Source organism: Mauremys reevesii, linkage group 1 (assembly GCF_016161935.1).
Source record: "Mauremys reevesii isolate NIE-2019 linkage group 1, ASM1616193v1, whole genome shotgun sequence".
Classification (NCBI taxonomy): Eukaryota; Metazoa; Chordata; order Testudines; family Geoemydidae; genus Mauremys; species Mauremys reevesii.
Window position 1 is genome coordinate 324,087,863 of NC_052623.1, and position 72,089 is coordinate 324,159,951.

Below are 72,089 nucleotides of genomic sequence, written 5' to 3' on the forward strand. Positions count from 1 at the left end.
GACCTTTCAATTTAAGCACAGGACAAGAACAGATAGACAATAAAAAGACTAGGGTAAGAAGTTCACAAGATAACAGTGAGATGATTTTGATAAGCAATAGTCACAGTGCACCAGCTACCTAACCACTGATATCTTTATTAGCAAGTTCTTACGTATCTCCTACTGAGAAAAACGCGTCATTTCTCTGGAGCACACTGTCTTTTTTGTTTGGTTTCAAAGAATAGTACCAACCAAATATCAAAGTAACTGGATGTTAATATCTTATTTTGGTGCTTTTACCTAACTTAAATGCCAAACTGCCATGTTTTGTTTTAACAATAAGAAGCCGACATTCTGATAAATCTCTGACTCAGAATATTTGCATATGATCAAAAATTTGAAAAGTTTAAAAACGTTAGTAAGTGTTGGAATGTGAGTTGGACTTTATGTCTGCTCATGGGCATATGGGAGGGTAAGAGCACCAAGAGATACCTGGTCCTTGGATTTGGGCACAGGCAAGTAAACTGGTGCTGTTTGCCCACTAATCACCCCCCAGAACAGATGGACAGAGAATGGATGGGGAGTAAGCAGTGACTTGGTCCCCTCAACATATCAGCCATTGCAGTTGAACAGTGCAGAAAGAGTAATTTGTTGCTGGTATAGCTCAAAGGGGAAGGTGGAAGGGAAGCCCTACGCTGCTCCTGGGATGGTGCACCAGAATGCTGCTCCTACAAGAGGTTCCTGGCAAAGCCACAGTCTAGCCCTAAAGTTATGAATTCCTACCATTGCCCATGATGACTGGAGATTTTTTGTCTCGGCATTAATTTCACCATGCTTTAAAAAAATAAATCTGGTCTCTCCAAGCACAAGATAGATATTTTCTGTTGCATGGAAGTGGTAGCTTTATTTCCTTAAAAATGTTAAATATATGCTGCATATAAAAATACGTTATCAGTGAGAAACAGACACTACAACCACTGCTTTTATGGTTTTCTCTGCAGGTACATATTGATCCCAACATATGTCAAACACATAAGCACATTCTCAAAGTAATCTGGGAAGCTAGCACTACCAAATAAATGTAGAAATGGCTCATTTTTCAACCATAAATAATAGCAGGGGATGTAAAAACGAACCATAGCTGCAAATGAAACAATATGACAAGGATTGCTCTTTTAGATAAAGAGCATTAGGGAAGTTCAACTGACAAAATAAATGTCTATACCCAGTGACTACAATACACAGAGAGATTAGGGCATGGCATTTTCCATCCTTTGCTTAACATGACCAAATTGATACTATTACAGAAGGATCATTGTAACCAGCACTAACGTTTCTCTGCTTTAATGCACTATTCAATTTCACTTTTGTAATGACTTTAGGTGCCACTCATGCTGTTAACACACACACAGACCAAACACTTTTTTTTCCTTCAAATTGTGGTCTAGAGACTATCTTTGTTTTGCAGCTTTTAAGCAAGCTAGCAAAACTTGGGGCTTTCCAGGGTTTTCCCACAAATGTCTATTCATTTGTTTGCCATTTTCACTTACCATTAACAACACCATTGTTTGGGGAGGAGATCTTATTGCTGAAGCAGAGTTTTCCTCATACTTGATCCAAGCACACAGAGAAGTGTCTGATCCCATATAGCTGAAGATTTCGTGCTTGATATTCATCTAATTCTAGTTTAGGCAGCTTAATAAAATTTAATCCTCTCTTCTTATGGAAAACACTTTCATGACATATTCACTGGAGTCAGTATGAGAATGGTACACAGGAATGAAACATTTTTGTAAAAGAATCACCTGATTTTTTTAAAATTTTAGGAATTTTCTCTTCACATATAAGAAACAAAAAATCCAATTCTTATGGGCCCCAATTAACCGCAATTAAGTCTGAGACAGCAATTAAGTCTGAGACAGCAGAAATATAAGATTCAGTTACCCTACAAATATAAGAATGAATTAGCTTTGTGTGTGGCTGTTAGGAGTTTGGAATGTTAAAATAAATCGCATAAGAAATGGATTAATGGCCAGTATGCAGGTGACGAAATCAAAGGAACCAGATAATAAATTAATAACAAATGCATTTACTTATTACATGGCTCCACAATTTATCATATATCTATCACCACCCCATATGTGCTGTGCAATAAAAATCTACGGGGGGTGTTCCAGTTAAAGGTACCATAATTCTTAAAGTAGAGACACATCATTTAATTATAAATCATCATGATTATTATTTATTGTTTCTTTCCCCCCATTTCATTTCTTTCTCTTTCCCCCTTTTGATTAAAAAAAATCAAGGTAATTAAATGCAAAACAAATTGAAGTGGAGATACCCAAAAATAATCACAAAATTATAAAAGTTAGTTTCCTGCACCTTTAATTTTCCTATTTTGCACATAAGGTGTATGCAGTGGACTAAGCAAAGGACAGGAAGCCAAGAACACATATATTACCTATTCCTCAAACTGACTCTGTGTTTGGCCCTGGGCAAGTCACTCAGAATGTGTTTACTTCAGTTTACTCAGCTTTAAAATGGTGATAGTAATGCCCTATACTCCGAGCTTTGTAAAGAACTCAGAATCTGATTGCCCTTCCTTCAGAAATACCTGTGCAGGCCATCAAAAATCTCTGTGAGCTTCTCCATTCACAGCTTTCTCTGCAGCTGTTCCATTGTGGGGCTAGTCCTCATATTACACATGGATTGCAGGGTTCCGTCAGGTGGCCAAGGTCATTTACACACAAGCACTGTGCCCCCAAGCTGGCTCTGAGTCTTCAGCTGCTCCCCTCTTCCCACACTGGCTGGTAAGCGTGGCTTTAGCCCAGTGGGTCTCAACTTTTTTCTATACAATGACTCCATGTCACTACAGAAAACATGTCAGGACACTCCTCCCATCCTGTCATAAAGAAAGGGGAGATGCCCACAACCTCTCTGGACCTGTTCTTGAACCCCATGAAGTTTAATGAAGTCCCCAAGGCTTCCACTGTCTGTGGCTGTCCCCATTTAAAAAGAAGATCCTTCTAAGGAGGGGGATGTGACATGAACTCCACAGGACCAGTGAGAGAGAAAATGTGTTCCCTGGCCTCCCATTCCTCTTTTGGCTCATCACCCACTCCACTTCCACACTCTCTGCATGGATCCCCAGACTTCTGAAGAGCCCTCTTCAGGGCCTACAGGAAGGAGGGCAGAGCTGCCATGGAAGCAGCGGTGCCCTCTTTCCACACAGGAAGAGAAGACCCATGCACAGAAGGTCTCCTCTGTATGTGAATCTTGGGGCACAATCAGGCCTTTGCGATCTTCAGCTGAAGAGCTCTATATGTAAGTGGAAAATATTACTTCACAGGGGGGCTGTGAGGATTAAACAGTTAATGTTTGTATAGCACTTTAAGTATTGTTTTGCATGTTTGATTTCTCAACCGTAAAACTTCATTAATATTATTTTTTTGCATTTAATTACTATTCACTTATCTCTGGAACAAAGAACATACATATTAGCCAGAACTAGGATTCTGATATCTTCATCATCCCACACCAAAAGCTTCACTTAATTTTATGTGCTGTATTTTCTTTTCTGATCCATTTACAGATTTAATTCTTCTGTGACCTATGTTTGCTGTAGGAATGATAGGCTTTCATCTCTGATTAGTCTCCCCAACATAAGAATTCTTTATAAATATACTATTTGAACTTCTAGTGAACTTTGGAAAGTCCTGTGATCATCAAGAGATAAATATTACCACTGTGACATCAACAAAGTCTCTCTTACCAAGAACTAAACTTTGTTCCGAGGAACTGTCAAATGTTAAAATAAAGAAGCAGGTGTGCTTAATCAAGATGCTTACAATATCAGGCAGCCCACTGTTGAGTAAATGCTTACATTACTTCAGTGCAGTATTCTTTAGTGCTTTATTTCTAGTTTTATTTCATTAAATAAATACAGGAGAAAATTGTTGTGGGGATTATTTTTCAGCTCTGTGAGCTTGATCGAAGCTCATTGAAGTCAGTGGATATGACCCCATTTGGATTAGGTAAATTAAAGTCAAGGTCATTCCTGGAGACTTCTTGGGAAGATCAAGGATCATTTTCATTGAATTTATAAAATTAGATTATTTCTTTATAAAATAACAGATTTCAAAATAGCTGGTCTAGACTCTGCATATCTTAGAATATTAAAAGGAATTTTTTAAAAGAATTTACATCACTAACAATGTATTTGAGAAGTTATAAAAACAGAGGAGCCACAAGATGGTTGGAGAAAAGCAAATAAATACAGAAAAAAAGAGGAGCCTGACAATTACTGCCATACAAATCTAACTTTCATCCCTACTAAAATAATGGAACAAACAGCAGAAGGAAAAAAGAGACCAGTACATTTATGGTATCAAAGCTGAGTGAATTTTATTTTTTTTCGGTTCATGGACAATTCATGAAGTTTACAATTATCTCACATTTATTTGTTATTCAAAATTATTTGCTGGTTATTCCAGCCAATACATTTTGATCTCTGAATTGCACCAAGCAGCTTATTATAAGCACTTGATTTTCTAAAGGAAATGTTTTAGCTATCTTGATTAGCATTGATTGTATGCATACATCACATGGTGTGCTGCTGTTCCTTCACTGGATGATCATCACCCTCAGAATGAGGCTTTCAGTGCACATACTTACATATATGATTTTAAAATTTGCTTTTTGTGTGCTTGTTCTCCAAAATTCACTTTTTGTTTCTATAGATATTCCTGCAGTTGGCTCATTTACTAGTAAATTTGCAGACAGCAAACACAAAAATGGGGAGGGAGGGAAAGTCAAATAGATACCACAGTGATGGGAGCAGTATAAAAACCTGAAAAGAACATAGTCAAAGTAAATTAATTTATATATTGAAAAGAACATTCAAGAATATTTTTTCAGCCTTTGTCCAGCTTTAAATAGAACCATGTGAGATAAGCAGTATGGATGTAAAAGGAACAGATAGACAAAGTTTTTAAACAGTATAACAAACTTAGTGGATGAAAGGAAAGCAACAGGCATAATATATCTGTATTTAAGAATATCTAGCCAACTCTTGTAATTTTGACCTCAATGTGGTTATGATTCCATCCTCGATATTTTTCTCAACGCTTCAGGACCTGGAGTCATGTTATTACATGAGAATTTCAGAATGAAATTAAGAATTTAATTAAGAATGAAAAATACTAAGTTTCTAGTCTTCATAGTCACAAAGAATAATCTGATAATATGAACCCTAAAAACAAAAAGAAAAAGAAAAAATTAAAAGATCCCTACATTTATTATTTGGTTAGTGGAGAGAACATGATTTGGGAATACCTGAGTGTGTCACAAATCTTATTCTCCACATTAATTCAAAATGGCTTGACTGAATGCAAATTAAGAGAAGGACAAAAACAATGGGAAATAATACAAAGCAGTTTGAGATGGATGCAAGTGTTGTCCAGTGGGCTATCACAGGGAGCTGCGAGTGGCCGTACCTGCGGACACTCAGGTAAACAAAGCGTCTCACGGCCTGCCAGGGGCTTACCCTGAACAACCCACAAACAAAGTTTGAGAACCCCTGCCTTAGAGTGACTCAGTGTGGAGATTTGCATTCAATTAGCAGAAAGATGTGGACAATAAAAAAAATATTAGGCAGCTAGGAGGACAACTAAGGAAAGGGTCTGGAGAGCTACATGGCAGAAAAACATGGCAGAAAAAAAGATGGGCCTGAACCTAAATCCCAGATCTGAACACCCTCCTAGTAAAGGAAGTCTAGCTCTGAATTTGATCATTGGCGCTGACTCCTAGCTCTATAAAAGGCCAAATAAACTCAGATCAGGACACCCCTAAAAACCCTTAGAGAATACTGATGTAAACTGCGGCTCTGTCTTATGCTAGAAACATAGATACATACAATGAGATAATCCACCTGGAGTTTGGGGTGAATACTGATCTGCAATTAATCAAAAATCAAAAACTTGGGATACTGTATCTTATTTCCATTCGCTCTCCAGATTCTCAGAAATTCCAAGCAGATGTTTTAATTAATAGGAAAAAGGCATGTGCAAAAATTACATCTCAATGTTTTCAAGAAACCTTCCCCTCAAAGCTGCATACAGTGCTGAGTTAGTGTTTTAAGCTTGCTTTCATGCAGCATACAGTTGTCATTCCACCAGTAATTACAAAAAAAATAGTCATATGGAGCTCTTTAAGTCAAGTTAACATCACAATCCATAACAACAATGACTAATACATAACATTTATATAGTGCTTTACATCTTCAAAGCATTTTACAAATATTAACTTGAAAACTTATTCCTTGAAAAAAACGCTTTGGACTGAATGTTGCAATGCAAATTTCTGTGATTAATATTTAGCTTGCCAAATTCATCCCGGGTGTAATTCCACTGACTTAAATGGACTTAGACCTGATATAATTGACCAACAATCCCCAGCCTATGTAGGAAGCTCTAGTACAAATAGGAAACATTAATTACTAGCATGGTGTCAATTTTTAGATAGCCCTTTCATACTATATAGATTCTAGATATAGTATTTTGCAGACTTCAGACAGATAAATTATAGGAACACTAAAACAACAAGGAGTCCGGTGGCACCTTAAAGACTAACAGATATATTTGGGCATAAGCTTTCGTGGGTAAAAGATCACTTCTTCAGTTGCATCTGAAGAAGTGTTTTTACCCATGAAAACTTATGCTTACATAAATCTGTTGGTCTTTAAGGTGCCACCAGACTCTTTGTTGTTTTTGTGGATACAGACTACACGGCTACTCCCTGATGTAGGAGTACTATACATACTTATCTAGGGCCAGATCCCAGCTAGCCCCATATTGACGTTCAGAAGTTCAAGGGTGGAGATGGGGCCAAGGATCTTTGCCTACCTTGCACAGCCCACATAAGAGCCAGCTACAAGTGCAGTCTGTGTACTTGAGAGAGAGAAGGAGAGAGTGGGTGGGTGGGTGTATATGCAGAGACTGCATCCCAAAGGGCACAGAAATGGAGAAAGACACCCCAAATGGAGCTGAGAGGAAATGGAGCCATTGCCTGTGGATCAGGCTATGCACCCCCAGGACCAGTGGGAAGCACAAGGGTTTGGGGAAAGAGGTGCAGAGGAAACTACAGGAAAGATTCTATCCCCTGCTTGAGCCCTTGTAGGCCACCATGATGCATCAAATGGCTGTAAAGGGTGTGGAAGGACCTGATGGGGAATTCCCACAGTACAGGTGCAATGTAGGTAGCCTTATACAATCCTCTTGTGCAGTTCCTGGCACAGACTATCTAGATCTGCAACACCCAGCTTGGAGGACTTTCTATCTTTTCTGTCTGGCTGTTATAGACTTGGACCCAAAGAAAATCTGAAAGCACACACCCTGAGACAGTTTGAATACTCCTGGGGCTGAATTAAGCCACTTTTCTGGTCCCATGTTGTGCACATTTGAGTGGCTGCATTCTTTCATCCATTCATTCGCAGATGATAGACACTGTACATGCCTAGTTTTGTAGCCTCCATCAATATGAGTCTTTTATATTTATATGCATTTTATGATCCTGCTGATTGTTTGAGAGACTGCATGAACTTAGTCTCTTCACCATTTCAACACACCATGTTAATGACTAGCGGAGGATTCTCCTTTATTGTAGCGTAACCATAATCCATCTGGAATTTTTTCTAGTGAAGTTATGAAATTCTGACTCAAATATAAATGCAAATGTATTTTTGTCCTGGCTTAGTCCTTCTGACAAAATCCTGTGGAACTGTATTTTGTTTTGGGACTTGCATGCATATATGCTGTTGCCGAGGCTTATATGGTGTTGCATTGCATGATCAACAATAGCATTTTTTTATTATTATTAATTCATTTGGCAACTGATGTTAGAACAGATCACTCTGGAGAGATACTCAGGTTGTACCCTAGTGAAGGAGGAAATTTTAGCAGCTTCATGAGGGTGCATCAATAGTAATAGGTCTGTAGTAGAAGTAAAACAGGGCTTCTATTTTCTTTGAAGTTCTCTTTTGTCCCAGAAACATGCCCCACTGAGGATGCACAGCAATTTTTGAAAATGTCTGTGTGCTCTGTGCCAGAGGTGGATCATGGTCCTGTTTTAATGGGGTCGCCAGGGCTGGTGTTTGACTTGCTGGGGCCTAAGGCTGAAGCCAAAGCCCGAGCCTCACCGCCCAAAGCTGAAACCAGAGCCCCACCACCTGGGGTCAAAGCTGAAGCCCGAGGGCTTCAGCCCTGGGTGGTGGAGCTCAGGCTTTGTCTTTAGCTCTGGCTGGCAGAGCCCAGGTTACAGGCCCCCTGCCTGGGGCTGAAGCCCTTGGGCTTTGGCAATGGCCCCGCCTGCCCAGAGTGGTAGGGCTCAAGCTTTGGCTTTGGCTCCCCCGCCTGGGGTGGTGGGGCTCAGGCTTCAGTTCCCCATCCTGGGGCTGTGTAGTAATTTTTGTTGTCAGCCAGAGTCACAGTGCAATGAAGTTTGAGAACTGCTGCTCTATGCTGTACATCAGTGTATCCGTACTCCTTCACTAAATGTCCCATCCGATACTTTGTCTTTCTTTAAATCCTTGAACTAAGATGGAACAGAGACCAAGGGACTGGAGATCAGTCTGTTTTTGGCAGCGCTACTGATTTGGTTGGGACAATCACTTCCTTGATAATTGTGCCTTGGTTTCCCATTTTATACATTGGAGATATTTCATATAGGACTGCTACGTGGTTTAATAAAGTAATGCTTTCAAAGTACTTAAACATTTACTTGTCTTGGAAGCCTCTATTGCACCATTCCAATTGTGTAATACATTCACTGTTTCCTAGGATTACCTGTGCTATGCTTCAGCAGAATTGATTTAATTTTTGTTTTACATAACTTCAGTTCCCCCCACCCCTGTACTCTCTCACCTCCAATGTATTAATAGCCATCCCAGGAAGCTAGGAGCAACCCTCAGAGATTTTTCCTAACCAATCACATTCTTGTTTATCTAGCAGCAACTAATGATAGTGCAAGGAAGGTCAGGCACTCATAGCACAGAATAAATAAGGCTCATACTTCAACCATACTAAAATATATACACAAGTCCTTTTATAGTAAATGCGTATAAAGGATTTTTCAAAGGCCCACTGTTGGGCATGGAACTTCCATTTGAATCCTCAGTCTTGGGCACTTAAGCAAACTGAGGAATTTTCAAATCCAAATGCAGGGAGTATACCTGCTCTGAACATTTGCTCAAAGTGCCAGGGGGTTATGAACTCAGGAAGAAAATTATATCCCAAACAAACAATGCAAATTTCAAAATTTGCTACTCTACTCTTGTGAAATGTTCATTTTAGCAGTAGTTCATGTCAAAATATTACCTCTGCACACCTTATTCCCCATTCTAAGATAGTTGCAGACACTACATCGATTTTTTGATTTCACATCTGTGCCATTCTTAGACAGTACAAACAGCTCACCAACACCAGATGTAAGGGGAAAAAAGCTCTGTTACTAGGAAATATGGCATGGAAACAGATGGAAGAAAAGGAGGGAATTTGGAGTCCACAGATCTTTATAGCTTGTATTAGAAAGCACAGTTTAGGGACACATTTTGATATCTCCTCTTGGGCAAGTCACATAGCTTCCATTGCGATGCTTATGGCCAGATTTTCAAAAGTATTCAGAAACTAACGTGCTAAGAGCTCCTGAAAATTTGTATCCTTATTCTGGTCCATAAACAGAAGCAGAGCTCCTTTGAAAACCTGGCCCTACTTTGGAGCACTGAGCTCTTCGAAAATTTGGCCCTTAGCTTCTCTGGGCCTCAGTTAACTCATAAAATGGATATTAGTGTAACTTGCCTAACACAGGTGTTGTGAGGCTTAAATAATGAATGTGTGCGCAAGCACTTAGAGCACAGATGAAATACCCCATATAAATGCAAATTATAATTTGAAGTAACAAAAATTATAGATTTCTGATTTACAGAATTCATGGAAACTATCCAAAATGTTCATTTTGAAAAATGAGGACAGAGCATTTAACTGTAACAATATTTGAAAATAGACCTCTGTAAGAAAATATATAGTTTTTTTGGTATCTAAAACTAAAGAAAGTCTCAAAGACTTCTTGCTTAAAATACCTTAGTTATTCAGATTGTACAACTCTACATTGTGTCCTGGATTTGGAAGAGAGTTTAGTGAAGGAGGTGCAATCATTCACTAGTACATATGCACAGTGTACCTGTTAGGGCCACCTGTTTGGACACAAACAATAGCTCAGTAATACCACAAACTCTGCTTAATGTTTTCTGAACACACAAACACGCACACACAGTAAAAAACAAATGTTAGTTTTAGTGCCAGCCCAGAAATGTGTACTTGAAAAGGTCAATTTAATTTGTCAGAAGCAATTTTTTCCAGTTGAAAATGTGCCATTTCACTGGCTCTTTTTGCTCCTTGAACAAATTTTTATTAATGCTGAATACCTACATAAAGGACGAAGTTCTCCTTCCTTATCCGCACAATGCACTTTATTGCTTATACCAGGCTCTGCCTACATAACAGACCTCTCAGGTGTACATATAGGGGAAGCAGAATATCAGACTCGAGATCATCCATAAAGACCAGGTAGACCAGTAGTGGGCAATTTGCAGCCCATCAGGGTAATCTGCTGGCGGGCTGTTTACATTGACCGCCCACAAGCCCGGCTACCCACAGCTCCCAGTGGCCGCAGTTTGCCTTTCTCTGCCTATGGGAGCTGCGGAAAGTGGCAGCCAGCACGACATATAGGATCATGGGCACAGTGGATTTTGGATTTGGTGGAAGAGAGGAGCCACATGGCGACAGTGGAAGAGAGGGGTAATATGAATCAATTCAAGGAAGGCATTCCCTCCAAGGAGACATGCTGACTTTTGTGTGACCATCATGTGAATGAGACTGATACCAGAATAGAGGAGGTAAGGACAACACAACAACAGAAGAGAGCAAGAAAGAAGGGTGGGACAGAGTGGTGAAGGGCCTCAAAGGACAATAAACTTGCATCTGATGCTGTGAAACAGGGAACAGGAATGAAAGGTGAGGGGAGAAAGATGTGGTCTGGGCAATGGGCAAGAAAGATGATCTTAGCAGCTAGGTTCTGACTGGATATGATGAGGAGGTTGAAGAGGGTGTCAGGGAAGCCTGACTGGAGGAGGTTACAATATTCAAGATGCAGGGGATGGGAGAAGTAGAAAAGAGTTGTAGCTGTAAGGACAGAGAGAAAGGGAGGTATCTTAGCATTTTAATGAACATTTGACCACCTCCTGAGAGTGAGAGGCTAGAAAGAAGGAGGAGCTGAAGAAGACACTTAGGAGGCATAGATGACAAGGAGGATGGTGATGTCATCAACAGTGACATGAGCATGAATTACACTTATTTACAGTTGTTTGTAAGCCATCACCCTGCTCTACAACTCCCTTGTGTACCGATGAATTTATCCTCACAATGACTTCAAGCAAGAGGAAGTATCCTCATTTTATACATGAGGAAGGAATGGAACCACAGTGAGATCTATGAGTGACTTGCCTAATACATCTATGAAAACTAGGAATTTAAGCCATTAGCCATCGTCTGGATTTACCCACAATATGACCCTGCTAACTCATTCCCACCATTATCATCCATACTTCAGTTAGATTATCCTATTTTCAAGAGCATGTAGCTAACAACAGAGATAAAATGTGGGAGAACAGCAATTCCTTGGCACAACCTTCCCCAACTGATCACACAGGAGTTCTGGGGGACTCTCTGGGGCCAGAGGGGTACTACCAGAAGAAAAGATCAGAAGCTCAGTTCTGAACATTAACTTTAACCTGTTATTAGTACTAATTGAGATAGGTATTAATTTTGACAAAAATAACAAAAATAATTTTTTGTAATATATTTTCACTGATTTTTTGGGGGGAGGTTTCATCAGAAATCCACCAAAACGAAATGTATTTGGTTTTCAGCCCCACCCCCAAAAAAACCCCTAAAATATTCAATGACAAAAGAAAAAGCCTCATTTTTTTTGTTTAATCAAAAAGTTGCTGTTTTATTACTTGGATATGAGCAATTTCTGGCAATCAACAGAGCTGTAAGAGGAGCAAACACAACATTAAAATTGTCAGAACAACCAGGTGAATGTAGTAAAGAGCCATGATGATGAGAAAACCCATACTAACATTTCTGTATAAGGGGGATTAGAGTGAAGTTCATGTTCAACTACTTCCATTTTTTCAGTAAACATGTCAAATGAATGTCAACTACACAAAACAGGTGCTGTGAAATTTAACAACACAGTTCTTCATATCAAATATGAAAGTAGGCTGCTTACTGTACAAGCTGCTATTTTAAACCTGAACGTCTTAGAAATTACAGCACAGCTCCAACTAGAGTTATATAACAATGAACCAGACTGTATTTTTGATTAAGAAACACATACAAATTAATTAATTAGAAAATAACACTCAAATCTAAGTTATTTACATATAAGCACAGTTACATGGGTGCTCAGATACCATTGGGAGCAGGCACAGCATTTTGGCTATAAACCTGTCAAGTATCACAGGAGCATTGCTTTTTTAAATTGAAAAAGCACATTTTTCTATTTTCTCCTAAGAGACTAGAGTATTTTTGTTTATACTATTTCTCCCCCCCACCCCCTGCACCACCACCAAAAATCACCTTAGTGAGACCAAATTTCAACCCCAAAAGCGATTGCTTCCCGCAGCTCCCAATGGCCGGGAACGGCAAACTGCGGCCACTGGGAGCTGCATGCAGCCATGCCTGCAGACGGTCAATGTAAACAAACTGTCTCGTGACATGCCAGTGGATTACCACTGCCTCAGATGCTTTTGTACATAGAAATCACAGAAATGTAGGACTGGAAGGGACCTTTATAGGTTATCTAGTCCAGTCCCCTGCACTGAGGCAGGACTAAGTATTATCTTAGCGGTTCTCAAACTTTAGCAACCCAAGGACCCCCATTTTGATTTAAAATATTTCATGGACCCCCAAGCCAGCTTCTAATTTTCCCTGGGGGTATTCACCCCCCGCTCAGCTTCAGGCCCTGCCCCAACCCTTTCCGCAAGGCCCCATCCTTGCCCTTCCTCTTCCCTGCCTCTTTCCACCCCCACCCCCAAACATGCTCCTTCCCCGCTCCTCTTCCTCCCTCCCAGCACCTCCTGCACGCTGCTGAGCAGCTGGTCCGTGGCATGCTGGAGAAACTGGGAGGGAGGGGAGGAGTTGATCAGTGGGGCCTGCAGACCCTCTCGAGTACTTTTGTGGACCCCAACGGTGCGGGGACCCCAATTTGAGAACCGCTGATCTAGACCACTCCTGACAGGAGTTTGTCTCTGCTTAACTACCCTGACAGTTAGGAAGCTTTTGTATGTCAAACGTAAATCTCCCTTGCTGCAATTTAAATCCATTGCTTCTTGACCTGTCCTCAATGGATAAGGAGAATAATGTATCACTCTCCTCTTTATAACAATCTTTTATACACTTGAAGACTTATTTCCCCACTCAGTCTTCCCTTCTCCAGACTAAACAAACCCGATTTTTTCAATCTTCTTTCATAGGTCATGTTTTCTAGACCTTTAATCATTTTTGTTGCTGTCCTTTGGATTTTCTCCAAAATGTGGTGTCCAGAACTGGACACAATACTCCATCTGAGGCCTTATCAGTGCTGAGCTGAGTGGAAGAATTACTTCTCATGTTTTGCGTACAACACTTCTGCTAATACATTCCAGAATGTTGTTTGCTTTTTTTCCAACAGTACAATAACTCCTCACTTAAAGTCGTCCCGGTTAACGTTGTTCTGTTGTTATGTTGCTGATCAATTAGGGAACATGCTCGTTTAAAGTTGTGCAATGCTCCCTTCTAACATCGTTTGGCAGCGCCTGCTTTGTCTACTGCTTGCAGGAAGAGCAGCCTGTTGCAGCTAGATGGTGGGGGCTTGGAACAGGGGGGGGCTGGCTGCCCCCTCCCTCCCTTCTCTTGCTGCAGCTGCGCCCAGCAGCAAAGCAGCAGCAGTCCCTCCCCCCCTGCCATGTGTGCTGCCTGCCCTGCCTGCTCTGCTGCTGCCTGAGACTCCTGCTTGCTGTGCAGGGGGGGGGGGGGAGAGGGGGGGGGGGTCAGGGGTGTCCCCCCCCCCCCCCTGCTGCTGCCCCCCCCCCCATCTTCCATATAGGGGGGGGGGACAGGAGACAGAGGAGAGAGAGGCTGCAGCTTGCAGCGCCAGCAAGATAATCTAATTAACAAGGCAGTGTACTTAAAGGGGAAATTCGCATATCTTCCTCATTCCTGCTTCCTTGTAGAGTGAGATAGTTAACCCTTGAGGGCTCAGCCAATTGCTAGTTCATCTTTTAGCAGTCAGGGAAATATCCCACCTTCTGACTCCTCCACCTCAACCAAGCTTCACAATCATCATCACTGTGGACCAGTATTAAATTGGTTGTTTAAAACGTATACTCTGTGTGTGTGTGTGTGTGTGTGTGTGTGTGTGTGTGTGTGTGTGTGTGTGTGTGTGTGTGTGTGCGCGCGCGTGCATATAGTCTTTTATCTGGTGAAAAAAATGTCCCTGGAAGCTAACTCCCTCATTTATATTAATTCTTATGGGGAAATTAGATTCGCTTAACATCGTTTTGCTTAAAGTTGCATTTTTCAGGAACATAACTACAACGTTAAGTGAGGAGTTACTGTATTACACTGTTCACTCATATTTAGTTTGTGAGCCACTATATCTGCTAGATCCTTTCCTGCTGTACTCCTTCCTAGGCAGTCATTTCCCATTTTGTTTTGTGCAATTGATTATTCCTTTCTAATTGTAATATTTTTGCATTTGTCCTTATTGAATTTCATCCTGTTTATTTCAGACCATTTCTCCAGTTTGCAAGATCATTTGGAATTCTAATCCTGTCCTCCAAAAAGCTTGCAAGCCCTCCCAGCTTGGTACCATCCACACACTTGATAAGTGTCTTCTCTCTGTCATTATCCAAACCATTTATAAAGATATTGAAAAGAACTGGACCCAGAACAAATCTTTGTGGGACCCCCATTTGATATGCCCTCCTTGAGTGTGAACCATGGATAAGTACTCTGAGTACTGTTTTCCAACCAGTTGTGCAACCACCTTATAGTAAGTTCATCTATGCTATACAGTATTTCCTGAATTTGTTTATAAGAAGGTCATGTGAGACAGTAGCAAAAGCCTTACTAATGTCGAGATATATCATATCTACTGCTTGCCCCCCAGCCCATCACCCAGCTTGTTACCCTGTCAAAGGATATAAAGTTGGTTTGACATGATTTGTTCTTGACAAATCTATATTGACTGTTTCTTATCACCTTATCTTCTAGCGGCTTACAATTGATTATTTGCCCCATCATCTTTCCATTCACCAAAGTTAAGCTGACTGGTCTATAATTCTCTGGAGTGTCCTTATTCCTCTTTTTATAGATGGGCAATTTCCAGTCCTGGGATCTCTCCTGTCCGCCACAAGTTCTCAGAGATAATCACTAATGGCACAGAGATCTCTTCAGCCAGTTCCTTCAGTATTCTAGGATGTATTTCATCAGGCCTTGCCAGCTTGAAGACATCTAATTTGTCTAAGTAATTATTAACTTGTTCTTTTCCTATTTTAGCCTCAGATCCTATCCCATTTACACTGAAGTTCACTATGTTAATTGTCTGATCACGGCTAATCTTTTTGGTGAAAATGCCTTTTTGTTTCAGTTTAACACTTCAGTCATTGCTGCATTTTCTATTATTGTCTTTCCCTTCTCACTGAGTAAATATAGAGATACAAAATACCTATATTTACCAAAGTTTACTTCTTAAACACACACACGCATATATCATTCACAGACACAATGTGAGTGTACATCATGTGCAAGTGACTCTTTCCTAAATGATTGCTAGAGGCCTGAGATCAATTTGAAAGCAAGGCATGATTTCATATGCTGTGACAAGTTGAGTCAGAGACCTAAACAGCCTTTGGCTTATATTCTTCCATTCCTGTTTTGACTACTGCAGTTAATGACATTGTCTTGTCCAGTACTTCTCTGGGCAAACCAGCTTTTTTTCAGCTGCATGGAAGTGTCTGAGCCATTTAGCCTGAAGGTTATGTGACCTTCTGATCGGCTGCAACTCAAGCTACTGGCAGAAGTGCCTGTGTAGCTGAAGCGCAATATTTAAGAACAAAAAGAAAAAGAATTCAACTCCAAGGTAATCTTGTATCCCTAGTTGAGCAGGCTATAGGACATGGAGGGTACACAGGTGATGCTGTGGAAGGAGGGGCATGAAATCACACTGAGGTAGGTCTCGATGTTCTCTGTTGACAGGTTTAAATGTTAAGCTGAAACCAAGTTCTCTCCTCCTTTCCTCCTTCTAAGTCTTTTTTTTTAGGCTATGCTATGCAATGCATGACTCACAAGCTTTGAAGACACGCCAATGGAAATAGTTTTAGTTTGCAGAGACTACTTCTGTCCTCCTCACCTTGTCATTCTCTTCCTAACTGACAAACACTGCTCTCTGAATGCATGTGCACAGTGGTTGTATGACAACTGCCTCTCTCTAGCTGACTCAGTTGTAGCTTGATTTTTTTCTGCTTCTTCTTCTTCATTCTAATCTGTAATCTCCAATAAAAGGCTTGTCGTACTTTGGTCACTCCCAGAAGGTAGAACCTTGTTCCGTTTTCTGTTTTCCTTTTAGCAAACTCTTCACCGCATATCCAGTCCTTATGCAAGTATGATTGTTGATCTTTGTACCAGTATTTTACTCTTTTCCGCCCTGCACTTTATTTACTTTTGCTGCCTTCACACCATTCAAGGCCTCAATTTCTTTTCATCTGCTTAGTTTGTAATTCATAGAGAGAAGCAAGGGAAGGTGATAGCAATTTCTTCTTGAGCAAGGGCAGCATTTGGAAAAAGCAAATGGTGAGCACCATTAGGTCCTACTGTTGCATTCCTCTTTCTAAATCATGGATCAGCAACCTTTGACCTGCGGCCCGCCAGGGTAAGCCCCCTGGCAGGCCGGGCTGGTTTGTTTACCTACCGCATCCGCAGGTTCAGCCGATCGCGGTTCCCACTGGCTGTGGGTCGCTGTCCCAGGCCAATGGGGGCAGCGGGAAGCGGCACGGGGTGAGGGATGTGATGGCCACCGCTTCCTGCCACCCCCATTGGCCTGGGACGGTGAACCCCAGCCAGTGGGAGCCGCGATCGGCCAAACCTAGGGATGCAGCAGGTAAAGAAACCAGCCCGGCCCGCCAGGGGGCTTACCCTGGCGGGCCGCAGGCCAAAGGTTGCCGATCCCTGTTCTAAATTTTCTTTTCTGAGAGCTGAGTGTGTGTTGCATGCTGCTGCATTGGCCTCTGAATGTAAAACAGTCTAACAACTAGCAGCACCATAAGACTCATGCTAGTTATATAGATATTACCCTGCATAATAGAGCACATCTGTTAAAAATATGTGAAAGAGTCTTGACAAAATGTTGCACTTCAGAAGAATATTGTTGTATAAAAGGCTCTGTTACCTGTAAACTCTGGGGTTTGATTTATCACCATGAGTAACTTTTCAGATAATTTAGTCAACAGATTGCTTACAAAAAGTGGGCATTTTTCCACAGTTCATGGGTAGAAATAGATAATGGGTATTCCCTGCTTGGCATATCTATAGCCTTTAGTGATGCCAAATACCATGTAGGAATCATAACATGAACATTTTTAATTTAGATAGATAAAATTATGGTGAGGTTTTGATTTAACTGGCCATGTCTGATTTTGTAGCATAACATTATTCAAATGTCTATTTATGCTTGTGTACATGTCCTGGAATAACATTGCCACTACATTACAACATCTCCATTGTAAATGCTTTCCAGCAGGAACAAGAGAAGCCAGTATCCCAGCCAAGAAACAGACTTCAGCAGGAAGTGATCTCAGCAGGCACACTCTTCACTTCTGGAGTTAATTTTATTTGAGCCAAAAGTCAAATGAGGACACATCTAAGCATATAAACTAGAGTAAATAAAATGTGCTATATATTAAATGAATGTCAGTCAACAAAGGACTTCTAAAGTACATTAGGTTCTCTTTCTTTTGTCAATAATACACACTTCTGCAATGAAAACTGGTACTCTGTTTTTAATATACACACTGAAGTGATACAGCACCATTTAGCTGGAACAGTGTTCCAGCCAGTCTCTACTGAGATCTAAACATGTCTGTGGACTGAAAGCTGCTTTCGTTAACACGCATTTTTTCTTCACGTGGAAAAGTGTTGTAAAAACATATGCAGTGATATGTAGTCTTGTTATGTATGCAATCTGAATTTCTGCCATTGAGCAGACAAAAAACTTCTGTTCCTGCTCCTCACACAAAACAGCATGTGAAAAGCTAACTTATAGCATTTTCTCCCTCATAACTCTGACACTGTCAAGCAAAAGGCTCACAAAATGTGTACCTATATCCTGGTGATTTACAATTGTTCACTTTGTGTTCTTTCGTGATTTCAGGATGGTTTATGGGTCATGTTGTCTGTGAATATTATCTTTTATTACATAATCATATGCTATTTTTCCCACAAGGCTCGTCTCATTCAGTGCACAGGATGGACGAAGCTGACTGAATGGGCGGCTATTCACTATTTTGTGGTATCTTGGTCGTTCAATGCATGGCCCCATGCCTTAATTGCCTATGCAAACCCTGCTCTGAATACAGAATGATTCCAAAGAGGATGGATCTAAACTGTTCTCCGTGGTAGCAGATGACAGAACAAGGAGTAATGGTCTCAAGTTGCAGTGGGAGAGGTTTAAGTTGGATATTAGGAAAAACTTTTTCACTCAGAGAGTGGTGAAGCACTGGAATGGGTTACCTAGGGAGGTGGTGGAATCTCCTTCCTTAGAGGTTTTTAAGGTCAGGCTTGACAAAGCCCTAGCTGGGATGATTTAGTTGGGAATTGGTCCTGCTCTGAGCAGGGGGTTGGACTAGATGACCTCCTGAGGTCCCTTCCAACCCTGATATTCTATGATTCTATGATTGTCTCATGGGCTTTTCAATGGCACTCATCACTGTAGCACTCGAGTTCTTCACAGACATTAATTAATTTATCTTCGCAACACACTTGTGAGATAAGGTGTTATTCCCACTTTACAGATGAGTAACTGGGGCAGAGACAAATGGGAAGGGCATAGGTATTAATCTAGAGGCAGAACTAAATGGCTCACATACATTTCATTTAAATCACTTTTGCTCTTTGGGATTGTGAGACCCTTTTGCAACATTGAAGGAAAAAAGATCTATGTGCTTCTTATGGGGTATTCCAAGTTAATAAACAAAATTAAAAGTAATTAAACTTCTAGCTAAAGCTATAACTTTTACTAAACTAAGAATTGAACAAGTCAAGTCAACAAATCAATAAATAATCATACAGTCAGTCATAAGACCAGAAGGGACCACTAGGTAATCTAGTCTGACCTCCTGAATATCATGGCCCATGATATGGAATGGAATCAATAATTAGTCAAATCATAAGATGAACACCATCAAGATTAAAATCATGAAGATGTCATAACACATGATTAACTCTTATACATACTAACCCCAGAAACCTAACGAAGTGTAGTTTATTTCTCAGCCCTTTAAAGCTCTATTTAGACTCCTTGAAATTTACAACTTACTGAGTGACTTATGCAGTTGGCTTTATATCACCTACCCTCCCCACCTTGAAACAGAGTGGTCAATAATTCAACTTATATCAAGCTACAGATAAACTAAACCTTTCTGATAATTGCCAGTGAATGAGCTCTGTAAATCAGAAGAGAATGATGGAATGAATAAACATAGTTTATTGAAGTCTTTAAAGAGAGTAAAATTCCCAGATGGAAAGTCTTGATTTTAAAATGCACTTTTTCATATTTGATTTCTGCTCTATTATTATTATTATTATTATTATTATTATTATTATTCTGTAACACTTTACTCTTAGGGCCCTTCATGAAGAATGTATGTGCTTTTTTGAATGCCTTTCATGCCTAATAGATAGGGCATAATTTTAATAAAAGAGTTAAACATTAAAACTATTTAATTAGCAGTGATTCACTCAAAAAGTTAACCTAATCATGGTAACTTCCCAAACCTGCTAGGCAATTGGAAAACACAAGGAGCAAAAATTACATTACGTAAAATTTCTGGAAAATTGGCATTTTTGTGTTAAAGCAGCATGGGGTGTATTTATAAACACAAAAAATTTGAAGCTTTTCAAAATTTCGGAGTCTATCAAAATGTGATTGACAAATAAGATTTCTCCAACAGGAGTCTTTCCCGTGACTTCAGTGAACTTTGGTTCAGGCTCTCAGTGAAACATAACATCTTCAAATGTTTGATCCAGATAAGAATTCCAAATTCAGAAGTGTGGATGGTTGCTCAAACCTTATTCAAATGTATGGAGTCTGAAAACCAGGGCTGAAAAATCTTATAATAAGGGGCTCTCTTACAAAAAGTTATAATATTCTGCCAGATGGACTGGAAATATCCCCAAATAACTCCAACCATGGCACTCATGTTAATTTGTCATGTTATCCCAAGAACAGTTTTTCCTCATGAAATCTCAGCACTTCTAATTCCAGTCAAAAGCACAAAGTGCAGAGGAACATGAAAATGAAAAAGAATGGGGTGACAGAGAAGCCGAGTACTTGGAAACCTTAAAAAGTGTTCACTTTGAAATTTGAGCATGCTGTAGCCTTATGTACAGGGAAGAAAAGGAAATATTTACAATAGTTTACAATTACTGGTATGGTTCTTTGTGAAAAAAAATAGCTGTCATGGACTCAAGAGACATGCTTAACTTTAAGCACAGGGAATGTCCTTTTGAAGGCAATGGAACTATTTGTCAAAGGGTACTCACTTACTGCAGATGGTGTCTCCTCATGGTTGCTCTGAGGCAGGGCCAGCTTTAGGAAGTGCGGGGCCCAATTCGAACAGTTTTGACGGGGCCCTGGCAGGGATGACTTAAAACAAAAACAAAAACAAAAACAAAACATGTGGGGCTTGTATTCACCGAGCGGTGCTCTGAGTCTTCGGCAGCGGGTCCTTCACTCTCTCCAGATCTTCGGCAGCACTGAAGGACCTGCCACCGAAGACCCAGAGCAAGTGAAGTACCCACCCGTCAAAGTGCTGCTGAAGACCCGGAGTGCTGCTGGGTGAGTAAAAATTAAAAAGGAGCCTCTAACCAGGGAACGGATTCTCACTGGGCGCGGGGACCTCTTAGGCGCAGGGCCCGATTCGGGGGAATTGGTGGAATAGGCCTAAAGCCGGCCCTGCTCTGAGGAATAGCTCTCTTCCAGGTCCAACACCTTTCCTTGCCATCTCTCAACCCATTGTATTCTCTCTCGTTCCAAGAGGTGCAGCTTCCTCTTCATGACTCAGTCCTCTGGACAGGTCACATGTGGTTTCCTCTTCCAAGGTATCAAATGTCACTGGACCAGCTCTCTAGGCAATGCTACTCCATCAGTGGCTGGTATGGGAACCTGGGCTGACCCAGTACTCTCGGTTCAAGCCCATGGATCCTACAACATGCAGCCAAGGTCAGCTCAGTCTCCACCTTGTTGTTCTCTCCCTGGACTACTTCCTACAGACTTTCTTCTCCCCCTTCTCTTTTCTGGGTACACCCTTCCCTCAGGGCCAGGCTTTCTGGGTATTACTCTTTCCCTGGGTTGCTTTCTTCCCTCTCTAATACACAGAAGGTGGCTACAGACTTGTTCACAGTTGCCATGTCTGTTGTCAGCTCCCTGGCTTTATACTAGCCCAGCCCACACCTGTTCAGCTGAGTGCCATCTTCCAGTCAGAGGCTGCTTTTCCAGCCTAATGCCCTCATGTGTGGTCTATCACACTAATTGGCCCTATTGCAGCTTCCTTAACCCTTTCAGTGCTGGTGTGGAGTGAATACCCCATCACACTGTTCATAAAATTAAATACAAGTGTAAGTCTTTGCAGGATCAGGGCCTTAGTCTCCATTTAGTGGACCAATTATTATGGATATTGACTTAAGTATTGCAACATCATATACACCCTATACCTACATATTTTATTCATGTTGAGCATTACCACCACAGCCATGCGCCAATCCCCTAGACCTCTCCCCTTCTAATTTACAATTTTTCCATTTGCTTAAAATGCAACCATACTCTAGGTCAGGGATTGGCAACCTTTGACACACGGCTCATCAGGGAAAACCACTGGCAGGCTGGGACGGTTTGTTTACCTGCAGCCTCTGCAGGTTCGGCCGATAGCAGCTCCCACTGGTCATGGTTCGCTGTTCTAGGCCAATGGGGGCTGCGGGAAGCAGCGTGGGTCGAGGGATGTGCTGGCTGCTGCTTCCCATGGCCCCCCTTGGCCTGAAATGCGAACTGCGGCCGAACCTGCAGACACTCCAGGTAAACAAATCGTCCCAGCCCACCAGCGGATTTCCCTGACAGTCTGTGTGTCAAAGGTTGCCAATCCCTGCTGTAGTTCCAAAAGTATATAACTTACATTAAGTTAAAGACTGGCTCTTATATACAAGCGAACAAGATGAACAATAAAGAAATAATTGCATACAATGAAACAAACCAAAAAATCTTTCAAAAACCCAAAAGCAAACTGTAAATCTGGAAAATTATATAAAAAATGACAAAAATCTTAAATAACTAAAATCTAATTGCATGAGTGAAAGACAATTTCAGGAAAAGTGCAAACAAAGGAGATTACAGAAACAAGTCTTAAAAAAGAAGTGACAATGTATTGTGAGCCTGATCCAATGCCCCTGGAAGACAATGTAAAAAGTTATATTAATTTAAATGAGCTTTGGATCAGGCCTCATGGTGCTACACAGTGGATTAAGGTCTGATCCCTAGCTTTGGCAAATTGATGCTAACACCAGGCCCCTGCAGCCTGACCTGATTTTTACCTTCTATTCAATTAGACTTGTGTTTAGCAGGCTTAACTAATACAGTGTTACAAGTGGGTGCAGGCATCAGAACCTATACTAGGGCTTCCACCAGGTCAGATATTAGTTCAGATGAACTAGAAATAGCACGGGTAGGAATTACTGCAAATTTGTCCATTGTAGATGCAAACTCTACAGTCATTCTGTCACTTGGAAGAGGAAATGATCCATTTCACCTTCAAACACTTCCTCTAATGATTCAGGTCTAGTATTGATGGACTCTGGAGGAAGCCGCATCCAGATGTCTTCAGCTGAAGGAGGAGTCATAGAGTTAGAATCACGGTGTTTAAGGCCAGAAGGGACCACCCAATCATCTAATCTAACCTCCTATATATTGCAGGCCACCAGCACCACCCAGCACCTGTAGATTAAATCCAACAACCGAGTCACAACAGATGGCTTTGTGCAATAGGGAAAATTCAGAAAAAGTAGTGAGGAATTCTCTGTAAAACCCATTCCTTCCCCAAAATATAAAGAAATGAAAAACAAAGCTAACCAATCAAATGTAAACATGAAGGTCCAGCTGTACTGACAAAGAAAATGTTACAAACAGGGGCGGCTCTAGGTATTTTGCCGCCCCAAGCATGGCAGGTAGGCTGTCTTTGGCGGCATGCCTGCGGGAGGTCCCCAGTCCCGCGGATTCGGTGGCATGTCTGTGGGAGGTCCGCCGAAGCCGCGGGACCAGCGGACCCTCCGCAGGCATGCTGCCGAAGGCAACCTGCATGCCGCCCTTGCGGTGACCGGCAGAGCACCCCCATTGGCTTGCCGCCCCAGGCACGCGCTTGGCGTGTTGGTGCCTGGAGCTGCCCCTGGTTACAAATAGACCAGTGCCAAACTTTCATAACAAAACAGGGTTTTGTTTTAAAGCTGAAACTTAAACCAGGTTCTCCAAAAGTTCATTAGGGTTTATGAACTCTCCCAGAAATTGAAGGTCCAGGGCTTAGCAAAAGTGGGCCACTATATAGTTTCAGATAGAAATCATGCATTAGTCATTGTTCTAGTTATGACTTAGAGGGAAAAGAAGGAGGATTGATTAAGTGATCTGGGTGGAGCTTTACTTTGATTTTTTGGTTGTTTGAACTCAGAACTCAAAGCAAAACTAAGGAGATGTGAATCCACATGAAATTAACACCTTTTCAACCAAATCTGTTAAGATTTACACTACTGTAGTAACAAAGCCAAAAACAGAAAACCATGGAAAAAAATGTCTGCAACATCCTAAGAACAAAGCAGGAGATTTATAAAAATCATCCTGGAATATTCAAACAATAAATCCACCACTCCTCTAATAGTGTCACCACTAAACAAATACTAATTTGCTATATTATAGGGCATAGCATCTCTCTAATTTCTCACACTACAACTAAAAATGACACAAAAAATTTTAGAAGTTAGAAGTCAGGCTGATTTCAGATGACACCACTCTGTAGGGCCCTGATCCAGCAAAGACAGCTGAGCAGGTGAAGCCCCTGTACAAATGTGGAGTCCAGTTGAAGTCAATATACTTCAAGTAGGTGCAAGGGCCCACCTGCATGGATACTTTTCCAGGATAATAGTCTAAAATATTAACGTAATTACAAGGCATCGAACAAGGTTTTGTTAATGTACTTTCAATTCAAATAATAAAACCATTTGAACTTTCCCAACTAGAACAGCAAGTAAGTCAATGTTTTAAAGGTAACTACCCTCTGTAATCCACTGAATATAAAATGTGTTATTTATAATTACTAAAAATTGATACTGTAGGTATTTCCACTAACCAATGTCAAATTACTATCCTATGTACAATAAAAACATAAAATTCAAGTGTTTTCTTTTGTCTTTTTAATAATATACCTAAAGACACTATCAGTGTCTCCACTGTTGGCTACCACACCCCCACTATCTTCTCACTGTCAACACTGGCATCTTCTCTCACCACCTCCGCACAAGTTCCACATTCCAAACATCTCTCTTTGCCTTGTCTTTGTCCTCTCAGTCTTTATATCTCATAGCTGATGTAGGGGGATGTGGCCCCAAAACACCATCAATACAGGGAAGAGAGGAGTACTTGATAAATTTAAATGAAAAATTAAAAGAACAGAAAAGATTGCTAAAAGACCCACAAAATTCAAATATAAAATTCAACTGTATTAATACATATTATTCCATTAATATATTTAAAATGATCAAACCTTAGCTATGAGCTGGGTAAATAATGACAAATTATATGTTTCCAAATAAATTATTCCCTATATAGTACACATTTCATCAACGGAGTTTTATGACAAATATTATTAAAATATCTCTACTTCTGATAGTGCAATATACATGTTACAGACATGGGTGGCATAGAAGATTGGAGCAATTAAGTGCTATGTGAAGACATTTTCATGCTTAGTTAAACCCATGTGAAGCCACTAAAGAATTTAATCTACTTGAATTCTAAATTCTGTCTTGTTATGCCTCTAAGGCTACAAACATCCAAGATGACCTGAAGGGGAAATGAAGATTAGGTCTGTGTCCTCTTTTGATTCTTTAGGATGTAAAAAGAAAGGTCTCTTCTTGACCTTCACCCTGTAAAAACTGTTTTTGTTCACACTTGTTTTTCAAAGTAGAAATTCTATCCTGCTTTCTCCTGGAAAATTCTAGAGATTGGAGAACTGATAGGTTCATGTCATTTCAAATGCCAAGCAATTAAAACCAGATTGAAAAGGAAAGTACTTTTTATTCAGACTGTATAAAAGTGATTTTATTTGTTATTTTAATATCATTTAACTGAAACACCTGAGACAGAGTTAAAGGGAAAGCTCATTGTTAAAGATTCAGTAAGTCCACCCTTTCACTGAATACCTAAGACCACACTAACAATGTTTACACATGCTTTGCTTTAAATGGGTCTATAGTCCCAGTGAAGTCAACGGTACTGCTCATGCATTTAAAGCTAACCATATACATACATGTTTGCAGGATTTGGGCCTAAGAAGTCTTCCAATCCTCATATCTAGGACCTCCCAGGAGACCTCCAGCAAAGCAGGGAAAGTAAAATTTTCCATTCCTGATTTCCAAAGAAAAAGCAAGTAAACACACAAAATAGTTTAAAAAAACAAAAAGCCTTTGCACGCCCTCTTTATATTTCCTAAGTAAACCTTTAGCAGGTTTTCTTATGAAATATAAAGACCCTATTTCCTAATGAACAGACACGGCGTGATCACTTGGAATCTTGTGTCCTCCTCATGAGTTAGACGAATGACATCAGCAGCCCACCTTTTGTTTTGTAAAACAAGAAGCCATTCATTTCTTGGCCCTGTGGCCAAACTGTAAGAGAAACATAAAGAAAGGCTTTTCCATAAACATTTTCTATTTGTCTCATTTGGTTTTTATAGGTTCTCCTTGTTCCGAAACAGCACATCTACATCCAATTAAAATCCCAGCCAACCCAAGAAAGGTACAATCTCCACAGCCGAACACATGTTGAAATCAGGAAACTGCATCTCCCTTATTGTCAAATGCAATAAAAAATAAACTTTTATATGTTTTCAGTGGGACACAATGATGGCACATAAGCCAAAAAAGCATTAACATTGCTCAATCATTAATTTCACAGGTCTCAATGAAAGTCTTTTACAAGACTTGGCTCTCAAAATGCAACAAATACTGGAGGACTTGTACTTCTCAGGTAATATTGTGATTATGCATGAAAAATGACACTAATAAAACAGAATGTTCTTCCTCACTTGGACAGATTCCCACTAATGTTTACAGTTTGTGTGCTTTTAAAGCTTGAAAAAAGAAAAGCTTCACAACCACTGAACCTGGAGAGTCAGTTTCGATAAGCATCTGAATGTCTGTGGGCTGATCCAAAGCACATTGAAATCAATGGAAAGATTTTCTTAGTTCCAATAAGCATTCAGTTAGGTCCCATACATTTATGCAGACCTTGTGAGTACCACAACATCCCCACAAGGCCCTTCCTATCACCTTCCTTACTGGCCTCACTACAATGTCAATAGGCTCCCTTCCCCCAGGAGTGTATTCTTCTCCACAATTCCTCCCACCCCTGAACAACCCAAACACCCAACCTTTAGTCTGTGGATCTAATGTCAGGTTGCTTCCTTCCCTGGTGCCTAGATATTCAGGAGAACACTAGCACACCTGTGCTCTTCTCCAGGGGCAGTATCCTTCAGGGAGAAGCTACTGCCCATCCTGCATCTATCATCAGTAGGTAAGCACATTAGCTCAATGTCAATGCTAAAATGGTCAGTAGTGAAATAGTTAATGTTGACAGTTTTTTACCATTACTAAAGTTGTATATGTTCCTTAGCAAGAGGGACCCAGATTCTGTAGAAAGGGTCATTTAGATACGCTGAAAAAAAATAGGATTTTATTAAATTAATTAAATTTGAAAACAAATAATATAATCAGGACTGTAGCTCCCATGCTATCTATGCGGATATTAAATTCAGTTTACTATAAACTGCCCCGCATTTTCAATTGTTGATGTGCTGTAGAATTTTGTATTGAAAATGCCTAACTGTATTGTAGAAGCTGTCAGAGGGAAGATCTGTGTGAGGAAAGATGGGGCTAGTGACACCGGCCAAAGATGTGTGAGGCAGTTTGGAATGTTTCTGGTAAAATGATCAGCAGTGAAATAGATTGAAATGTTAACATTTAAATTGTCATCTCTGGGTATGTCTACACTAGGAAATTAAGTCGAACTGATAGAAGTCGATTTTTAGAAAGAGATTTTATACAGTCGATTGTGTATGTCCCCACTAAGCGCAGTAGGTCGGAGGAGTGTGTCCTCCATACTGTGGCTAGCATTGACTCACGGAGTGGTGCACTGTAGGTAGCTATCCCACAGTCCCCGCTGCCCACTGGAAATCTGGGTTAAGCTCCCAATGCCTGATGGGACAAAAACATTGTCACGGGTGGTTTTGGGTACATGTCGTCAGTCTCCTCTCCCTCTCTCCTTGAAAGCAACGGCAAACAATCGTTTCACGCTTTTTTTCCTGGGTTACCCATGCAGATGCCATAGCACAGCAAGCATGGAGCCTGCTCAGCTCACTGCTGCTGTTGTGAACATTGTAAACACCTCACGCATTATCCTGCAGTATGTGCAGAACCTGGCTATGAAACGCCAGCACGAGGACAATTGTGAGGAGGACATGGACACAGACATTCCTGAAAGCACGGGCTGTGGCAATTGGGATGGCATGGTGGCAGTGGGGCAGGTTGATACAGTGGAATGCCAATTCTGGGCCCGGCAAATAAGCACAGACTGGTGGGACTGCATTGTGTTGCAGGTATGGGATGATTCTGAGTAGCTGCGAAACTTTCACATGTGTAAAGCCACTTTCCTGGAACTCTGCGAGTTGCTTTCCCCCACCCTGAAGCACAGCAATACCAAGATGAGACCTGCCCTGACAATTGAGAAGTGAGAGGCAATAGCCCTGTGCAACTTGCAATGCCTGACTGCTACCGGTCAGTCGGGAATCAATTCAGAGTGGGCAAATCTACCATGGGGGCTGCTGTGATCTAAGTAGCCAAGGCAAGCACTAACCTTCTGCTAGAAAGGGCAGTAACTCTGGGAAAGGTGCAGGTAATAGTGGATGGCTTTGCTGCATTGGGGTTCCCTAACTGTGATGGGGCGATAGATGGAACGCATATCCCTGTCTTGGCACCTTGCCAACCAGTACGTAAACCACCAAGGGTACTTCTCAATGGTGTTGCAAGCACTGGTGGATCACAAGGGACGTTTCACCGATATCAACGTGGGATGGCTGAGAAAGGTGCATGACGCTCGCATCTTTAGGAACTCCGGGCTGTTTGAACAGCTGCAAGAAGGGACTTACTTCCCAGACCAGAAAATTACCGTTGGGGATGTTGAAATGCCAATAGTTATTCTTAGGGACCCAGCCTACCCCTTGCTCCCATGGCTCATGAAGCCATACACAGGCAGCCTGGACAGTAGTAAGAAGCAGTTCACCTATAGGCTGAGCAAGTGCAGAATGGTGGTAGAATGTGCATTTGGATGTTTAAAAGCTTGCTGGTGCAGTTTGCTGACTAAGTTAGACCTCAGCACAACCAATATTCTCATTGTTATTGCTCCAATAATATCTGTGAGAGTAAGGGGGAGACGTTTATGGCAGGATGGGAGGTTGAGGCAAATCGCCTGGTGGCCAATTTTGAACAGCCAAACACCAGGGCGATTAGAAGAGCACAGCTAGGCGCTCTGTGCATCGGAGAGGCTTTGAAATCCAGTTTCAAGACTGGTCAGGTTACGGTGTGACAGTTGCGTGTGTTTCTCCTTGATGCAAAACCACTCTCTTTGTTGAATTTACTTCCCTGTAAGCCAGTCCCCCTCCCACCTTCGACCACAGCTGGCAAAGGAAATAAAGTCCCTATTGTTTTGAATCCATGGATTATTTATTAATTTTTTAAAAAGTGAGATAATTGACAAGGTAGCCCGGGTGTGGGAGGAGAGAAGGACAAGGCCACACTGCTTATTGTAGCCACATTACAAATCAAAACTGTTTGAATGACCACCTTGGGCCATCCTCTGGAGTGGAGTGGCTAGGTGCCAGGGTCTCCCTCCCCCATGGAACTTGGGGAGGAGGGCAGGCAGTTATACAATGGATGCAGCGGCGGTCTGTGCTCTTGTTGCCTTTCCTGCAGCTCCACCTGATGCCTGATCATGTCCTGTGGCAGGGCGAGGACTCACCGGCGCAGCGCCTCCTGCTGGTCATCCTGGAAATTAGCTCTTTTCCAGCTCCAGACCACCCTCTCCCGGCTGATGTCACGCCTGCTGCTGGCCCCATGTCCCTCCTGGACCCCAAGTCTTTGCCCAGGGGTTCTGCCCACCACAGCAACTCACAATCTGTGTCTCCCCACCCAGGAGGACCCCCAACCCTCTTATCCCCACCTTGCCTCAGGGCAGACTGCAGTCTATAAACCACTCATCATCGGCAAGGGGGGTTGGACCTGCTGCCTCTGCCTATCTCTGGGCTGCCCCTCTGCAGCCCCAGTACCCTTTGTGGGCCCTTAACTAGGCCTGTAGCCCGGAGTTTTTGCTAAGCTGGAGCTCCCCAGCTCCCTCTGCCCTTCCCCAGCACTGCTCCACTTCAGGTACCCTTCTCAGCTTCCCAGGCAGCCAGGTCCTCTCTCAAGAGAGAGAGTGTGTGTGTCCCCTAGCCTCTGGCCCTCAGCACTCTTATAGGGCCAGCTGTGGCCTGATTGGGGCATGGCCCCACCTGTGGCTGCTTCCTCCAATCAGCCTGGCTTTTCCACACTGCAGCTCTCTCCCAGGGCTGTTTTATACCCTTCAGGGCAGGAGAGGGGTGACCACCTCGCTACACTCCATTAGCCTCAGCATCTGCTCCTGTGTGTTCTGATCATGCTGAATGGTTTCCTGGCCTCTGCCACTGAATGCCTCCATGCATTCTAGCAGGGTGGTCACCCGCTCCTGCTCTGAGGGGTTTAAAGACAGCCCTTGGAGAGAAGCCTAGTCTGATTGGGGAAATAGCTGCAGCAGGGCCACACCCCAATCAGACCTCAGCTGGCCCTATATAAGAGGCTGGGAGCCAGGAGCTCAGCAGTCTCCCTCTCCCGAGAGAAGGGCCTGGCTGCAGGGAGCTAGAGACAGGGTACCTGAGTGAAGCAGGGTTGGGGAAAGGCAGAGGAGCTGGGGAGCTCCACTCTGGAAAGCCCCAGGCTGTGGCCTAGCAGAAGGCAAATAGGTACTGGGGGTTGAAGAGGGTAGCCCAGGGGTAGGCAAAGGCAGCAGGTACAAACCCAACCTTGCTGGTGATGAGTAGGCTGATACTGCAGTCTGCCTCAGGGCGTGAGGGCTAGACGATGACTGGCAGTAGCCATATACTGAGGTGAGGTGGGGATAGCGGGTGGGGGTTCCTCAGGGAGGGGAGATCCAAAGACTGAGGGTTTACTGCCAGGGGGCAGCGCCCCAGATAACAGGGCACCGGGTCTGGGAGGAGTGTGGGGGCCAAGTGGTAGTGGGACACCAGCCTGCAGAGGGTGCTCCGGAGGCTGGAGAGCTAATTCCCGGAAGAGACCAGCAGGAGGTGCCACAGGGGTGAGTCTGCGCATTGCTACATAGCTGTACTGGCTGCAAATGCATCCCAATTCTTCAGGGCAAATTAAACATTAAACACAATTGCTTTTAACCCCTATAGTGTAGTTACAAATGTGCAGTCACCAGAGGTGCCTTCTCCACCTTCAGGGTCTGGGAACATGCCTTGGGAGGGTATTGGCTCCAGGGTGATGAAAAGGTTCTGGCTGCTGGGGAGAACGGATTCTCCGCTTGCCTGCTGCACATTCTCCTCCTCCTCTTCCTCATCCACAAAATCCTCCTTCGTGTTGCGTGAGAATCCCCCCTTGCAGGTGTCCATGGACAGTGGTGGGGTAGTGGTAGGGTCCCCCCCCCCGTAAAATGCCATGCAGCTGATCATAGAAGTGACATGTATGGGGCTCTGCCCCAGAGCAACCATTTGCCTCCTTTGTCTTGTGGTAGGCTTGTCTGAGCTCCTTAACTTTCATGCGGTTCTTCTGTGTGCCTCTCTCTCCACCATGCCCTGTGCGATTTTTGGCATATATATTAGCATTTCTTCTTTTTGATCAGAGTTCTACCTGGACAGATTCTTCTCCCCATACAGCAATCAGATCCAGTGTCTCCCGTTTGGTCCATGCTGGAGCTCGTTTGCAATTCTGGGACTGCACGGTCACCTGTGCTGCTGTGCTCGCCACGCTGACCAAACAGGAAATGAAATTCAAAAGTTCCCAGGGCTTTTCCTGCGTACCTGGCTAGTGCCTCGGAGTTGAAAGTGCTGTCCAGAGCACTCACATTGGAGCACCCTGGGATAGTTCCTGGAGGCCAATACCGTCAAATTGCACTACGCTGCATCTGCACTACCCAAATTCAAACCAAGAAGGTCGATTTTAGCACTACTCCCCTCGCCATGGAGGAGTACAGCAGTCGATTTTAAGAGCCCTTTAGGTCGATGGAACGGGGTTGGTTGTGTAGCCGCGTTGCTTATAAAATCGACCTAACGCGGCTAAGTTCGACCTAACCTCGTAGTGTAGACCAGGGCTTTAGGTTTTAGATTGAAAGCCCCAATGAGATAGATAAGGCATAGCTCTTCAGTGGGAGGCTCTCTGGTAGTTGCAAAATCTCTTTGAAATCAGTGATACAAGAAAGCCTCAATTAGAAGGTTGGTCATGTTTAATAAAATAGACAGCTATTTAGATAATATTGCTTAGAAAGGTACTGCAGAATCACATGGGTGCCATTCTAAACTTTATACTTTCTACCAGTGAATTCCTTAATCCACATTTCCAGACATTTCATCACAGTTTAGTTTGATATATAGTATATGCTAAAGAAGTCTTCTGCATGTCAAGTTAATCTCCATATGTTATTAGATACTCAGATAAACTATTGATAAAGAGAGAGGGGGAAATATATTGCCAAGCTAAAGCTTGAAAGTCACTTATGAATCTAAGTGAATATACACTGGAATACAGATGGGTTTGAAAAGGATGTGACTAATTCAGGTAATGATGTCTAACTTTATTACTTTAGAATCATGGCTGGAATGAATCACAGATTACAACAAATTCAGTTTGACAGGATTGATACTAACAGTTTTACTAAAATCCTCTTCTTCCTTTAATTTCCAAACTAACAGCTCTTGGGGTTGTTGCTGAAAATTTTCACTCTTTCAAGAAATAACCTACTACAAAAGGGCTGATGGAAGCAAAAAAGGAGCAGAATTGCCAAAACTTAGTAATGTACACATTCTTGAAAAAAGGACAACGACATCTTTAATGAACTCAAATTGTCAGGACCTCTGTTTTATGTCTTATCTGAAAAATATTACTTCCCTGTTCAGACCAACACTGTGTTGGGGCAGCACTGACTCAGAGGGAAGAGTTTTGCACTACCTGCCAGGTCACCACTATCACTTCTGTACTTCAATAGCATCTCTATTTTCTTTAGCCTCAATGGACACTGGCCTTAGACAATTTTTGAAAATAGAGTTTGAATTCTTAACAATTTCAGCCAAAATAGCTTCAGAGAGGGTTTGGCTGGTTAGTATTGTCAAGACCAAACTATTGTCAATTTCTTTCCAAAACTATATGTAACATAACATAATTCTGAGTGAAACTAATAATTATCCTATAAAAGAACAATAGGAAAGTAAAACTACTAGAGATGCATGAGTTCAGATCTTTGTCTCCACAATCAGTCACTGTCAATGCTTGTTTACTTATGCTTAAATTAAGGAAATGCAGAATGTTTATTTCTCCCATATTATGTTAGGTCACAAAACTAAATTCATCGGTTCTTGAAAATGTGACAGAGACCCACAAGTTATTTTATTATGCTTGTTGTATAAGCTATATTTTAAAGCAAACCTCATATACAATGTATAGTACTTAAAGTGCTATGAAATATAACTTCTTGATGTTACACATCATAGCAAATGATTATTGGCTGTACATTAATGAATGGCTTTTTTATTTCTAAATAGGATGGTAAGTGAAAAGCCAGACCTACAAACAGGTCTAAAACAAAGTTTCCCCTATTTCTTTTTTATGTAATATTTCATCACCATAATATTTGGTTGTCTACTGTTTCTGAGTTATTGTGCTCATAGCAGAAGTTTGCATTTCTCCACACCTCCTGGTTCTCCATATTTTGATCTGGAAGATTTCAGGTCAGCAAACATTTAGGGTTGTTGGTTTTTTTCTTTGTTTGTTTGTTTGTTTACGAGATAAAGTAAACTGTCCACCTACTACCGAATAGAAGTGAACTACTTCTGCCCTTAGACAAATAGAAAACATTTCCTGCTTAAATATGTCAATGTGATATTGAAAGTGTGCAGCTGTGATGGAGAAATATAAAAATATCATTCTATGGGCCCTGGAGTGTGCTAAACCCCCATATGTTAAAGTTTCAAAGAGTTCACGTGGAAATAGGGTTGCCAACTTTCTACTCGCACAAAACCGAACAGCCATGCTCCGCCCCTGCTCTGCCATCCTCCTAGGCCTTCTCTGAGGTCCCACCCCTGCTCATTCTCCCCATCCTCACTCACTCGCTCATTTTCACTGGGTTGGCTCAGGGGTCTAGGGTGCTGGAGGGGTTGAGGGTTCTGGCTGGGAGTGCGGGCTCTGAGGTGGGGCCAGAAATGAAGAGTTCAGAGTGTGGGAGGGGGCTCCAGGCTAGGGTGACCAGATGGCAAGAAGAAAATTTCAGGACACATGTGGGGGGGGTAGGGCACAGGCTCACAGCCCCCACAAGAGCCATGGGGGAGGGAGGTGCACAGACCGAGGAAGGTCGGGGCGCATAGCCCCAACAGCAGCCCCTGTCCGCAGCCCCGCCACAAGCCATAGGTTAGGGGTGCATGGCCCCAGCTCCAGTCCCCGCCACAAACAGCAGGTCAGGGGCGCACAAATGGTGTCCAGATTGTACATAGGTTGGGATGTGGGACAAAGAGTTAAATATCAGGACTGTCAATTTTCTTGGGATGTCTGGTCATCCTACTCCAGACTGAGGCAGTGGGTTGAGATGCGAGAGGGGGCAAGGCCTCTGGCTGGAGATGTGGGCTCTGGGGTGGTGATGAGGGGTTTGGGGTCCAGGAGGGGAATCAGGGCTGGGGCAGTGGGTTTGGGCATGGAGGGGGGGAAGAGTGAGGGCTCCAGCTGGGAGTGTGGGCTCTGGGGTGGGGCTGGAGGTGCAGGAGGGTGCTCCGGGCTAGGATCAAGGGGTGCGGAATATGGGAGGGGAATCGGGGATGGGGCTGGGACAGGGGATGGGGGTCTGTGAGGGGGTTAGAGGTGCAGGCTCTGGCCAGTGCTTACCTCAAGCAGCTCCCAGAAGCAGTGGTATATTCCCCCTCTGGCTCCTATGTGGGGATGCAGCCAGGCGGCTCTGCGCACTTTCCCATCTGCAGACACCGCTCCTGCAGCTCCCATTGGCCATGGTTCCCGACCAATGGGAGCTGCAGGGGCGGCTCCTGGGGTGAGGGCAGTGTGCGGAGCCCCCTGGCTGCCCCTACATGTACAAGCTGGAGTGAGGACATGCTGGCTGCTTCCCAGGAGCCTGCCAGTCCTGCTGCACGTAAAGTCAATGGCGCAGTCAGCAGTGCTGACTGGAGCAGCCAGGATCTCTTTTCAACTGGGTATTCCAGTCAAAAACCAGACACCTGTTCACCCTATGTGGAAATATTTTAGCCTCTCAAGTTATCACTGTGTTTAAGTTTTACAATGCATGCAGCAAGAATATTGCCTGAGAAAAGGTAGGGACAAAACTCAAAAGGTTTCCTATTACCATTCATAGTGGCTTGTCCATTATTGCTCAACATTCCTGTGCTGTGCCAGTACAAACAGTTAATGATTGTTTCTAGTGGCAAAGAGCTGTACTAGTGTTTCAACAGACTCCAAATACTTGTCCATGTAATTAGGAGAGTTTCTCTCAAAATGAGAGAATGCCAAGAAGAAGAGTGATCCTAGTACAGGGATTGGCAACGTTTGGCATGCAGCCCGGGCCAGTTTGTTTACCTGCCGCGTCTGCAGGTTTGGCCAATTGCGGCTCCAACTGGCCACAGTTCACCGTCCCAGGCCAATGGGAGCTGTCGGGAGGGGCACAGCCAGTACATCCCTAGGCCCACGCTGCTTCCCGCAGCCCTCATTGGCCTGGAGCGGCAAACCGCGGCCAGTGGGACCGCGATCGGCCGAACCCATGGACACGGCAGGTAAACAAACCGGCCCAGCCTGCCAAGGGGCTTACCCTGACAGGCCACGTGCCAAAGGTTGCTGATCCCTGTCCTAGTATAAGAGAGGATTCAATTTGGAAGAGGAAGAATGGTCTTGTGGGTAAGGCACAGGACTGTGATTCAGGAGATCTGGGTTAAATTCCCAGCTCTGTTACAGACTTTCTGTGTGACTTTTGGCAAAGCACTTAATCTCACTGCCACAGTTCCCCAGCTGTACAATGGGGATGAGAATTCACACTTTCTCCTACCTCATATCTATTTATATTATAAGCTTTTCAGAGCAGAGACTACCTCTTACCATGCATATGTACAGTGTCTAGCACAGTGGGACCACTGGGGCCTGGGTGTGCTATTGTAATACAAATAATAATAAATTTAAATCTATTGTCCAAACAGTTGAAAATAAGGAGAGCTTAGAGACGCAGAAAGATGTAGCTGTATGAGAATGTATCCTCTTTTCAGGGATAAATATGATAAAGTGGAGGAACAAATAACAGGCATTAGAAGTACTCACAGGCTAGCAGGGAGGAAGATTGACTACTTTAGGGTTGCATAGCCTTGGCTTTGCTAAATTTGAAGGGCCAGTCCTAAAAATGAATGCTGGGGGAAATGTTCCTACAGCAGACTTTTCCTGAACTGGGAAGCGTCAGTGGAGACCAGAGAATCACAAAGGAAAGGACTCCAGGGGAAGGGAGCTGCTTCAGAGTATTGAATTCCACCATGATACCACAGAATGCCTCCATGGCTGCTCTTCTTCAAAAGATAGTCAAATAATGCTATTATTAATACAGGGTCATGGCAACAAGATTCACTGACTGTCAAAACCATCAGGACAGTTCAAACGAACATATATTACCTCAGTTATTTACAGGCCTGGACAAACAGGAACAATTACAACATGGATGTCATGTGTCACATTGTTGATACTCATAAAAAGCAAGGCTGCCTCTTTGTCAGCTTGTAATTTTTATTGTTAATGTCAGTCAACATGCACTCTGGAAGAACTCACTGAACAGGGGAGACATAGAAACCACCTGAGCATGTCCACTTTACTCCATCATGTGATGTGAGTGCATACCAGTGTACGGGAAAAGTACAAGAGATCTCTTACAAGTGGTACTGGAGAAGAAGAGGCAGAGGTTGGAACTACATGTGAAGTGTCTGATAAATGGTGACATCAGAGCATTCTTCACTTGTCACTGACACGGGCCGTGTGCAGATGACCATACTATTGCTTACTGTAGTAGGGATTGGGTACTATCGCTTTAAATAGTTTGTGAGCCCCCTATTGGCCCTCACTACCTTCTGTTTTAGAAGCCACCATCCCAGAGCAGTAGTATGTATATGTAGCTAGGCCTTGCATGTTGTATTTAGTTGGCAAACACAGTAATTTGGACAGCACTGTATCTGTATGGTTCCCTCCTGTTACATTTGTTATGTAAAGAGCAAAAGACTTGTATTGCTGTCAGTCTGCAGGACAGTGTCCATAATACTGCATCACATACCATTCTCAGTGACCTCCTGAACTAATAAATCCACTAAATCTAACAAATATAAAGATCAAAGCACTATCCAGCACCTAATTCTTATGGAAACCAGTGACAGGGGCAAGTAATATGGCTATCCCACACAGCAACTGACTCAAGTTGCTGACACTGGTATTGCATGCACTTGAACCCCTTTTCAGCCATGGAAGGCACATCACATGCCTGTGCACTGGCTGCTGTCAGTGACAGGATATTGGACTAGATTACACCACTGTCTGTTTGTTTGTTTTTCAAAAATGTCACCTCAAACATATACAAGCAGCTCCATGATAAAGTAACATGGACTTAAGGTCTTTACATTTAACCAGAGAGATGTGATTCAGCAATCTAACAGACAACTATATGACAGACACAGCTCATTTTCACATCCACAATGGAGTCTCCTTGCACTCACAAAGACATTTCATAGACAGGCTGACCTTTCCAGCACTGATTCTAAAGTGAATCTTCTATCAGATGACCTGGGGGAACTATAAAAAGAAATAGTGACACAGCTCACTTCGAAGGGCTTTTCACACAGTTTTGAATAAAGGAGCCAACATTTTACCTAATATTCTGAGGTGGAAAATGATAAATTTTCCTTGTTTCTTGCACATTCTGAATCTGGGCATGCATAACTTCCCACATAAGGAGAAGAGTGTTAACATGTACCGTACAGCTCACAGAGCGTGGGCATTTCAGGCACTCTGCCACAGTTTTCAGGAAATTATGAGAGCAGCAGGAAAAATGTCACCTGCCATTACATCAACTGAAGCAGGAGGTTCTCACCAGATGGAACTCGACAATCCACTGGGACCTAGACAATATGAGTCTAACTCTAAGCAGGTGGAAACCAAGAAGGCAATTGTGTGAATTACCAAGCCCTTCTAGAAAGACTCATGGACAGCACTACCCTAAGCCAGGCCACCCCAGTAATATGTATGTTGAGTCAAAGATTAATGAAAAAGAGCAAACTAATTCTAAGAAAGAACAAGGGTGTTGGCATGGTGAACTGTGAGTCAACATGTTTTAAGGGATGCCAGGATCTCAAGAATGCTGGAGTATGAGTCTTGCTTAATCTGTACTTGTCATATTGAGTGACCATTCACTAGAGGTCAGTAAATATAAAAATATTGGACCTAGAAAGAAATGATTAAGAAGTCTAATAAAATCTCCAATTAAATTTACTGGTAGGATAATGCTAGTGAGGGAACAAGAAATATTTGGTTAGCAGCAACACAGGACTCAGCGAGTTGTTGTTGTCATCTTGTCTCACAATAATCGTAGAAGGCCATGAAGTTTGAGAATGAATTCAGCATCTCTTACAGGGTCATTTGAAAGGGCTTGATCCACGGTGTCAGATACGAAGAGTGTCATTTTCCTTAGAACCTTACATTCCATAGCCTGCTCCCAACATATCTTGGAAAGTGGATATATCTTGGTCCCATCACTATCAATTTTCATTTCTGCAGTGTTCCCTGTCCACACTCAGCCAGTTCCTCATGGATGTCAACCCGCACCCGGGAAATAGAGGAGGGGGCTGTCTACTTATACTTGGTAGGAGTGGGATGGAAGAAGATGCATCTGTTGTGGCCTATGGTAGGACACTGGTCAATATCTCATATAGTATCCTGGTCTGTAACCCAATCATGGGAAATGTGGCTGGTGAGACAAAGGCGGCTAGGAGGCTAAGGTAGTTAGCCAGTGAAGGAAAGCCATGGTGGTAGGATTGTGTGTTGTGTTTTTTGTTTTTCCTTTCCGCAACTTGCATGTACTCTACATGGAAGAACCTGCAATGGGAAGAAAAGAATGTGTCACTAGTTCTTCCTCTGCCTGCATAGGTGGGGTCCCCCACTAAACAGGTATCTTGACCCTAGAGTCATCCACCCCAGCCCTGGTCTTGACTTGCTGGGAATGCAGCTCACATGGTTCCACCAATGAATGCCAGGCAGGGGGAATCACCTGGTGTGAGAAGTGTCTGTTGGTGGAGTCTGTCAGGGAGCAGGTAAGATTGCTGCAGGAGGAGGTGGCTCATCTGAGTAGCATCTGGGGACAGAGGATTTCATCAACAGGGCATCTGGGACAGAGGATGCTAGCTGACTATAGACTACAGCAGCATCAGAAGAGGAAGGAGAACTAGCTGGTCTATGGGGAGGAGACTGGCTTCTGGCCATCTCGCACCCAAGTCTCCCGTTCGCTGAGGTGAAGAATTGGTGTGCTGTACTGGCAACAAGAGGTAAGGAGCAGACATCAATGGCTGAGGAGGTGGAGCCATTCACCGCCAAGGCTGGGAGGCTCGCAGCCACTTCACACAAGAGGAGGAGGCACAGGGTGATGGTGGATGGGGACTCCCTTCTGAGGGGGATAGAAGCATCAATCTGCTGACCTGATGTGATATTCTGGGGGCCTGCCTGGAGCCTATGCCCGAGACATTATGGAAAGGCTGCTGAGGCTCATCCATTCCTGTGACCACTACACCATGCTGCTCATCCACATGTGCACTAATACTACTGACAGGTTTGACCCTGCACAGATTAGTAGTGACTACAGGGCTCTGGAAGCAAGGAGGAAGAAGTTGGGGGCACAGGTTGTTTTTCCCATCCATCCTTTTGGTAAAAGGTTTTCTTATTCACCCCCCAATTAGTCCCAGCAAGACTTTTAATCAGGTTAATCCTTCCTATATATTTATCTTTAACATAGTTTATTTGATCTTTCCAGAGTAACTTAATATCAAATATTATCCCTAAGAAATAAATCTTTTAAGTATACCTATTTGTTCTCCATACAGATACAGTTTACATTCCTTTGTAACTTTTCCTTTTGTAAAAGATCAGTCCTCTGGTTTTAGCACTGGAGAACTTGAAACTCCATTTATTTCCCCAGTCAGAGATCTTTCGTAATGCTTTGTTGATTCTCTTCTCTGTCACCTCAATATTTCTGCTCCTAACTCACAGAGCACAATCATCTGCAAATAGAGTGACATCTACCCTAGCACTTATTTGTTTTGGGAGATCATTTATCGTAATATTAAATAAGGTTGGGCTCAGTCATAACACTTCCTGGGGTGTACCATTTTTATAATATATATACTCAGCATAACTTCCCCAACTCTGACCTGCATGGTCCTGTAACTCAAATATTTCTTACCTACCAGTACAGTCTTCCCCTTAATTGTAATATACCTATTTTGTAAAAGCCTGCCTTCCTTAGCTTGTCATACTTCTTTCCAATATCTAGAAAGACAGCTATCATGAAACCCTTGTGCCTCATACTTTTTTGTATTTCAGTTTTTAGTTTAACAATGTTATCAATGGTGCATCCTCCTTTCCTAAAACCACTCTGCACCTTATCTATAATGCCACTGTTTTCCAAATAGGCATCTATTCACCATTCTCTCCATAATTCTACCCAGACAGTGTGTAAGGGCAGTTGGTCTACAGACATCAATTTTGTGAATAATTTGCCTGATTTTCATATACTAATATTTCACCCTATTAGTATCATTCCTTTACTCCCCCCACCCCATAGTGTTATATAATTCCAAGAGAACCCTCAAACTGCTTTCAGAGAGATATTTAAACATTATGCTATATATATTATCTTTACCTGGGAATGTATTTTTGCTGATATCAATAGCTTTCTCGAGTTCCCACATACAAAACCATTAATTCAGTATAGTATATTCATGTTTATCTCAAATACATAATAGATCATGATTCTCTTCAATGAATTGTCTTAATCTGGTGGAAACCTCACTTTGTTTTTCCTTACTCACCCCTTAGAAAGTTTCTGCTAAAACTTCTGCTTTCTCATGATCAGAACTTCTAACTATGTGCTCAGTCCTAATAGGACCTGGGATATAACTACTTTTAGTCTGAATTCCATTCACTCTTCTAATTTGCCTGTATATTTCTGATGTCTTGATATCTTTATTTATCTGCCCACAGCACTTCCTCCAATGCTTTCTTTGTGCTATTGCCTTACTTTTAGACTTCATTAGATCTTAACTATTCATTGCATTTTTTCACTTTTTATAGCCTTTTTTCCTTTCTTTAGCTCCCATTTGGCACTTCTCATTCCACTATGGAAGTGAGTTTTTAGTTTTGGGGTACTTCAATATCTTAGGTACGGCTACTGTAGCTGCTACTATTAATCTCTTTATTACATTAGCATTGAAATTCTCTATGTCATCACTCACATAATGATTTCTCACAAATTCAGTACATTTACTTGTAAGTAGCTCCCAGTTAGCTTTCTTAAAATTCCAGGTGGGTAATTATCCATTACTTTCAACCTTACTTTACCCTTGAAAAGTAATAAGTATAGAGACATGATCACTCCCATTTCCTAGTTCATTATATATTTCCCAGTTGCATTTACTTCCAGTATATAATTCTCATGTTTAAGCAGGAAAAAACTACCATCTGCTGCATTAAATTTAGTTGTGGTACTACCACTTAAAACCACTAGATTGTTTTCATCAAGGAACTTTTCTAAGCATGCACCATTTTTATCAGCTGTCTTACTTCACCACCATTTATTAGGTCACTGTATATAATATATGGGCTTTTAGCATTCTTCACTATTCCTTGTAGCTCTGAGCTTTCTAATTTCCCACATGGGTTACAGATCTAATAAATCCTTAAAGAAATATTTATCTTCTGCATTGGTATCTCAACAGCATTATATGCTAGGCTGACTTTTGTTCTCTATTGCTACGTAGTTTAATCATTCCCTTATGAAAGTAGAAATGCTTCCTCCTCTTCCTAGTTTTTGGTCTTGCCTAAGGCAATGTACCAGTGAATTTTAAAAGCAAGCTTTTTAACCAACCATGTTTCTTTGATAGATATGACAATTGGTTTAGTTTTCATTTCCAGGATATTTTCTTTTGGTTCATGACCATATGCTATCAAACTGTGTGCATTCCAGCAAGATTGTGATCCTCATACTAATCATATTTCACCATTAACCTCATTGAAAATTGCATGAATATGGTCCATTGACAAATTGCTAACATACAAGTATTTTTCCACTGCCTTTGCTATAATTTTAATTTTTTTTCTGATTTTTTCCCAGTTTGTGATGTATAATTTATCACTTCTATAATAAACACAAACCTTTCTTTTTTATACTAGTATATCACCTACTCCTTCTGCAGCCTTTATCATATTCTTTACAGAATAAGGCTATGTCTGCAGTTCCCCTTTTCTTTGCTGATTGTCTCTTCCTTCTCTGCATGATGCTTTGAGCGTCTACTTACAGCTTCTGCATTTGGGTTTTGTATCTATTTAGCTTGTACTGCTGCCATGCACTCTCTATACGTTGGACTGTGATTACCACAGCAATTACTACATTTGACCTCTGTCCTTTCTATACTATTTTCATAGGAATGCTTTCCCCCACATTTAGCACATCTTGTTTTCCTTTTACAGACAGTTGCTACATGCCCATACCATTGGCACTTACAACACCCTTGGGGATGGGGGATATATGGCTTGGTTTTGAATATCTGAAACCCAGTGTTACTGTCTCAGGTAGAGTCCTTCCCTTAAATGTAATCAGCTCTGCTGTTGATGGCTTGCTTTTTCCTCCTCATTTACTAATTACTACACTATGGGGACTATAGCTATATAGGTATGGTGCCATCGCTATGCACCCCATATATGACCCCATAGTGTAGACTCAGCCTACAGTGATAGAAGGGATTTTCCCATCACCGTAGGAACACCACTACACCAAGCAATGGTAGCTAGGTCAACAGAAGCATTCTTCCATCTACCTAGCTGCAGCTACACCAGGGGTTAATTGGCAAAGCTAAGGTGCTTAGCCATGCAGATCACCTCTGAGTGCCATAGCTATGTCAACTTAAATTTAAGTGTAGACCAGGGCTGAGTGGGTGATTCATCCTGCTGTCCCTTGCACTCTACACCATTCTTCTTTCGCTGGGGTTTTGCCTTCATTGCAAAGAGGTGTGTTTTTACATCGAGATAGCTATTTTGACCTAGCTATCTCCATTTAAAATCCTAGTGGAGACAAGACACTGTAATTTTTACCTCAGTGTAACTAGTCAGTGTAAACCCCAGGTGGGGGGAGGGGGGATAGGGTTGACCTCAATTAGCTACAGTGGAGATAAAAACTACCTGTGTTTTGTCTCCACTAGGATTGTACATTGAGATGATGGATAATTTTAGTAATCTCAGTGTAAAAATACCCCTCTTTTTTGCAGTGCAGATGTAGCCTTTGGCTGCAGTCAATTCACACTTTTGATCCAACTCTGTGGGTGTGGGTTTGGGTTTTGTCACTGGAAAGGCACAACATGATGGCTGAGGTTTTGCCAAAATCCAAACATGGCCACCCAAATTCCCCTTTGATAACTTTATACTGTTGATATGCATAAATATTTGTCTTTTTAAACAACTCATTAATTTGAAAAAGCTGCACTGAGCCAACAACAGCTTCTAGTACAAAATTTGCTAGGTGCCTTTTCACAAACTCAGTTTACATTTTACAACTTATATTCACTGGTGAGTGGTTAATGCTCAGTGGAGGGACCAGAACTGATTTGCACTTTTTTGGATAAACAGTCCTATGAATGTCATAAGCGCTGCTATACTGGGCAAATATATAAAGGCTGTCAAGAATAATCTGAAACTTGTTAGTTTGAGGGCCTGTTAATGGAAATACTCCTATCTGATATAATCTAAAATTCACCAGAAAACTCCCATAAACATCAGGCTGGAGGAGACCATCTCCACAATCCCTGGCCTATTGGAATGACTGATCCTTTTGTGATGGGTTGGATCACAGAAACCCCCTTGGGAACTGCCAACTGATGTGCCAAGACTATTTCTGCCCATGCTTTCCTGCCCTGCCAGCTTAGGACTGTAGTACCCTGTCTTGTTGAGCCAGACACACCAGACTGCTCCAACACAGACCCAGGGTCTGAACCACATGCCCCAAAGCTGCACATTTAACCTGAAAGCAGCTTACAGAAGTGTTCCTGTCTTTAACACTCAGATGCCAAACTCCCAATGGGGTCTAAACTCCAAATAAATACTCATAAATTGTTCACCCTCTATAACACTGATAGAGAGATATGCACAGCTGTCCCCCCCCCCAGGTATTAATACCTACTGTGGGTTAATTAATAAGTAAAAAGTGATTTTATTAAATACAGAAAGTAGGATTTAAGTCATTCCAAGTAGTAACAGACAGAACAAAGTGAATCACCAAGTAAAATAAAATAGAACATGCAAGTCTATGTCTAAGAAACTGAATACAAATAAAACCTCATCAGTTCCAATAAGCTTCCTTTTACAGACTAGTCTCCTGCTAGTCTGGGTCCAGCAATCACTCACAACTCCTGTAGTTACTGTCCTTTGTTCCGGTTCCTTTCAGGTATCCTTTGAGGGGGAGGTTGGGGGGAAGAAGCTATTTCTGTAGCCAGCTGAAGACAAAATGGAGGGGTCTCCCAGGGGGTTAAGTAGACTCTTGTGGGTGGAGACCCCTCCTTACTTCTATGCAAAGTCCAGCTCCAAGATGGAGTTTTGGAGTCACATGGGCAAGTCACATGTCCATGAATGACTCAGTTACCAGCCAAACTACATCCCTGGGAAGGCTCAGATGTGGATTGGCATCTTCAAGTTCATTGTTGGCTTAAGTGGTTTTTGATTGGGCACTTAATTTGCACTTTTCTCAAGAAGCTGACCAAATGCTCTACTAGGCTAGTTAAAAATCAAGCCAGTACACAGCCAATATTCATAATGTTGAATACAAAATGATACATGCATACAAATAGGATTAATACATTCAGTAGATCATAACCTTTACATAGATATGTTACATGGCATATGTACCCAAAGCATATTACACAGTTATGTTACATATACAATCATAAGCATATTCCATAAAGTCTTATGGGGAGCACCGTCACACCTTGATTTTTAAATATTAGTAACAATTAGTCATAGGAATAGTAATTATCCCTCTCTTTGTCTCTAGACAATTTCCACTGTTTCTCTCTCATTCAATTCACATGATTTCTGCACCTCTTAACTGGTTATTGCACCCCTGGGTTAGCCCATTGATAATCTGAATATAGTAGATATCCCCATATGCCCAACCCAAGCTCTATCACCGGTCACTTCTCTCCCTCCTCCCTCTGTTCATTTAACAACTGTGTCTTTATCCTTAAATCTGCCACAGATAGATGGGCCAGCAGAGGACATAGAAAAGCAGGCTCTGCCGACATCTGGGTTGTATCTGTTTTGTGAGTAAACAGAAGACAGACAACTCTAAAACCTGTCAGTGTGACATCTTTTACAAGAACCGAACTTCACTTAAAATAAGAACAAACCACACGAGAACAGTTAAATCATAAATCTCTCTTCTTTTGGATCAAGGGGTACCACAATTTGTTCTTGATATTTTACATTTAAAAAAAAATCATAAACGTTAGCAACTGCAGAAGAATAGTGTCAGTTTTTTTGTGGCCCACTGAAATTCCTGAGGCCAAATTCTCTGTTGAGGTAAATGAGTGCTGCTCCATTGAGTTCAATAGTGTTCACCCCCAATTACACCGGAAGAAGATTTGGCCACTAGTCTTTGTCAACACTAGAAAAATTATCCCTATCACAACTGCCACTCACAGTGCAGCTCCCCTAGTGGTAGCAGCGATGTAGACAATGTGCAGGCATTTTTACCACCATACCATGAAAAAAGCCACCACCATAAAATATCTGAGCTCTGTCTGTATTAGCAGCTTAGCACTGGCACAGCTGGACCATTGCTGGCTGTCGGTGTAATGAAGGTACTAATTTCTCTAGTGTTGATATACCCTCCCTATGTCACTCCGCTAGGTAAAATTAGTTTACGTTGCCCCTGGGCCTGCTCTGTCATCTCTAGTAAAAAGTGGAACTAGCAGCATTAAGATGATTTAAACTATAATATAAATCAAGCTGTTACAGTAACAATATCTTCTAAACCTACTGCTGTATCTTGTCCCAATATAACCTTTATCCTGAGAAATCTCAGCCATCTCATCTATAACTACAGAAGACAAGCTGAACTTTCCCACTGAGAGATTTTTTTCAGGGCAGCCTGTAAAGAGGGAGTTATAGATTCTAAGAATTCTTTCCCTTGTCTTTGCTATTTTAAGAGCACCTTAGGAAGCTATGATAATTACTGTGCTCATCAGCTGTAGTAATTGTCAGGAAGAATGTTCATATTAGATAGAGTTCACATTGCTATGGTAACACAGTCAGTAATAACGGTGCAGGCAGTTTTAGAAAAGGGATCCCCAGTTAGAGATCTTGAGCACCTGCAGGTGCAAAGGATTTTTCCATCCCACCACCCTCTTGAAATGTCTATCCTAAAAACAAAGTCCTCTTTTACCACTGGAAAAAGAATACTAGGTCAACCATTTTTTAAAATAAATCCAGGGCAAACTGCAAGAACAGCACATTACACTGCTCACTGTTAGAACATTTACAATATGATAGCTGGAATAACTTACAGGTAAGATATACTGGGCTTGAGTCTCATTTATACCAATGCCCCTTTACACCACTCTAGAAGCATACAGAGGACTTCAAGAGGGTGTAAATTGGAGAGTGAATGGACCATAAAGTGGATGTTACATTTATTCTCACTTTAAAGGCCCTTTACACAACCAGAACAGTGAAGGAGACTTAATGAAAATGAGAATCAGGCCCGGTGTCCAAAAGTACTGGTTTTAATGGCCTGCTATAAAGCTGATACTGACTGGGCTGATGTACTATGATATTATCGTCATCAGTGGGATAAAAGTGGCAAAATTAATCTCCATACATGGCCAGTCATTTATTGTTCATTTCAGAGCACAATGCAAGACATACCTCTTTGTAAAAGGATTCCCTCAATACAAATTGGCCATCGGTTTTATTTCCTCCCCCAGATATTTTCAGACCTAGTGATAAGACATCACCATGAGATGAGCAGAGAAAATGGTCCTACATGAACAGGGCCGGGCCACAACATTTTGGTACCTGAGGCGGGGAGCTCAAATGATGCCCCCATGCTTGGGCCAAAGTTTTGTAAGGTCTCAATTCTGCCTTCTTCCTGTTCTTCTACTCCTCATGGTACTGCTCTGCTACCTACCCCAATAAAGGAGAACAACTTAAAATGTCTTGTTCAAAAATTTTAAGTAACACTTAACTTTCAAATGCCTGAACAGCAAATATAACTTTTCTTGTCTGCATAGTAAACACTGGCATTTTTATCTGTTTCAATAATCAAAGTGGTGCTTTCTGTGACTTCTTGGTTGCAAAGATTTGAACTGCTTCCTGAAGGTCCACAGTCTGGGCCAGTTCATGCTCTATTGAGATGGTTGCAAGGCCAACCAGCCTCTCCTGTGTCATTGTGGAGTGTAGATGTGTTTTTATTCACTTCAGCTTGGAGAAGCTGCGTTCTCCACTGGCAGCTGTTACAGCAACAAAAGCATTTGGAAAGAGGGTGGTCACATTATTTGTGCACTTATATTCCAGAACAGCCTTTGGAATTGATCCTGCTGAAATGTATCTTGAAAGGGTTTTCAGTTCATCACCTAAATCACTCGCATCAATAGTGGGCACGTCATCATGTGTCAACACTGTCTCTAGTGCCCTGCATCACTGGTGCAGGTCTTCTTCAGGTATAGTGAGGAGTTTTGGAATATCATACAACATCCCAAATATACTGCTGTGTTCCTTGAGCTGCATGAAATGTTCTTCAACTGACTGTATCGCACAATCTAGCACCTGGTTAAAGAATTCAACTTTGAGGGTCTCTTATGGGATTATCCCGTGCCTCATAATCAAAATGTCTTCTTCGGTGACTCTTGTATTCTTGAATGGGTGGGAAAATAGCATAAGTGTGAAGTTCCTCTGCCAACTTCTGTGCACTCTTCAGAATGTTTTGAAATCCCTCATCTGACCAATAAGACTGTAGGGGGGTGGGATAGCTCAGTGGTTTGAGCATTGGCCTGCTAAACTCAGGGTTGTGAGTGAGGGGCATTGTCTAAAGTTCCATTTTATGGAAATATTGTACAAGATTAAATTAGGGCCAAGAAAACCCAGGGAAGGTTGGATTTGAGCTCTGCTTTTGACACATAGTTCAGTAGAACTCTAAACTTGCAGAACCCAAACCTCCTGCACATGATTCTGGCAATGGAATTCCATAACATTAGGATTTCCTGAACTGCCTATGGGGAGGCCACTGCCCTTCTCTTTCTCCTCATGCTGCAGAAACAGGTTATCATAGCATGAGATTATTCTTAGCTAGCCTATGTTCTATGTGACCCACCACTACTCATTGTTTGGAAAAAGGAACTTCTGGACTACATAGGATGAGCCAGGTCTCTCCTCTTCATGCAAGCCTGACGCCGGCACCGTAACATCTTTATACAACAATATTGGGGGGTGGGAGGGAAGTAACTTTATACCAAACAGTACACGATGCTAGGTCATTTTGAACTCTTTGCTCTAGAGAGATTAAGCTCCTTAAACTTAACAAAATTAGATGTCTTCCCTGTTGATTTCATTTTTGCAGGTTCCTCTGTGCCAGTTCAAACATCCTACCACATTTTGTTGAGATGGAGTTGAGACTGAATCTTTTTATCCTAAATTTTCTGTTTTTCTGAAAAGTGTTTATACACAGCTCCAAACCCCGAAGTATGTGCAATGACAACAATACCATCATTGGCCTGAGTGGGAGTTTTGACTGAATAAGAACTGAAGGATTTGGACCACATATGGTTGGAATATTTTATTTATTCATTAAATCTCCTATTGAGCTGGTTCAACCAGCCAAACAGCTGTCTTTATAGGTGGAGCAACATCTCATGAGCTTTGATTCCCCTCCCCCTTTATCTGGAGATAGTAAGATTACTACCTACTGGTTGAGATGGCAAAGAACAACTTGGAGAAACCAAACTAACAAAAGAGAAATCACCATTTCAGCAAGATACCTGGCAAACTACTCCCTTGGTTTGACACATAAGTGACCTACACATAGATTAAATATACATGTTTCTTCCACACTCCTTTACCTACCCATCATGGTCTCTGGTAATTCAATAAATTATCTTTCTAATTTAGTCCCTCTTTTCTTCCATGTAAAAATATGCAAATGAGACCAGTGCAATCTCAAAAGAGGCAGAGGCATCTTAAAAATAGAAGAGCCAGATTCTCAGATGGAGAAAGTCACAGTGATGTCTCATAGACTCATAGATTTTAAAGTTAGAAGGGACCGTTATGATCATCTAGTCTGACCTCCTGCACAATGCAGGCCACAGAATCTCATCCACCCATTCCTGTAACAAACCCCTAACCTATGTCTGAGTTATTGAAGTCCTCAAATCATGGTTTAAAGACCTCAAGGTGCAGAGAATCTTCCAGCAAGTGACCCATTCCCCACGCTGCAGAGGAAGGCAAAAAACCTCCAGAGCCTCTGCGAATCTTCCCTGGAGGAAAATTCCTTCCCGACCCCAAATATGGTGATCAGTTAAACCCTGAGCATGTGGGCAAGACTCACCAGCCAGCACCCAGGAAAGAATTCTCTGTAGTAACTCAGATCCCACCACATCTAACATCCCATCACAGACCATTGGGCATATTTACCTGCTAATAATCAAAGATCAATTAATTGCCAAAGTTAGGCTATCCCATCATACCATCCCCTCCATAAACTTATCAAGCTTAGTCTTAAAGCTAGAATGACTTTTGCCCCCACTACTCCCCTTGGAAGGGTGTTCCAGAACTTCACTCCTCTAATGGTTAGAAACCGTTGTCTAATTTCAAGTCTAAACTTCCTAGTGTCCAATTTATATCCATTTGTTCTTGTGTCCACATTGGTACTAAGCTTAAATAATTCCTCTCCCTCCCTGATATTTATCCCTCTGATATATTTATAAAAAGCAATCATAACTCCCCTCAACCTTCTTTTGGTTAGGCTAAACAAGCCAAGCTCTTTGAGTCGCCTTTCATAAAACAGGTTTTCCATTCCTCGGATCATCCTAGTAGCCCTTCTCTGTACCTGTTCCAGTTTGAATTCATCCTTCTTAAACATGGGAGACCAGAACTGCACACAGTATTCCAGATGAGGTCTCACCAGTGCTTTGTATAACGGTACTAACACCTCCTTATCTTTACTGGAAATACCTCGCCTGATGCATCCCACAACCACATTAGCTTTTTTAACGGCCATATCACATTGGCGGCTCATAGTCATCCTGTGATCAACCAATACTCCAAGGTCCTTCTCTTCCTCTGTTACTTCCAACTGACGTATCCCCATTTTATAACCTAAATTCTTGTTATTAATCCCTAAATGCATGACCTTGCACTTTTCACTATTAAATTTCATCCTATTACTATTACTCCAGTTTACAAGGTCATCCAGATCTTCCTGTATGATATCCCAGTCCTTCTCGGCGTTAGCAATACCTCCCAGTTTTGTGTCATCCACAAACTTTATTAGCATATTCCCACTTTTTGTGCCAAAGTCAGTAATAAAAAGATTAAATAAGATTGGGCCCAAAACTGATCCCAGAGGAACTCCACTAGTAACCTCCTTCCAGCCTGACAGTTCACCTTTCAGTTTAACCAGGTCCTTATCCACCTTTCAATTTTCATATTGATCCCCATCTTTTCCAATTTAACTAATAATTCCCCATGTAGAACCGTATCAAATGCCTTACTGAAATCGAGGTAAATTAGATCCATTGCGTTTCCTTTGTCCAAAAATTCTGTTACCTTCTCAAAGAAGGAGATCAGGTTGGTTTGGCACGATCTACCTTTTGTAAAACCATGTTGTATTTTGACTTCTAACTTGAATGTAGTAATATCTACCTCCATATCCTCATTCCCATTTGTCATCCTACCGTTATCTCTAAGCCCCTCATTAGCCTAATTAAAGACTGAGGCAAAGTATTTGTTTAGGTATTGGGCCATGCCTAGATTATCCTTAATCTCCACTCCATCTTCAGTGTTTAGCGGTCCCACTTCTTCTTTCTTTGTTTTCTTCTTATTTATATGGCTATAGAACCTTTTACTATTGGTTTTAATTCCCTTTGCAAGGTCCCACTCTACATGGCTTTTGGCCTTTCTCACTTTATCCCTACATGTTCTGACCTCAATAAGGTAGCTTTCTTTGCTAATCCCTCCCATTTTCCACTCCTTGTAGGCTTCCTGCTTTTTCTTAATCACCTCTCTGAGATGCTTGCTCATCCAGCTTGGTCTACAACTCCTGCCTATGAATTTTTTCCCCTTTCTTGGGATGCAGGCTTCTGATAGTTTCTGCAACTTTGACTTGAAGTAATTCCAGGCCTCCTCCATCTTTAGATCCACAAGTTCTTCAATCCAATCCACTTCCCTAACTAATTTCCTTAATTCTTTAAAGTTAGCCCTTTTGAAATAAAAAACTCTAGTCACAGATCTATTTTTGTTTATCCTTCCATCTAGTTTGAACTGTATTAGCTCATGATCACTTGAACCTAAGTTGTCCCCTACAACCATTTCTTCTATGAGGTCCTCACTACTCACCAAAACCAAATCTAAAATGGCATCCTCTCTTGTTGGTTCTTCAACTACTTGGTGAAGGAATCCATCAGCTATCGCATCCAGAAAAATCTGAGCCCTATTATTATTACTAGCACTTGTCCTCCAGTCTATATCTGGGAAGTTAAAGTCTCCCATGATCACACAATTCCCATTAGTGTTTACTTCATTAAAAACATTAAAGAGGTCTCTATCCATATCCAGATCAGATCCCAGCGGTCTGTAGCACACCCCAAGCACTATCTCAGGGGAGGCTCTAGTAGCTTTCTTTCCCAATGTGATTTTTGCCCAGACTATCTTATCCATTCCATCACTTCTTATTTCTTTACAGTTTACCTCATCGTTGATATACAATGCTACTCCACCACCTTTGCCTTTATTTCTGTCTTTCCTAAACAGCACATAGCCTTCAATACCTGTACTCCAGTCATGACTACTATTCCACCATGTTTCTGTTATCCCTATAATATCTGGTTTCATTTCCTGCACCAGTAGCTCTAGTTCTCCATTTTGTTACCTAGGCTCCTCGCATTAGTGTACAAACATCTTAATTTTTGCTGTTTGGCTTCACTGACATTCTTTACCCAATTAGGCACAGACATTCTACCACCAGTATCACCTATTAGACTGGTATCTACACTACCCTTCCTTCTTATGTCCATTCTCCTACCCATGGCTGTATCTAGTTTGAATTCAAACTAGAACAGGTACAAAGAAGGGCCACTAGAATGATCCGAGGAATGGAAGGCCTTTCGTATGAAAGGAGACTTGAGGAGCTCGGTTTGTTTTCCTTAACCAAAAGAAGGATGAGAGGAGATATGATTACACTCTTTAAATATATCAGAGGGATAAATACCAGGGAAGGAGAAGAATTATTTCAGCTCAGTGCTAATGTGGACACGGATATAAACTGTCAGTCAGAAAATTCAGGCTTGAAATTAGACGGTTTCTAACCATCAGGAGTGCAATACTGGAACAGTGGAAACAGTAGGACCTCCACGACTTTCAGATTAAGCTAGATAAGTTTATGGAGGGGATGGTATGATAGGATAACGGGCTTAGTCAATAGGTCAATTATGTGCCTGGTATGATGTAACCTTTTCCAGAGGGTTTGGCTGGAGAGTCTTGCCCGCATGCTCGGGGTTCAGCTGACCGCCATATTTGGGGTCGGGAAGGAATTTTCCTCCAGGGAAGATTGGCTATGGCCCCGGAGGTTTTTCACCTTCCTCCGAAGCATGGGGCAGGGTTCACTTGCTAAGGAGTGGGTGGATCGGCTTATGTGGCCTGCATCTTGCAGGAGGTCAGACTAGATGATCATAATGGTCCCTTCTGATCTTGAATTCTATGATTCTATGATTCTATGATTCTATGATCCTTTCTTACTTTGTTTTCTTCCCTCTCAATGTTAAATTCCGGCATGGAGATTACCTGGACATCTCCCAACCATCTCCTCTAAATTCCTAGTTTAAAGCTCTCTTAATCAGTTGTGCCAGCCTCCATCTTAGAAGTCTATTTCCCTTCTTTCTCAGGTGAAGTCATCCCAAAAGAACAGTCCTCTGTCCATGAATGCTTCCCAGTGGCCGTACATCCCAAAGCCCTCCTTATAGCACCACTGCCTGAGCCATCTGTTGATCACCATAATCTTGTCACACATTTGTTGCCCTTCTCTAGAAACAGGCAGAATCTCACTGAAGATCACCAAAGCCTCGATTCCCTTAAGCGTCTTCCCCAGCCTGGCATAGTCTCCCTTGATATGTTCCAGCGAGAATCTAGCCATATCATTTGTTCCCACATGGAGAACAATCAGTGGATTCTTTCCCACTTCCATTAGGATCCTTTTCAGCCTCAGGTCCACGTCCTGTATCTTAGCACCCGGCAGACAGCACACCCTTCTGTTCTCCGGATCAGCTCTCGTTACAGGTCTTAGGTCTATTCTTCTCAGTAAGGAGTCCCCAGTCACATAGACCTGCCTTTTCCTGGTGATGGTGCAATTCTCTGGTCTATCCCCTGCTCCCTCTGGCTGCAAGTCCTCTCTATTTCTATTGTCCCTTGCAATCCTCTGCAACCCATCCCGTATCCTCCTGGAGCTCATATTTGGTGGCGATGTCTCCATTGACTCTTCCCCTCTTCCTATAGGACTATCTGCTCTTCTCTTCTTCCTTGCCCTCTCACCTTCAGCAACCACCTGTGGTGCCCCTTCTTCATTGTCCAACTCTGCAAACCTGTTCCTGGGCTCTATTTCTCCTTCACTGGCCCGTCTTTTCCTCTGCCTGGTTCTCTTAGTCAGATGCTTCCATTGTCCACTTTCCTCACCCAGCAGTATCCCCTCAGATTTCTTTGGTCCTGCTTCCATCTGCAAGTCTGAGCTTTTCCCTTCAGCCTCCTCATGTGTTTGCTCCATCATCTGCTCAAACTCCCTTCTAAACTCAACCAGACTTTCCACCTGCATCTCCAATCCTTGGATCTCTTCTTCCATCAGTTCTATCAGGTGGCACTTCATGCAGACAAAACTGTTTTCAGGTACCCCCTCCAGGATCATGTACATGCCACAGCTTCCACATCCAGTCATCCTCATTATGTCTTCTACTGCTGCCTCTGTATCAGTCATAGCCTTCCCACCTAAAATCTGTTAGTCCAGGAAACACAAACCAAAGCAAACCACCAACACCTACAGCAAAACAAACCCCTAACGGGCACCAGAACACCACCCACTCCCTTCACTAGCCTGTCACTTCCTCTGCCTAGGTCTCTTAGGGTACGTCTATACTTACCGTCCGGGTCGGCGGCTAGCGTTCGACTTCTCGGAGTTCGATATATCACGTCTAATCTAGACACGATATATCAAACTCCGAACGCGCTCCCGTCGACTCCGGAACTCCACCACCGCGAATGGCGGTGGCGGAGTCGACGGGGGAGCCGCGGACTTCGATCCTGCGGCGTCTGGACGGGTGAGTACTTCGAATTAAAGTAGTTCGAGTTCAGCTACGCTATTCGCGTAGCTGAACTTGCGTACCTTAGTTCGACACCCCCTCCCCCCCCTTAGTGTAGACCAGGCCTTAGTCTCCCCCGCAAACTCCCCTTGCAAACTCCCACTGAAACTCCCCTGTTTACAGCTCTGTTTGCTGGCTCCGGTGTCGCTGCAGCTGTCATCAGAGCTATGTTGATTTACCCAAGGTGAGATTTTTAGACATAGGAAAATAAGGATAGGCAATAAAGAGGAACAAATTATAAATCAGGCCATTTTCAAAGGGCATAGAGGTATAGTAAATGTAATTGCAGGCACTAATATGTTACACAAGTTTCATGAATCCACACAATTTATGCTGCTGCTTATTAAAAATGCAACTCCAAATGATAACATTCTCATTTATGGTACATGTGCTATAACTCAGACACAGAATTTATTTTTTGAACAAAGGTGAAATAATATGAGACTGAGGAGCATAGGAGATTGAGGAAGGAATGCTTATTCTGAAGGAATAAGCATTTTAAGCTACAGTTTTACAAGTTTGTACAGGTGATGTTTCTGAAGGCATTTCAACGCACAGGTTGGATTATTGGCTGGAGTGAATAAGCATGGATCCACTGAAGTCTATGGAGCTACACTCATATGTCTGCTGAGAATCTGTTCCATGCTATATTTAAGCTGTTTTCTGTTTTTCAAAATAAAATAGAAAAATTGTTCTCTGCAGTTCTCTTTCCTATCTTTTCCTTTCCATGTATGTTGATGGCCTGATAATTACACAAGTGCTCCCAACACACAAACTAGTGAAAATCTCAGTGCAGATCTCAGATAACAATATAGGAGTTCCAATACCAGATAAGACTAGTGATCCAATTTGGCCAGTACTAGATGCTTCAGAGGAAGGTGTAAGAAACCCTATAGTGTCCAATCATGAAATAGTCTAGCATAGAAAAAGTTTCTGCCCAACCTTCATCACTCAGAGTTGGGCTTTGCCCTGAAATCTGAGGATTTATATTCCTTTAAAAAAATCTAATGTAACTTTGAAGATGCTCATTTTCTGTATGAGAGGACAGGCAAGACAGAGTGCACACTTTGTCCCAGCATTACCCATCTCTCCCCTTCCCACTCTGTTCTTTCTTTCCCTATTAACCACCAGGAGCTGGAATACTTAAATGTAAAAAACAAAGATCTTGATCATGCAGCAGGGTCCATGCAGGTGGACAGCTGTGCCTGCACAGAATCCACATTGACTTTCATGCAAGGGTCCATCATGTGGATCCAGTGGCAGGATTAGCTTCTGCCACAGACAGGGTTATACCAATTCGGGAGCAGAGCTGATGCTCTCTATTGATAGCTCCGGTAGTGGTGGGTAGGTGAATTAAGTATTCGTAGGAAGAAAGAAGAAATGTAGAGATATAGGGGGAAATCTTTAGCCAAACTCCCACTGACTATAGTGGGGCCAAGATTTTGTCCCTTACATTTATTCAGATTAGCATGTTTCTTTTAAATATGTGTGTGTGTGTGTGTGCGTGCGCACGCATGTGTGTGTTCATTTTCTTTGATCAATTATTTTCACTCACTGACAATATTTTGTAATTAAAACACACTAGTGCAGTGTATTGTACCACAGAAGCATTAATCATCAAGCTGCAGCACGCTTTGTAGTGTGAAAAAGGCTAATTGTTTGAATGATCTAAAAAAAGGAATTTGAACCTGCGAAACACCCATTTTGGTCATTTTGTGTTGCTTACGGTACTGGAAACGTGTAAATGTGAAGACACTGAATTTAATCAAACTATGCTCCTATTTCAGTGTCACTTTATGTTAATGTGTTCACTCTTCATTTTAATAGCAATGCCTAATTAAGAGATCCATTAAAAATCCATAATGTTTATTGAATGGAAAAAATCCAGAGTAACGCCTGTATTTTTTTTTCTTTTTAAATTATCTCTGCAGGCATGTAATGGATGTCTTACTTAAACACCATTATTAATGAAGCTATCACACAAATTAAAACCGAGTCTATTTTCTCCCAGCAAAAGTATGGGTTTTTGTTCAGTCATATCAAAAGAATATGTGCTAAGACAAAATCCATCCTGAAGATTAATTTGGTTTTACTTATATAATTCTGTCTTCTAAGCTTTTCCCCACTCTTGCAATGTTGGTAGTGTTGAGTGATCTTAATACAGAACTGAAGGTCAGGAATTAAATCGTTCTAATCCCAGCTCCAATTCAACAGCCTTGGGCAAGTCATTCCACAGCCTGATTTGCTCTCATTGACTGTGTGTGGTTGTGGTGGTGTATGGGTGGCTGTGTTATTTGTGTGGGTGGCATTTCAGCAGCGACGCCTCTCGATGACGCCGCTTGCCGCCGACAAGCGACATCATCGAGAGGTGTTGCCGCCGAAATGCCGCAGAAATTTGGCAGCATTTCGGCGGATGCTCCACCGCCGCCATGGTCCTTCGTCTGGCGCCTATCAGACGAAAAGGTTGGGGACCCCTGCTTTAGGTGGTCTGTCAGCCTGGTGTACAGGGAAGGCCTCAGTAGGGAAGACCTTGGAAGGGAGGGCGGAGATTGAACCTGCTCCACACTAAATCCACAGCAGTGGCTCCTGTGTCCCATGCATAGGTGCTGAGTTTCTCTTTTCCCTGGAGGGGGCTCCACCCACACTCTGCCCCAAGGCTCTGCCCCCACTCCACCCCTTCTCCCAAGGCCCTGCCCTCATTCTGCCTCCTCCCTCAAGGCCCTGCCCTTGCTCCACCTCTTCCCACCCCTACTCTGACCCCTCCCCAAGACTCCCATCCACTTGCTGATCTCTGACTTCTCCCAAGCTCATCCCCCAGTTGCCAAACAGCTGGCAGTGCTTCCAATCAGCTGTTTGGCAGCACCCCTGATATAGCTAATCAAGGGTGCCGCCAAACAGCTGTTTGGCGACTGTGGGATGAGCACACACTATTTGTTTCCCATGAGTGCTCCAACCCTGGAGCACCCACGGAGTCAGCACCTATGGTCCTGTGGGGCTCCTACCTCTGGGTGTTGTGACTTGGTACAGGGGATCACAGTGCTATTCACTCCAATTTTTCCTGTTCTTCCCCCATCATGACAGACAAGTGGCCAGGTCTATACACTAGGCCATAATGCCTGGAGTGGGGAGCTGGGTCCAGCCCCATGGGACACAGGAGACACTGCTTCCCATGTCCAAGATGAGTGTGAGGCCAGCTCACCCTCAACCCCTGGGGCCAGCCTGGAGGACACAGGAGCTTCTGTTGCTTACGAAGAGTGAGGGGTGGGCTCACTCTCCAACCTTCTTCCTCACCCTCCCCAGGGGCTTCCCCACTTCACAGGGATGGAATTTGGGTTGTGGTGCTGGGGTGCAAGGTGCTGCTGAGAATAGGCAAAGCCCCCCATTTCTCAAGGCATTTTTTAATCAAAAAATCACAGAGCAGTTAACCTATGACTTATTACATTTATTATGACTCCTCTGTGACAAATCTGCAGCTCTACTTATTGTGTGTGCTGGTTGTGTTGTGATGTGGGTGGTTGTGTTGTTTTGTGTCTGGTGCGGGTTGTTCTGGGAAATTTATATTTGACTTGTTCAGCTGGCATTTGGACTTATGGGTATGGCAGCTGAACCAAGGAATCCACCATCTGTGGCGTCTCCCTCACACAACCAATTAAATTGTTGCATGCAAATTAGCTGTAGAATATGGACGATGATTTGTCCAGTTATCTCTGATATCACAATTATCTAGGATTCTTGGCATGGCATAGATACATGCCTTATTGTAACTGTACACCACAGGGATGTAATTCATAAAGTCAAAATGGCTGAGAACTTAAAAATTGGACAGCCTAGGGAGGGAGGTGGGTTTCAGATCTTGAGCCCTGTCTATATAGCTCTTTTTAGAGCACCAGCACCGCACTAGCCTGAGTCTGTCAACCCGGGCTGGGATACTCACTCCAAAATGCTGTGCAAACATACTCTAACAGACTGCAAAATCCAGAGATGATTCAACCTGGTGATAGTCTGAAGAAAAAGAGTTCTCAACCATGCTCATAGCTGCTTCCATCGCAACACACTGATTCAACAGACTTTTTAGGAATCAGCATGACACACACTGTGACATGCCTGGAATCTTATTATACAGATAAATCACAACCAACCAACCATTTGCTCTTCTCAGTTAAAGATCGCAATGTGAGATCTGAGTTGGGTAACTGGATGTCACATGCTAGGGATAGTTGTTTTCAAGTGAATGATGTTTTCTAAAGACACCACACTACCATCACACTATGGCCAGGCAACTGAGACTCCAGTGAATATTCTTAGTTCAATGCTATTGGAGAGAAGTATGGCATTTATGAAAATTAACTATGTCTTGTCACACATACTCTCCATCAGAGTGTTCTGTAGCAAAGTTTATGTATGCCTTTCAGTTAACTGGGGGTCCTGCCTAACAACTGTCTGACTCTGACTCAAAGTGTTGCAAAATTATAGTAACAATCCATTATACCTACTGTCTCAACTTTTGGTGGAATCATTTAACTAAAAAAGAAATAAAAGATTTAGCTGGACTGGAGGTGCTCCATGCGGTTCATGTTCCCATGCAGTGGCAAAGTTTAGGTAAGCCTCTTGGGCCAAGATGAATTTTTAGACAAGTTCTAAAATCACTACACGTTGAAAAAAATCAATAATACACCTCAGTTACTTTAAGGGAATATAATAAATAAATATTTATCGTATTAGGAAAACATGACAGACCAATAGAGTTTTTAAGAAAGATTAGAGAGAGAACTTGCCATAACCATTAAAGAACCTGGCTACCAGTGGTAACCCATAAGGAGTGCCCAGCAGAGACCCTGCAGGTGCCTTAGACCCCTGGGGCAGGTTAAACCTATCTTTGAGCAAACTGGACTTAGAGATCAGAGTGGCTGTGTGACAACCAGCAGCATTCAGTGTGCCCTGAAACTGCTTGTGAGCCCTTGCCATGCCAAACGAGTTGATGGTCCAGATCAGGGGTCGGCAACCGGTGGCTCGCGGCTCGCCAGGGTAAGCACCCTGGCGGGCCGGCCCGGTTTGTTTACCTGCCGCGTCGTCAAGTTCGGCCGATCGCGGCTCCCACTGGCCACGGTTCGCGGTCCCAGGCCAATGCAGGAGGCAGGAAGCCGCGGCCAGAACATCCCTCGGCTCGCGCCGCTTCCTGCCTCCTGCATTGGCCTGGGACCGTGAACCGCGGCCAGTAGGAGCCGCGATCGGCCGAACTTGCCGACGCGGCAGATAAACAAACCAGGTTGGCCCGCCAGGGTGCTTACCCTGGTGAGCCGCGAGCCACCGGTTGCCGACCCCTGGTCCAGATCAACTGATGAAGACCCTTTATATGGTGGTCTGGCCTATTATAGGGCCTAGGGGCTGTCACTGATTAGAAATCAATAATAATCAATAACCACTACAGAACTGGGCCACAACAGTTACCTCTCTTTGATGCATCTTGTTATGTGAAGTAGTGTGAGAGTAGCAAACTATTAATTTATGATATATGTAATATCTAGAGGAGATTACTTCTTGTGACAGTGCAGGACTCACCCCTGTGGCACCTCCTGCTGGTCGTCTCAGGGAATTGGCTCTTTCCAACACAGAGCGCCCTCTACCAGACAGAATCCTGCTGACACTTGGCCCCCCGTGTCCCTCCTGGATCCGGTGCCCCGTTAGCTGGGGTGCTGCCCCTTGGTAGTAACACCTTTGTCTCAGGGTCTCCCCTCCACAGGGAGCCCCCACCCACTATCCCCACCTCACCTCAGTATAAGGCTACTGCCAGTCATTGTCTAGCCCCCACGCCCTGGGGCAGACTGCAGTATCAGCCTACTCATCACCAGCAAGGTTGGGTTTGGACCCTCTGCCTCCCAGAACATCTATGGGCCTTGGACCAGGCCCTGCAGCCTGGGGAGTTGCCAGCCTGGAGCTCCTCTGCGCCTCTGGCCTGTCCTCAGCCCTGCTCTGGTCCGGTCCGGTCCAGTCCATCTCCCTCTACAGCTAGAGAGAGGGTCTACTGAACGCCTGGCTCCCAGCCTCTTATATAGGGCCAGCTGAGGCCTGATTGGGGTGTGGCCCAGCGGTGGCTCATTCCCCAATCAGCCTATTAACTGCTCTCCCAGGGCTGTTTTAAGCCCTTCAGGGCAGGAGCAGGGTAACCACCCTGCTACACTTCTATATTCACTTCTTGGATTGTAACTTCTTTGGGACAAGGAATAGTTTCTTATATATGTGTGGCCTAACGTTATGGGCACTACCCCCATAATCATAAGCTCCTTGATTAGGTCTTCAGACCTAAAGTGTAGAGACAGCTTCTAAGGAGTCCACCCCTAGCTTTTACACAAGACCAGATGCATACACAGCTGTCTAGTCCCATTGGATTTGTTCCGTAGTTAGTTTATTCAGGATTTCTAACTTGGGGGAAGATACTGAAAATGTGATTGTGTGGGGGTGGTTATGGTTCATTACCAATCGCATAACTGCATTTATTATTTTAGCTTCAAATTTTGCAAAACTACACACATGCTTTTGCATGCATCATTGAAGGATGTGTACCTGGCCATAGCTCTGTGACCAGGCCAACATGACTGGCTGTTTGTAGATTGGGCATTGTATTCACACTTTTGAAAATTTGAGCTTTACTTTTAAACCAAGTATTGTAGATGAAAATGCTCTGAAGTTGAACTAATCCAAAAAGCCATACACTAGTGGGAAAAAGACAAAAAGAATGTCAGATAAATGCTTTTCAGATTAATTGTTTTAGAGCATGTGTGAGTTTGGAGACACTCACAGAACCAGATACTTGGTAGGTTACCTTTATAAATCTGAAGAGAGTGTTGACTCAGCTCATCCTGTGCCAATGCATTTCAAGGATAACAGCAACTCTGCTGGTTCCTGTATAAAACAATAATTTAGTCAGTGAACAGTGATCCAAATAAAAGATCTAGTTTGAACCTTGGAATTTGTGTTTGTAGTAATTGGTTGAAAATTCTTATAAGAACATAAGAACGTCCGTACCGGGTCAGACCAAAGGTCCATCTAGCCCAGTATCTGTCTACCGACAGTGGCCAATGCCAGGTGCCCCAGAGGGAGTGAACCTAACAGGCAATGATCAAGTGATCTCTCTCCTGCCATCCATCTCCATCCTCTGACAAACAGAGGCTAGGAACACCATTCCTTACATATCCTGGCTAATAGCCATTTATGGAATTAACCACCATGAATTTATCCAGTTCTCTTTTAAATGTTGTTATAGTCCTAGCCCTCACAACCTCCTCAGGTAAGGAGTTCCACAAGTTGACTGTACGCTGCGTGAAGAAGAACTTCCTTTTATTTGTTTTAAACCTGCTGCCTATTAATTTCATTTGGTGACCCCTAGTTCTTGTATTATGGGAATAAGTAAATAACTTTTCCTTATCCACTTTCTCCACATCACTCATGATTTTATATACCTCCATCATATCCCCCCTTAGTCTCCTCTTTTCCAAGCTGAAGAGTCCTAGCCTCTATAATCTTTCCTCATATGGGAGCCTCTCCAAACCCCTAATCATTTTAGTTGCCCTTTTCTGAACCTTTTCCAGTGCTAGAATATCTTTTTTGAGGTGAGGAGACCACATCTGTACACAGTATTCGAGATGTGGGCGTACCATGGATTTATATAAGGGCAATAATATATTCTCCGTCTTATTCTCTATCCCCTTTTTAATGATTCCTAACATCCTGTTGGCTTTTTTGACCACCTCTGCACACTGCGTGGACATCTTCAGAGAACTGTCCACGATGACTCCAAGATCTTTTTCCTGACTAGTTGTAGCTAAATTAGCCCTCATCATATTGTATGTATAGTTGGGGTTATTTTTTCCAATGTGCATTACTTTACATTTAGCCACATTAAATTTCATTTGCCATTTTGTTGCCCAGTCACTTAGTTTTGTGAGATCTTTTTGAAGTTCTTCACAGTCTGCTTTGGTCTTAACTATCTTGAGCAGTTTAGTATCATCTGCAAACTTTGCCACCTCACTGTTTACCCCGTTCTCCAGATCATTTATGAATAAATTGAATAGGATTGGTCCTAGGACTGACCCTTGGGGAACACCACTAGTTACCCCTCTCCATTCTGAGAATTTTCCATTTATTCCTAACCTTTGTTCTCAGTCCATGAAAGGAACTTCCCTTTTATCCCATGACAGCTTAATTTACATAACAGCCTTTGGTGAGGGACCTTGTCAAAGGCTTTCTGGAAATCTAAGTATACTATGTCCACCGGATCCCCCTTGTCCACATGTTTGTTGACCCCTTCAAAGAACTCTAATAGATTAGTAAGACACGATTTCCCTTTACAGAAACCATGTTGACTATTGCTCAACAGTTTATGTTTTTCTATGTGTCTGACAATTTTATTCTTAACTATTGTTTCGACTAATTTGCCCGGTACTGACGTTAGACTTACCGGTCTGTAATTGCCAGGATCACCTCTAGAGCCCTTTTTAAATATTGGTGTTACATTAGCTAACTTCCAGTCATTGGGTACCGAAGCCGATTTAAAGGACAGGTTACAAATCTTAGTTAATAGTTCCGCAACTTCACATTTGAGTTCTTTCAGAACTCTTGGGTGAATGCCATCTGGTCCCGGTGACTTGTTAATGTTGAGTTTATCAATTAATTCCAAAACCTCCTCTAGTGACACTTTAATCTGTGACAGTTCCTCAGATTTGTCACCTACAAAAGCCAGCTCAGGTTTGGGAATCTCCCTAACATCCTCAGCCGTGAAGACTGAAGCAAAGAATCCATTTAGTTTCTCCGCAATGACTTTATCATCTTTAAGCGCTCCTTTTGAATCCCGATCATCAAGGGGCCCCACTGGTTGTTTAGCAGGCTTCCTGCTTCTGATGTACTTAAAAAACATTTTGTTATTACCTTTAGAGTTTTTGGCTAGCCGTTCTTCAAACTCCTCTTTGGCTTTTCTTATTATACTCTTGCACTTAATTTGGCAGTGTTTATGCTCCTTTCTATTTGCCTCACTAGGATTTGACTTCCACTTTTTAAAGGAAGTCTTATCTCTCACTGCTTCTTTTACATGGTTGTTAAGCCACGGTGGCTCTTTTTTAGTTCTTTTACTGGGTTTCTTAATTTGGGGTATACATTTAAGTTGGGCCTCTATTATAGTGTCTTTAAAAAGCGCCCATGCAGGTTGCAGGGATTTCACTTTAGTCACTGTACCTTTTAACTTCTGTTTAACTAACCCCCTCATTTTTGCATAGTTCCCCCTTTTGAAATTAAATGCCACAGTGCTGGGCTGTTGAGATGTTCTTCCCACCACAGGGATGTTGAATGCTGTTGTATTATGGTCAATATTTCCAAGCGGTCCTGCTATAGTTACTTCTTGGACGAGCTCCTGAGCTGCACTCAGGATTAAATTTATCACAAGGCACTCTAGTTCACCCATCTTATTATTTAGACTTCTAGAATTTGTGTACAAGCACTTTAAAAACTTGTCCCTGTTTATTTGTCTGCCCTTTTCGGATGTGTCAGATCCTTTTTTATGTGACTGTTTATCATCTGATCTGGCCCTTACATTATCCTCTTCCATCCTCTGCTCCTGACTATAACCTGGAGATTCTCTATCATTAGACTATCCCCTAAGAGAAGTTTGTGTCCGATCCACATGCTCTTCTGCAGCAGTCGGCTTTCCCCCATGTCCTAGTTTAAAAACTGCTCTACAACCTTTTTAATGTTTAGTGCCAGCAGTCTTGTTCCACTTTGGTTTAGGTGAAGCCCATCTCTCCTGTATAGGCAGGGGCGGCTCTCGGGATTTTGCTGCCCCAAGCACGGCAGGCAGGCTGCCTCCAGCGGTTTGCCTGCGGAGGGTCCGCTGGTCCCGCAGCTTCGGCAGACTTCCCGCGACCAGCGGACCCTCTGCAGGCACACCTGCAGGAGGTCCACCAAAGCCGTGAAACCAGCAGACCGTCCGCGGGCAAGCCGCCGAGGGCAGCCTGCCCGCTGCCCTCGCGGCGCCAGCAGAGCGCCCCCCGCAGCTTGCTGCCCCAAGCACGCGCTTGGCGTGGTGGGGTCTGGAGCCACCCCTGTGTATAGGCTCCCCCCATCCCAGAAGTTTCCCTAGTTCCTAATGAACGTAAACCCCTCCTCTCTACACCAGGCAGTTTGTTTCTTTCTTTCCCTCCCCCCTGCAAATAATAAGGGTTTTAAAACATTTTATACAATTCTGGTCATTGTTATTTATCCTCAGTGGGAAAATAGCAATCTAGACCCATTTACCCTTTCCTTGCACACATATATAATGGGCTCAATACTACACCATTGGCCAAATTCTGGCTTTCGGCTACACAGATGTATGTATGAAAATCTGCTATCTGGAGGGAAGACCTGGAAAATACAACAGTCACAGCCTGATGCTGGCTCCCCTTTACCCTGTGAGGTAAACATGCCAAGCCTCTGTATGTGGAACCCGGAAGGGAATTCCAAAGTTTCAGGGTGGTCTGTGAAATGTATATAGGAGGGACTTTGTGAAATCTAAAGCCTCTACATACTCTCCTCTGCTCAGATTACTCTTGCCAGAATCAGGAATAGTCTTTGTGAATGTGCAGGAGCCCACAGCTGGCTAAAGTACAGAGGTAAATTAATACAACGTTTGCAGCATTTATTAGCACTTGGTGGAGGGAAGGGAGGGATGAAAAGAATGAAGCCAAAATATGTCCATTTTCTGGTGTTGTAGGAAGACAAAGAAAATAGTTACTGATGTTAAGACCTTATCTTGACAGGCATTTGGGGATCTCACCCTCATATCATAGAGCAGAAAGTCACTCCTGCCAGTATCTGTTTTATTTTATCATTCCCACCCTTAAACACCTAAACCCAGTTTCCAAAAAACTCAGAGTTGTTTTTTAATATGACCATTATTGACCCTTTATATATAACCTTTTCTACTTCCTTATTTTATATGTTTCCCCTTCCCCTATTTATGTTTTAATTTCTAATTTTACTAAGTTTATTATATTGTTATTGTTTTATCATGTAGCACCCCAAATACCTTGATGGCATAAGAAGTGTGTGCATGATTTATACATGAACTCATTGGCCACATATATATAGGTGGACAGGTATTTGTTTATCAATAACATTATTTTACTGAAGTTGGACAAAATGGACTACTTTAAGTCATTTTGATCAAGTAAGGGAACATAGCTTGGACTATATTTGTAAATCCGCAACGGGAGCCAAAATGTATTTAATAAATCTCTGCAAAACCAATTCAATGCAAAATATGGGCTCCTTGATAGCAATGTGGTCACTGGCCTTTAAGAACAACCTGAATACCAACATTCTTTCTCTTGCTTTTTCCCCCCCACTGGAAACCTTGCTTGATTTAATATTCTGCATAGAAGTCATAGGTTTACGTAGCATACTAAAAAATCTTTCATAGCCAGTTCAACAAACTTCTTTCCCCCTTATTTCAATAACTGTTCCATTGGTCTTAAAGTGCTGATTACCAAGGGTCAGATTATGCCACTTTTCTTCAGTATTCTACCCCACAAGCAGTCCCATTGACTTAAGTGGGGCTACTCCTGGAGTATGGTACTACCAGAGGGGTGTATGAGAGCCATTGTAGAGCTGGTCAAACTGTTCAATACAACAGGTTCATAAGACCTGTAGCCTTTTTTTTTTTTTTTGGATCAATGATTTTCATGATTTTCTTCAGCTTCATTTGTTAGGATTGCCATGTAGTTTGGACGAATAGTTTTCAGACCATGAGACAAACTCAGATCTAATTTACACATGTGTAAGTACAGAGTAAGTCAATTGAAGTAAACAGTTACTTTAGAATTGCACCACCTGAAACTGACATTTGCTATAATGGGCTGCTCTTTAGCTGTTTGCTTTGACTACTTACTACTTGAGTTGTGATGATGTTTCTGCTCCCTAATTGGATATCTGTAAAATTTTACACAGGAGACTAGTGAATGCTACACTTTCCATATACATTTTAAGATGAATAATCATTCATACTGAAATTCATGTACATTTTTTGACTCTCAAACATTCATGGATAGCCAGAGGCTTTGCAAATGCTTATTTGTAACTGTCTAGGTCAACTCCTTTAACATTGCATTTAGTCTGATGAATCCAGATCAGCTTCCCCATTACTAATCTCTTCGGTTGTGATGATTTTTTGTGTGCTGAACACAGCAATGTAGGACACTCTGTGGGTCTTTTGATTGTGAGAGCCAGTGGACTGTTTCCCCCTCTTTGGCTTCAGTTTGGTTTCTGGTTAGGATATCCATAGTCTTCCAGGACCTCTGAGGCTCACCACCTGCAGTTCTGGCTCTAGTCTATCTTGGCTGCTTAAAGCAAGCATAGGGCTGTAACACCATCAAAACCAGGCATTCATCATGGCACAGCTAGAGGAAGGTTTCAATCATCCTTAAACATAATGAAGTGCACATCCTACTCAAGCCATCTCTTGTCATTGGGGTACTTTCCTATTACTGGCCAATCTTAAATCTTCTTAAATCTTTTGGGGAAGGAGATTGAAAAGGTAGCAACTACAATTTTGCCAGTGATATACTGCAGCATAAGTTCCTAACTTGTTTTGAAACTGAGACCCCTTTTGCATTTGAGACCTCATTTATCATCTGTTGTGATGTTAATCTTGGTTGGATGGACACTATTGTCAAGACAACCTGTGATTACCATTACATATGATTAACAATGAATTATTCCTTCAAGTATAGTGTTCCTGATGTTTCTTCAAATGACTTTAGCAGTTTTTCAGTCATATCTAGAAGATAGGGCTCTGTTGGCATCAGTGGACAACTGTATCATTGACAAGGAATAGAAGAGTCAGCATCTGTCAAGCATCTTCTCCTGTAATGTTCAACATATTTATGATGCTTCATGGGGAGACTATATGTGGGCAACAAGTAGAGAAATAGCAATACATTAATTAAATGCAACTTTATGGTTTTTGTACCATAGAACCTACATATTCAGTCTTTGCTCTGGATGAATATCGCTGGATGTGTCAGAGTAAGCTTGTCCTCACAACCGAGAAAGCAGAAGTGGTCTGGCAGGGCAGACACCAGTGTGAGAATGCTTATTTCAAAGGTAATAAATGAGCCAAGTTTAGAATCTTGGTGTCACTTTCAACCACACCTTTTACACAGATAGCCTATATGTCACACATGGTTTTAAAATGTTTATTTCAATAACAGTCAGCATGAGCTGAACTTTTCTTGATCCCATGATGGCCTTGCAACACCATCACATGCTCTGGTAATTCCCTCCTCACTGAGATTACAGCAGTATTATTCCCCTCCTTGTGACTGTTCAGAATACGTCAGCAAGTTTGCTATCAAAGTCCCTTTTGCATTTAATATGAAGCAAAAGGCAGAAGGGCACTTATTAATAAAACTCTTAGCTCCGTCCAATGTACTACTTTTATGAGTATGCAATTTCACTGCAGTAATATTAGGTCTGGCAAGGTGTTCAAGGAGAGTATTATGCAAATACTGCAATAAAACATTTAGTACTTGGCTGAACAGGCTAAAATGTGAGTATCTGCAAGAAGTCTGAGGGATGAATAGTGATGCAGACAGTAGCTCCTCTGACTAAACCTTGGGCATCTGCAGGGGTATATAGGCAGCCTGGAAGGGACCACTAAAATGATCTGAGTCCTGACATCTGAAAGGCCTCCTTTCTCTAAGTGATACCACTGGCACTTGAGATCCATCAAGCTGACTAAGGTCTTATTTGGCCACACTACCAATTTAATCAAGAGGTAAGTGCTCACAGGACATTATAACAAGGGGGATCTTGACTCTGGAATTCATTCACCCTCCTACAATCTCCCATACCTTGGTCGCACAAAACCTGAATCTGATGATCTTCAGGGCATGCTGTAAGAACCATCTGTTTCCCCAGGTTTCTGAGGAAAGAGAGGAATGTGAAGGGGCCTATGGCACTGGAAGTGGATAGTGATAATCCAGCTGGGTGGTGGTGGTCTCCATGAATAGATGGATTCATTGAAAGGCTGAGTCCATTATTTTCCTGTTGGCCTGGTTAGGGTTGTAATTTTAGTAGATATTTATTTGTGCATACAGTTAAAACTCAGGTAAGTGTGTTTTAAAAATCTAACTAGATAAAATAATTCCCATTTTCATTTCATATCAGAATTACTATTACCTTACTCCCTTTTCACGGCTACCATGGCCTTGTTTACGGTACAAGCATTAAAAAAGACTGTGAAAGCTGATGGGGACAAAATTTAACCTGACTTTGTTTTTTGTTTTTTAATGAAAGTTACAGAATCAGTAAAGTTTCACCCTATTAGTCTTAGTATTAGGAATGAGAACATTTGTCAAAACAAGGGCATCAGTGAGTGGGGATGTTTTAGGAAGCCAGTGTTTATATACAGTCCAGTGACCATTAACAAGTGTATGCAATAGATGTAAAAATATTAGTAAAGAAAAACAGTCTTAAGAGAAGAGAGACCTACTGTTACACTGCAATTTTGCAATGTGGAGGCTGCTCACGCAGAACTCCTTGCAAGATCAGGGCTTTAGAGAAAAGTGAATCAGTCTGTTTAAATAAGAACTGGCCCCAATCAGCTAAAATTAAATGGGAGTTGAGCACCTAACTCCTGCAGGCCTGTTTGAAAATCCCAGCCACTGTTTTTCCTGTACCAGCTGGGGTGATGACAAATAGCAATCAGAAACACTCTGCTTTAGTGCCATTAAAACTGTTATTTGAGAAATTTGGAAAAAAGACATCAGCATTCTTTTATTGTACTAAAATATTCTGTCTTTTATGAGCTGAGTCATAACAAGCTGGGGCATATTTACTACTCAGACAGTTTCTAGACATTATAAACGGACTACTTGCTCAGAATATTACTACTGCAAGCAAGACAATTGACATTTTCAACCTTAACATTAATAAACTCCAACATTAGCATCGTAACAACACAAATGACTATGGTAACCATTCCATCTATTCCTGATCAAAAGGGAAATCACTTAAAAGGATGGTAGCTAACAGTTACATATCTCATATTTGTGGCTGCCCAGCAAATGGTGTTTAAAGTGCAAAGTTACAGTTTACCACAAGTGGTAAACTTTTTTAATCTTGAAAATTATTTCAATTAATGAGCAGCTAGAGTGTCTAATAGCAACTTTCCTCAGAGAATTACCAATAGATCATCTGAATTCTCTTTTCCCATCCCACACCAGGGTAGGGTTGTAAGGGTCCCTGTCATGTGGTATACTCCCACACACCCACTTTGAAAGAGCTGAATTAGGTCAGGTGGGCCCAATCAACCAATTAAACTGGCAACAGGGGAGATTTAAGATGTATAGAGGGCACTAATTAGGAGGGAGCTCACTTGTGAGGGAATGGGGGGAGTGGGGCTTCTATAAAGCCAGGAGTCTGGCACCATTAGGAAGGAAGGAGAAACCCTGAGAAAGTGTTTACCTAATAGGCCTAAGAGAGAGAGGTCTGACCATGAAGGCTGGAGAAGCACAGTAGGAAGTAGTCCAGGGACAAGAGCATTTAGGTATCTGTTGCTTGCTGTATGGCCCTAGACAGGAACTCCAGAGTAGAGGGTTGGCTTGGGTTCCCCTACCAACCACTGCAAAGTGATATTGCTTTGGGCAGTGAATACAAAAGCTGCCTGAGCCACTGCAAGAGTGATCATAGTCAGGGCAGCAGGCGTGAGGACTGCCTGACACTGCTTGTGCAGAGGTTCTTTGAAAGACTCCCCAGGATATGGAAATCACAGTGTCAAGAGGGTCAAGTCACAAAGCGGACATGCTGCAACTCTGAGAGGGAAGAGAGGGGCAACAGTAGGAGAGAAGAAAGAGGGTGCTGAACTGGGCAGAGCTAATCCCCAGAATTGCCAGAAGGAGGTGCTACCTAGCAGGGAGTACAACACCCCAGGAGAGTCCCCCTTTTTTTTATCACTGCCCTCCCTCTCAGGCCATGTCTACACTACAGTGGCACAGCTATGGCATCATAGCTATGCTGTCATGACTCTGTAATGTGGATGCACCCTATAGCAATAGAAGGGGGTCTTCTACTGTTGTAGGAACAACACCTCCCCAAGCAATAATGCCTAGGTAGACAGAAGCATTCTTCCATTGACCTAGCTGCACCTACAACAGGGGTTAGGTCAGCTTAACTACAGCACTAAATGGTATGGATTTTTCACACCTGTGAATACCATAGCTATGTCAACCTAAATGTTAAGTGTAGACCAGCCCTAAGGCTCCAACCGATAGCAATCTTTCCTCTGGTGAGAAGGGTTGTGCATAGGTCCTTCTTAGTCCCTATCACAATCACTGCATGTGTCCAACCAAACAGGGATGGCAGTTGCTCCCTCCTCCAGTTGTTGACTGTGCTGTCTCTGTAGTGCTTTCAGCCCCTCCTGGCTGGGGAACAGAGCATCTTCACCACCTGTTTTGGAGATTCCAGATGCCAGAGTGAGAACTCAAGGTTGGGGACCTGGCTGCTGGTATTTAAGAAGTCAGAGTGGGCAAGAGTATAGCTGAACAGACAGCCAAGATGTATCCAAAAAATCACAGGATGGAGTGCAGTGAGCCACTTAACAGTAAATAAACTAGCACAACTGTGACATTATGGAATATTTGGTGTTTCAGGCACACTAACAACTTCAGATATGCAGAATTATGTAACACGTGCATGTGTCCACTCCCTGCTTTACACCTCTTTATCAAGGTATCCTTGTCTGTATATTTAATCATATGAACAAGATTTTTCAGCCTCAATGATGCTGAGTAATCCATTATTGGATGAATGGTCATACTGAAATCAATCATGAAGTAACAGACTACTCAGCATGAGTAAGGGAGGAAAATTGGGGCCTATAGGGTTTTCGTCTTTCTCTGTGCTTCTGTTCTGCAAATCAATAAAAACTCTTTTGAGTGAAAAAGTTCTTCCCAATAATGTAAAATAAATTATATTATTTCTACATTTTACATCCTTAAATGCCTTGCAGTTAGGCTCTAGGCCAGAATTCCACTTTGCCAAGGAACTATAGAGGCTCATTATTTGTAATACAATTAGGTAAGGAAAGAGTATTTAAGGGTCTTGAGAGTGGGAACAGATACACATGAAAGGACCCTTACACTCACAAAGTCCCACTGGAGTCAGCAAGACTTGGCATAGTATCTGCTGAGTTGTTTGTAGGACTGAGCACTAAGAGACAGCTTTCAAT